The sequence below is a fragment of the Akebia trifoliata genome, chromosome 1 (assembly GCF_017979445.1).
Source record: "Akebia trifoliata isolate Shusen 1 chromosome 1, ASM1797944v1, whole genome shotgun sequence".
NCBI classification, from domain to species: domain Eukaryota; kingdom Viridiplantae; phylum Streptophyta; class Magnoliopsida; order Ranunculales; family Lardizabalaceae; genus Akebia; species Akebia trifoliata.
Window position 1 is genome coordinate 2,886,666 of NC_141375.1, and position 72,089 is coordinate 2,958,754.

Below are 72,089 nucleotides of genomic sequence, written 5' to 3' on the forward strand. Positions count from 1 at the left end.
AATTTTTAAAACTACGGTAAGGAGTGGAAGGATTGCTATTGATGATCAACTGAATCTCCCTTCGACTCGATTTGTATAATCTTGGGGGTAACCCTCATTTTATGATTTATTTTAGAAACAGTCCCCCCCTTATAAAATTGGTGATATTAGGTTTATCTCTTGCAAAATGCAAGATTAGGCTTAATCTTTTTTACTGTAACTCAATGTTGCATTTTGTCGATGATTTAAGAGTGAAATTTTGAATTTTTTCTTCAAACTGCTCTTTCAATACTTAAATTACTAAATCAAAATTTGAAAAAGTTAAAAATTTCATTGTTAAATGAAATCATCAAGAAAAGGCAACTTAACTTACAGTCAAGGGTGGTAAACCTAATCTTGCATTTTACAATGAGATAAACCTAATATCACCAATTTTACTAGGGGTGTTTCTAACTACCCATCTTTTTAATACCGATTGCCTTGCAAAAAAAAGAGTCACACTCATTGCCTCCCACATGTTCTCAAAACGCATCCTAAGGATAGAAAAAGGGATCTATTTTATCTTAGTAACATCTTATAGATTGGGGCATGTTTTCACAAATGCGAGGCCAAGAAGTGTGCACCAAAAAAATAGTACTTAACGGAGTACTTAGTTTTATATTGAGTATTAGAGGGCACAAAGTAACAACACCAACAAAAAAATGCGTTTAAAAACGTGTCTTGTATTTTTGACGATTAAAAAGTGCATCTTTTTCATATGTAACAAAAAAACGTCATTTTATTCTCTTAAAAAAAATTTCAAAACAAAAAAAAAAAATGAGAAAAAGAAACTTTTTTGTAATGTGGGATTTAATACATAATAGAATTTGATGATTCATAAATGTAAAAATATCGGATTTGATGATAATATCTTGATTTTATAAATTTTCATTAGATATATACATTTTTATAATTTTTAATAAATTTTTAATTTTCATCATTTATTTTTTTTTATTTTTTACGTTTTTTTCTGAAGTTTTCTCCTATCATTTTAAACCTGTACTCTGAATTTGTGACTATGGAGGGCATTAGTATCTTCTCCGGTGAAATGATGGTGTTGTGTGGGGGTACAGAACTGGTGTTGTGTCGGGGTACAGAACATCTCAAGAGAATTTGTGAATTCAAATGGCCTTGACGGCAAACGCGGCAAAATGTCCCTTAACGATAAAAAAGGAAGGTGCTGGGACTTGGGAGATGACTTTAAGTAATGGCCTATGTTTAGTGTTATTTAAGAAAGAGAGAGAGAGGTCATTGGAATTTGGGATTAAGTTTTCTTGAATGACAAATAGGTGGCTTTTCACCTCCTTTCATTCTAATTATAACCACCGAGAGACAGAAGAAACAATGTGTCAAAAAAATTAAGAAGAATTCAATCTTCAGGTACAATCTTGACGTCACTTCAACATTATTCTATTTTGTTTTCTACTTATTATATTATTTTAGGTCAGATCAAGGGACATATGTAAAAACAATGTAACATTAATAAATTTTTAAAATATAGGTTAGAAATTTTGAATTGAGTTGATTTTTTATAAGGATGATCTTCATGATGGGAAGATCATCCGGAAAAAAAAATCAGTCCCATCTAAAACTTTTAACCCTATTAAAAGTGATTTAGAATGTGAACCGTCAATTTTTTATCAATTTTTATCAATAATTTGTATATCACTTTTGATGGATTTAAAAGTTTCAGATTGAGATAATTTTTTGTGAGGATGATCTTCTCATCATAGTGACCATCCTCGCAAAAAATCAGTTCTATCCAAAACCTCTAACCCATATTTTGAAAAATCATTGTTTTTACATATGTTTTTACATATGTTTATACATGTCCCTTGAACCGCCCCCATTACTTTTTAGCATCCAGTGTCCAATTTTGGTGGGAGTGAGAAGGGAAGATTTTCCTTTGGGATTTCTTGTAAAACTAATCCCTAGAAAAATTGTATTTCTCATCTCATCTCAACCATTCAATGGTCACTAAAAAAAGCCTTAAGGTTCAGTTTGATTGCCCATGGACAACGGGTGGGAATTGGGATTTCCATTTTGCACGGAAAATCACATTTTCATTTGTTTGTTTTTTTATTCATGAAAAATGATTCTTCACCATCATGAATCTAAAAAACCCAATCAAGGCTGAATTTTCTTTTTTTCATCAATGTAAACCTAAAAATCTCAATCTCCCTCTCTTTTTCTCTTTCTTCTGATTTTTTTTTTTCCCTAAATGCAATTAAACAGTAAAATTCATTGATTCATGATGAATGCACGTGCGATTTTGATATGCAGTTGGGTACGCGGCTGACATGGCAAGGGAACAAACCATAGAGCTTTTTAATCCAAATACATAGGAAAAAGATGTGCGTTCTATGCCCTTGCCATGTCAACCGCGTACACAACCACGTACCAAAACCATGTGCATTCATTATTATTCAAATTCATTTTTATTTTTTCCTCACGCTATTCATTTTCCTATTGATTTTGAAATCCCCAAAAATTAAAATTCCAAACAATCAAATAGACCATAATATATTTATCATCCAAATTGACATGAATAAGGTAATATTTATCTAATTGTTATTGGTTGGGATCTCGAAAGATAAGTATTGCAGTGCATTTCATGTACCATAGTATTGTAGATTACATTATATCTTTATCTTCTACTATCCTTTAAATTCATGCTAATTATCAATCATAGTGAGACAATTGGCAGTTTTTATTGCCATCCAGATCCTTATTTGGCCATATTACCTTTGTTAGTATAATTCTACACTTAGGGACAATTATCTAATTATCCTAGAGATATGCATTCCTAAGAATCATATATAAAATGCAACAAAGAAGATCTTAAAACTTGCGTGATATTTTAAAAGAATGCCCCGAAATAAGCCTATAGAAAAGACCCATATAGTCATCCCCTTCCTTCATAGTAGTGTTTGGGAACCATAAACAAGGATCTGATAAGTTCGAACTTAGGAGAGTGAGGAGAACATTGAGGAATAAGATAATAATTAATTCTTTCTCAATGGAGAGCATGCCATCAAGAGGGTACCCTTCTTTTAACATTATTGGTACAAATGAGTAGATCGTCAAATCCTATGAGGTGACGCTACAAATCAAACAACTTTCGGACAAATCTCACCTTAAGGGAAATCCATGCTCGTCTCTCCAATATCAATCATCTTGATCGGTGGAAGCCTCTTCCCTATAACCCAAATCTTCAACGTTGGAATGGTTATATGAAAGGTTAGGATTGGGTCATACTGGAGTCTAGGACGAAGCCAGGATTTTTTTCAGCAGATGCTAGTAGACCAATATTGATTTCTGAACCATTCATTTTTGTGCATTCTCTTCAGTCACACGATCAATTTCTTAGATTTGCATCGATGGACTTCGGAGCATCTTAACAATCAGGAAGCGGTAGATATCTAAACAAAATAAGATAAGTATCTCATAATAACAAGTTCTAATTAATGTTGGATAGTACTTAAAAATACTGGTCCTAAATTGTTTGAGTCGGTTCTATAAGTCAACTCAAAAATTCGGGCAAGGCAACTAGGAAATTTCCTGAGTTGGCTTGAAAATTTCCTATATGAAAATACCAATTCATGAGCAAAATTACAGGAACAATATACGTTCCATATAACAGTTTTTCATTTTTGTGGTAAATATTTATTATTATTATTTTTAGAACACAAGATACTTTACACGTGAAAACCCTCAATACTTCTATCCTGGTACATCCAAGGGTTTTTTTTTTAGAAAAATCAAGGTATTTTGATTAAAATCTTTGTAGCATATTTTCTAGTAGAAAAGAGTCGAAAAACACTTTCTTTTTTCAATGGATAAGCTGGACTTGAACCCATGATCTTAAAGTTGCTTTGCAATGTGTCAAACCATTGGAGCTATGAGTTGAAAAACAATTTCCTTACTAAGTTTGTCAGGAAAGGTTCTTGACCGCATCAACGTGTGACATCCAAAAACATTATCCAATGCCGTAAGGATGTAAGGGATGGAATTTAAAGAACTTCGAAAGGAAAACATTTTAAATAAAAAATCGTTTTTGAACATTGAATTTTTATTTAAAATTTGGCAATTCGTTTGTCGTTCATGTTCAACACCTTGTATCAAGCTCAAAAATGGTTTCTTTTTGGGTATCTAAGTTTTCCATAAAATCTAGGAGGCTTTGGTGTTTATTGCCGAAGTGATAATCCATGTGGGCCCAATGTCTCTTGGTAAGATTTGAAATGTTACTAAGTAAATCAAGCTAGTATGACTCAAAAGAGTTTTGTTGGCTCTGTAGAGGCTAGCAACAAGAGCATTTGGCTTAATTCATGTTAGGCCTGTGTGGATACACCTCTCTGCACAAGAGTAGGTTTTTTGAACTTCTCAGCAAAAAGTAAAAATCTCTCATTGTGTGCAAGAGCAAAAACGTCAAGGTGCTCAATCCAAACGTTTGCTAATTCCCCACAGGAGTAAAAGTTGTCAAGGTACTCTATCCAAACACATTGTTAGTTTTTAGACAAAACCTATTTTATGGGGGGCTTGTCATCACTTTGAACACATGGTGGTATATATAATATTGACCGCAATGTGGGGGCATGCCTGAATTACCCTTCTTTTGTAAAACTTTAGTGAGGCCATAGACCCCACTTGCCCCTACTTAGCTCCGCCCCTAGTAGGCATGGGAGCGAATCTCCTGTAGTACTTCTTTTCTGAGGTTTCACGTACTGATTTTGGAAGGTTGAGATATTGTCACATCAACTAGATGGTAAATCTATACGGCTTAAATTTGAGAGTTCAATAACTGTCTATTTTCGATAGCATTGATCATTATTAAAAAAATAATTTTTTTCTTTATTTTATTTTTTTTTTTTAAATTTGATCTATCCTTTGATTTCAAAATGATCATATCTCAACAACCAAGATATCATTGCAGGAAACTTTAGAGAAAATGTACTATAGAGGATCCATGCCCGACTGGCATAGTATCCAATATAAGAAACTGAGGCGTTCACAATCATGACCTGACATAAGTGGTAGAAGACAACTCAACATTTATGAAAAAAGATTCCATTAAAGACAAATGTATAAAATTTCATAACTTTCTGACTTGTTCGTTAGAATGAAATCATAGGCTCATTACTAGTACTTTAGAATGAGAACTGGTCTTATTGCTCACTATTGATAATCTCGATGATCTATAGGCAAAATATGGAGAGCCCCCACCCTTTTTGAGGGTTTAAGACCAAAAGACCCCTTTCATTTAAGTGTGAAAAAGAGAGAGAGCCAATCCTGAAGGTGAGAGGAGCACATTCTTCCATAGAGATGGCGAACACGAGAAGATTCCAACTTGTCGGTTCTCACTTCTTTAAGTCAATACTTCCTAGATCCCTTTTACAACTTGTGAGTCTCTCTCTATCTCACCCTCTTTCTTTCTATATTGATTGTTTCCAAAAAACAGTTTTTAGATCTTTTCAACTCGACTATTTGGGCTAGTTTTCTTCTTCTTCATTTTCTCTTTTTTTTTTTTTTTTTTACTTTTTTTAAAGATAGTGATATTTCGATCAATTTTGTACTAGACGGTTTATCTTTTCTTTTGGAGACTTCATCTTCTAATTAACAATACAAATGAAAATTATTTATTATGCCAACAAGATCGGGGGTTAAAAAAGAAATTTCACAAATTAAGGGTTGAAGAGCTTTTACTCTTTTGAAATTAACTCAAAACATCACTTCTCAAAAACCTATATCTCCTTCTAACCAAAAGAGCATTGTAGGAATCTCTCTCATACTTCAAACAGTAACAAAAAGTGGGGAATTTGTTGTCCCCTTTCATACAAAAAAGTTTGGGGTCCTAATTTTAAGAATCGTGATAATATGACGCTCCCCTACACCCCCATCACAGAATGGTAGATCATTTTCCTTGGGATACACAAGAAAAAGATTTATGATTCTACGTATCCCGATGCAAATGATCCACGGTTTGTGATGAGGGCGTTTAGTCAGAAGGGGCCGTCATATTTTCACGACTCAATTTTAATATTTTACCTATTTAGTATAAGGATAATGACAACAAAGACCTATTTTTTGAAAATATGTACCACAAAATCCCTTATAAAAAAATATGGATTCTTTATTAATCTTTTTATCAAATATTAGTCTAAAGAGGATTTTTGAAGTGAAAATGTCGTAATTACCCTTTTAACCATTTTTTAGGTTCAAATATACGTGTTTATATGAGAATATTTATGGTACTCCTATGTTTTAAAATTAATTACTAGCCCCTTGACTATGGTCATATCTTGTATAACAATGGAAAAAAAAAATCCTTGTTTTCTCTTCCTAAAACTTTTAATCTTTAACTCACATAGATGATCATCATCATCAAACTGATTTGATCTATGTATGTTGGATTTATTAAAATATATAAATAATTTTCAATAATTAAAACATAATTTTAAAACTCGACTTGAATGTTTATCGAATTGATTCAACTCAAAAATTAGCAAGTTGATTTAAATGAGTCAAATGAAATTATATTGAATTTACCAATAGTTTTTAATAAATAAAAATATTTATATTTTAGACATATAAATAACCAAATAAATTGATTATGTTTTTTTTAATTTGACTCGGTATATTTTTAAACCAAACCATTTTGTAAAATTGTTAAAAGAGTATTTCAGATATTTTTCTTAAAACAATCTTCAAAAATCATTAATAGGTTAATATTTTATTAAGTGGTATTTAAATGTAGTAGGGGACTATTTGATCCATATTCTCCATAAAGAGCCATTCACAGTCATTGTCCCTATAGTATACTAGCAGGGGATGTGCTAACACACATGTCTAACAAGGTTGTGTTTGTAATTTAAGATATTAAGTAAAGAAATTTTGAAGATAATATTAGTATAAAAATATTATAATGTTAAAAAGAGAGCTTATGTTGTTGCCACACCAATTCTACTAACAGCAACCAAAGTTATGTATCAAATCCTTGTTTGATATTACAAGAATTTGAGTGCTCTTAGTAAAAGTTGGTGAGGCAACAGAATGTCTCTTTTTAAAACCTAACTGAATATGGGGTTGTGGGATCATAATTTCTTGGTTTTTGACCCATTTGATCCTGATTATATGATGTTTGGGGATTTTTAATTCTTGATTCATATTAGGAAAATACGCAATCAAACGCTCAAAAGTTGTATTTGGAAAAATCAATTTTCTATCTATTTTTCATTAGATGAGTGAATTTTTTATTTTATAAAGGTTGATGCAGGTAGAATCTACTTCAAAAGTTGGGTATATCTAACGACTTTTTAGAAGCAAATGAAGGAAATTTTTTTTTTATATACTTTAAAAACGGGTATTTAGGTCATATTATTTGTAAGAGGGACTGAGATTTCATGCAAAAGCCAGATTTTTTAAATAATAACAAAAAAAAATGTTCTCGATCAATGGTAAAGTAAATGATAAATATTAAGAGGAGGGGAGAGGATATGATGGATATTTGATTTGAAAAAGTAAGGTATTATAAGTATTTAATCATGTAAATGACATCACGACCCATAACAGTGTGCCATTTCTATATATAGCAAGATACGGTGTTTACGTGTCACTTTTTCATTGGAGACTAAATTCATTGGTACTACGTGAAAACTGAAAAATTCTATAGTAAAATTTGATGGATCAAGGCCAATGAATTTTAGAAACTGAATTTCAACGGTCAATGGCCATCACATTTTTATGTTCCCCGGATTCGACGGCTTAGAGCCGCCGAATTTCTCCCATCCTCCATTAATTTGACGGTTTTGGCCCATCGAAAAAAATCATTTGACAATGAAAATTTTGACATCTTAGTCTATTTTATTTCATGAAATTCAACGTCCTTGGGGCGTCGAACATGTGCTTTTTCCACATTGTGTGGGTTGCATGCGATGTAGAAAGTAGCTTGATTTAGAGCTCAGTGTGTTCTAAACTCCTATTATAAGATGTCACCTAGACACCCTTCTAGATCCGAATTCTTAAAAAATGCAACACTGAGGTCTACCCCGTAAATCTCTTGATATGAGTCAGTCTAGCCTGACCAACTTACTAAGATTCACATGTTGGCATCTAAAAACATGATCTGATGCCATTGGCTTGTAGAGGATTAAATATAAGAAAACCTTTGAAAACAAACAATAAAAATAAAACATTATTTTTGTTTTATTTTTCATCGTTGAATTTTAATTTTGAGTTTTGAGAGTTCGGTAGCTGTACATTTTCAACGCCTTGATATATATATATTTTAATTTTCTTTTTCTTCTTTTGAATATGAGGTTTTCCATGAAATCTAGAAGTCTGTTGTATTGGATTTCCAATTTGGTAATCCTTGTGGGCTCAACTAGTAAAAAAAAAATTCATTTTTTTTAAAAGTGTCATTTAGAACAAGTTTGGTACCTCTAACAATTAAATAATTAAAAAAAAACTTTATTTTTTCGAAGAAATACGTTTTAATGTTTTAAAAATGACTTTTACGTTTTAAATGCATTTTTTATCTTTTAAATAAAATAAATTAAAAACAAAACTAACCCCTTTTTTGCAGGTTTGTGGTTAATTTATATGGCGTTATGATTGTTTGTACTTCGGTTCATTGTTTAATGTAGGATTTGATGATAATGCTTGAACTTATAAAAATAAAATTTAATATTGGGTTATTTTTATCAAAAGATACATTGACAGTTAGACATTTTTTAATCATCATAAAATGTATACTTATGTGTGGGAACGTGTATCATACATAGATATTTAATAATAGTTGACCACTCCAATTTTGGTGTCAAAAAACTTCTACACTGCATTCTCTCATTGTAATAGTAGAAAATTGGTACCAACAAACACGTATTGGGCCTTCTCTCATCATGGTGAAGATGATGTATGTCAACATGTAGAATCCTTGTGGCCTATTACGATTCACATTGCGACATACAGTTTGTCTTATATGGGCAAAAATATTTAGAATGGGCTGATTTTTTGTGAGGATGATCTCTGTGATGAGGGGATCATCCTGGCAAAAAATCATCACATTCCAAAACTTCTAACCCCATCAAAATTGATTTACAAAAATTGGACAGTCAAAATTTTTCAACTTGTAAACATGGGGTTAGAAGTTTCATAATGAGCTGATTTTTGGCAAGGATGATCTCCTCACCATAGAGATCATCCTCACAAAAAATCATCCCATTCCAAACATTTTTGCCCATATAAGACAAAATGGTGTGTCACAATGTGAGTCGTAATGGGGGTCTACGGAACCTGACCCTATATATATATATATAATGACTATTAATGCACGTTATAATAAGAAAAATATTTGTTCTAAGGGTTGTAATAGGATGACATATGAAAGATGACTTTTGAAAAGCCCGACATCCCAACCATTGATTAAGATTTATCTAAATGATATACAATGCATATTTGGGATCTATATCTTATCCCAACAGTTGGATTTCATGCTTTAACTGTTGGAATTTTGTTCTTTTAGTGCAGACTCGATTAGCCATGGACTAAGTTGAAGTAACTTATGTTTTATTGCAGTCGATCCCCAAGGGATTTCTAAAGTACTTAGATGGAGAGAACTGCGAAGGAGAAGCCATCTTGAAGAGTAGTAAAAGTAATGAGAAAGCATGGCATGTGAAGTTGAATGAGTTTCGATTTGAAGAGGGATGGAATGATTTCGTCAATGATCATGATCTACATGTAGGGGATTTTCTTGTATTTAGACATGAAGGTGGGATGGTGTTCAATGTCCTGGTGTTTGATGCTAGTGCATGTGAAAAAGAATATCCACCGTTGGATTCCAAAACGAACAAGGGGAAAAAAGAGCGAGGAGAAGAACAAGTGGGCAAGAAACAAATCATCAAGAATTTGGATGGTAAGTTCGTTATGTCTTTCCCTAATATTGGAAGTATTTAGGGACCTATATGATTATGCATGGAAAATAAGTGGCAGGTAAGCAATTTTCCGTTGGAAAAATATGATTTTCAGCCGACACATGATTACGCATTTTTCTTAGAATTCATTTTCTTACTCAAAGCAATTTTTCACCTAGGAGAGAAAATTTTCACAATCTATCCTTGGGAAAAAGATTCTCCACCAATCCTCAAATGTTAATTTTTTGCAGCTTTGACCACCCCCAAGACTATAAAAACACTCCTTTTGAAATTTTTTACTTACAATTAGATAACGAATTTAAATTCTCGGATGAAAATTTTTCCATAAGAATTCATATTCTCTTGAAAATGAATCCCTTCGCTTGTAGAGACCTTAACCCTTGAATATAGACATGAATGCAATCATGATAATGTCATTGGTAGTAATTTGTGTAATATGATTTGTAGGAACAACTACTACTCCTGAGGTTATGCGATATAAAGGATCCAGCAGTTCCACATCCTCACATGATTCTCAGTTTTCTACCACTCTCAAGTATTATAACTTGAGAGACGCTATAATTGTGAGTTTTATTTCTGGACACAAGTTTAAGTTCTTTATATGTTAATTTCCAGACGTTTAGACTCTCTTTTTGGTTAGTTTATGACTCAATGAGACTCAAATCAACTGTTAGCAAGTTTGGATTCAAATGTTGATATCCAACAAGGGTTTGATCTGATAAGGATTAACGGATTTAGTCTGAAACGAATAAGAATTGGATCCAATTCTTATGAGGTATGGGGATCAGATTGGGATGCAATACAAAGAAGGTGCCAACTTAGCTAAGTTGGTAAGGCATGGAGGTTGATCAATCTAGGTTCGAAACTCGTTGAACTCACCTTCACACTAACCCTTGCATGCCTATTGCCTAGCAAGCAAGCAAACAAAAAAAGGACCCAATACAATAAGCTAGAGTTTCTGTTTGGATTAAATCCGTTGCAACTCTGGCTAGGTGTTGGATTGGGCTTGGATCTAAAAGTCCAGACCCGATAAGAGGCGATGGAGGGCTAAAATTAGCTAACACTCATATCAATTCAGTTCTAATACGCTATGCTACTACCCCAAAATACTAGAAATCATATTTCATTAATGAGTAGTGATTTTCTGACTCCCCCTCTATTGTCCTGACGTGGCATGTGCTTAGAGCCATAGATTTTTCCTCTCCTCGGAATACACAACTGCACATATTCATGGGAGTGGGATGTTGTGTATTCTGAGGAAAAATATCTATGGTTCTATGCACATGCCACGTCAGGAGAGTAGGGGGAGTATGTTTATCATTATTCTTCATTAATAGTCTCTTATATTAACAAAAGTGGTTTGATCACTATTGAAATTTGTGTAATCATTTGTTGAAAATGTAGCCAAAGTGCTCATTCATTGATCCCACTCGCACGGTGTGAAAAAAGCCCAAATTCGACGGACAAAGGGGTCAAACTGGCGTCAAATTTTATTTCTAATGGGTTGAAACTGTCAAATAAATGAAGGATGGGAAAAATTCGACGACTCTAAGCTGTCAAATCTGGGAACATCAAGAATTTCAACATTCCTAGACCATCAAAATTCAGTTTCTAAAATCCATGGGCCTTGACCCATCAATTTTTTCTATCTAATTTTCCAATTTTCACCTAGTGTCCACTTTTTTCAATAAATTCATGTACTTCCACCGTAGTTTGCTGAGAAGAAATAGGTGGGGAGGGGAAAGGGTAAAGAAATTAAAAAAGAAAAAAAAAAAAAAAAAAAGTTCTCTTTTAGTTTATAGGTAAATTTTATGTTAAGATCTGTCAAATTTAACCCTTTTTCCAGTGGTGTTTGAAAGAGTCTTATCGAATTTACCCCTTTCTTCACGTAGTGTTAGTGGTTAATGGAGGTGAAAGTGGGACCAACGGGGCTTGAACCTAGGTCATGGGATCAGCTTTCCTCAAGCCTTTGCCACTTAGCTAAGTGGCACCTTCTCTCATTTAGTAATAATTTTTTCAAGATATCAACTACTTGCACACCACTTAGAATTGATTGCATCACATCTCTTAAAGATCATTCTTGCACTCCAATGATATGAATGCACTCCCAAAGAAAAAAAGAAGTTGACAGTCTTTCAATCCTCAATACATCCTTTTACTTCTTCCCTTAATGGGTGGGGAGAGAGAAAGAGACTCTTTTCTTCAACAAAAAATAAAAAGAGTGAGAATGGAGTGCAATTGTTAAGAATTTTAAAAATATTTTTTTTTAAGATTGGATTGCAAGGATCAACTTGTCATCTGCACGTAGTTGCTCCCATTATTGACTAACTTCAAACTTACATATAACATACAAGAAGGCTATAATATCCTAGTGCTGAAATGATGGTATTGTGTGGGTGCAGTATGTCCCGAAGATATTTTTGACATCTAGTGGTCTTGGAGGAAAGGATCTCATAATAACCCTTAAAGACCCGAAAGGGAGATCATGGGAGGTGAATTTGACAACCAAGAAATCGGACAATGGAACTTATATTAAAGGTGGCTGGCGTGATTTTGCACATGGAAACAAGTTGAAGATTGGAGATGTTTGCACTTTCAAACTCATATCCACTGGGTTGAAGCCTGTAATCGAGGTAACCATCTCCCGCTCGGCTTCCGCATGAAAATACCATCTATGATAAAAATAATGGTGCTATTGTAAAGATGTTAAACCTTTTTAACTTCCTTGATAAGGGAGTTATTGTGGCTATGGACACTTTCTTTTTTTTTCTTTTTTTTCTTTTTTCTTGATTTGGGATGCAAATCTGTTGAAGTAAAGCTTTTGTAGACTTGATACCCGTCTCAGATTAATGTTAGAATAAAAACTGTTATTAATTATAATTCGCTCTGATTTCAAGGGGTATCTCATCAGTTAGAAAAGATGGGTATCTCAAAATTTATCATTATCCGTACTCTCTTTTTTAAAAAAATTGAACAATATTTTAAATTTTAAAGTTTATATTTAAAAATCGTTTTTAAAATTCCATATACAACTACTTTATTTATACAAAATAATCTCTCTTTTTTCATAATTTCTTAGAAACTTCCTTTTTCTAATTAAATTTGGAATTTTTTGGATATGAGCTTATATAAGTCTCATTTTGGGACATCAGAAATTAGACTATAAGAATTAATAAAGTAAGAAAATATGATTTTAAAACTCATCTAAGTCTTCAACCAAAGCCAAATATAAATTGTGAATCACCTGTCCCTTTGACTTCTTCATGCAAAAGAAATGATTTATTTATAATTCTTGGATGAATATTACATAATCTTAATAAGGTATTTATAGATATTACATCAACCAAGGTATATGGAAACTCGTCTAATATAATATTCTAGAATATCCTAATTGATATATTCAAAATGTATTATCCTCTATCACCACCTTCCAGTTATGATGAGATACTTTGGAATGATACAGTGTATCTCATGCAGGTTAATACAATGCATATGATTCTCTAATACCCTCCGTCAATTGTATGATTCTTTGAAAAAGGAATGTGCAATATATTGTTTTCAATAATTGTTCTTAATCTAAAAAAGTAACATGTCTATTGAGGGTCAAAAATCCAATTGTGTTTGTTGGTGATCACCATTTGTTGGTGAAGTTCATCATTGTCTCATCCGCTCATTTTTTTTATTCTGTCGTAGCCATTAGGTCACTAAATCAGATCTCTCATGATTCTGTCAAGAAGCATATGAAGTAGGATCACGCGGCTTATAAAAAAAAACTTCTCATTGAAAAGGTTTAAGATAAAATAAAAATAGAGATCATAAGACATAAGTGAATGGAATATAGAGGTTATAAATATGGGTCCCGTTCGGCACCCTAAGTTTTATCACACACTTTAACAAACGCGTTTTGTCCTACATGGGTTAGAAGTTTCGGAATAGGCTGATTTTTGGTGAGGATGATCTCTATTGTGAGGAGATCATCCTCACCAAAAATCAGCTCATTTCAAAACTTCTAACCCCATCAAAATGATTTACAAAAAATGGACGGTCCACGATTTTTCAACTTGTAAACATGGGGCTAAACATTTCGGAATGGGCTGATTTTTGGGGAGGATGATCTTCTAATCATAGAGATCATCCTCACCAAAAATCAGCCCATTCCAAAACTTCTAACCCATGTAAGACAAAAAACGTTTGTTAAAGTGTGTGGTAAAACTTAGGGTGCTGAACATTTCCCTATAAATATATAAAGGAGTGTGTGATGTTACTGAAAAAAATAACTATAGTAGTACTAGAAGAGAAAATTTAAAAAATAAAAATAAAAATTAGCAATTAAATCAATTGCATATTTTTTTATCTTGCAATTGAGGGAAGGTGTAAGAGAAAAGGTTGCATCATATTATGATCTGTTTGGTAATTCAATTGATTCTCATTTTCCTAGACTCACCTTGGATCATGGTCTACTAATCCTTTCTGTGGATAAAAAAATTTAGGGACCATGTCAATTCAGATTTTTAAATTTCTGGGTGGAAAGAGGTGATTTTTTGGAGTTAGTGAAGAAGAATTGGGAACCTAGGGCCGAAAATTCTCCTATCTACAGATTTTTCGAAAAGTTGAAGAGAGTTAAAGATGCTTTAAGGGAATGGAACAAAAATGTCGTAGGCAATGTAAATGTTTCTCTAAATATTCTTACGGATAAAGTAGAATCCTAAGAGGTCTCTCTTGCTGTGGGGGGGGATTGGAACCAAGATAATTATGAAGAGTGCCAAAATACCAAGGCTAACGACTTCCAACTTAGTAAAGATCAGGAATCCATTTGGAGGCAAAAATTGAGAGTTATGTGACTTAAAGAGGGAGATCAAAATACCCGTTTTTTTCACACGATTGCTAAATCAGAGCGCTGAGAAATTCTATAAGGAATATTAAATCTACTTCTAGAGAGATTCTCAAAAATCAAGAAAATAATGGTAGATGTGCCGCTAAGGAATTAGAGGAATTATTGACTTCATCAAAGCTAGATTTTTTTAGTTCTCTCTGGGATATGCCACTTCCTAAGGTTTCTAGGGAGGAAAACATTAATTTGTTAAAGATGCCTGATAAGGAGGAAGTTTGGAAAGTGATTGCTGGTATAAATGGTAGGGGAGTGGCGGGTCTAGATGGTTTTTTGGCATTTTCTACAAAAAAGCTTGGCTTATTATAAAGTTTGATCTATTAGAAGTTGTGAGAAATTTCTTTAAGGGATTATTCCTAAAGCGGTAAACTCTACGACGATTGTTCTTATTCGAAAAACTGAGGTATCAAATTTTTTTGCCCAATTTCATCCTATTAGTTTGTATAATGTTTTCTACAAAATTTTATCTAAAATTGTGGCAAACAGAATTGATGAATCCAGACAAATGATTGTTCCTTCTCATCTATTATTTGCAAATGATCTATTTATTTTCATTAAAGCAGCCCATAAATCTCTCTCTAATTTGGAGATTCTTTTGAATGAATATGAAAGAATTTCTGGACAATTTATTAATGGAGAGAAGAGTCAATTTTTCCTATCAAATGGTACTCTGCCATCTCGCAAGTGTGCGGTCAAGGATATTATGAAGTTTGGTGAAGGTAAATTGCCCACAAATTATTTGGGAGTCCCTTTAGCCAATTCTCGGATTACTAGAGAAAGTTGTGGATCCCTTGTTGATAAAATTTTTACAAAAATCGAAGGATGGAAATCAAAGCTCCTATTGGATGGTGGGAGAATGACCCTTTTGAAGCACGTTTTGGGCTCTATTCCCATTTACCTACTCTCAATCTTATCGATTCCAAAATCTATTACCGGTATGATTGAGAATCACTTCGCTAATTTTCTTTGGGCGAACAGCGAAGGTAAAAATAAAATGCATCTTCTATGGTGGGAAAAAGTTGCAAAACCCAAGAACGAGGGGGGTTTGGGTTTTCCACGACTAGAAGACTTTCATAAGTCAGGCATGATTAAAATATGTTAGAAATTATTAACAGAGAGTGAGCTTTGGTCAAAATTCATTAAAAGCAAGTACGTGAAGGAGAAAAGCTTCTACAACCTAAGTGTGGATCATAAATCGTGTCCAATCTGGAAATCATTCGTTAAGGTTATGCCCACATTATTACAGAATTTCAGATTCATAGTGAGGATAGAATCTAAAGTATCTGAAAGAAATCAATATTCTCTTTTCTATATATTGAAGGGAGAGGGATATATACATATATATATATACACAGCACAAAGACCAATTTTGAATCCTAAATTAAAGCCTATACACTGTCATTGCCTAATTTACATTGCAATGTAAATGGAAAATCCAGACAATAAAAGTTGACTGTGCATAATTCAAGAAGATCACAGATTTTATGCACTGACTATCTTTATATTCCTTAACAGTCTTTACAGTCCTTAACACTCCCCCTCAAGTTTGGAATGCATGTTGATAATTCCTAACTTGCCAAGTAAAGTTGAGAATTGTGACAAGCTCAATGGCTTTGTAAAAATGTTGGCTGGCTGAAGTGATGTGGATATGTGAGCTGTTTTGATCATTCCTTCTTGAATCTTTTCTCGTATGAGATGACAATCAATTTCTATGTGTTTTGTTCGCTCATGGAAAATCAGATTTGAAGCAATGTGGAGTGTTGCTTGATTGTCACAATATAGATTTGCAAGATGTGAATGCTTGATGCCCAAATCTTGTAGAATGTATTTCAACCAAGTAATCTCACAACAAGTTGCAGCCATGGATCGATATTCAACTTCTGCACTGGATCGCGACACCGTGGTTTGCTTTTTGGTTTTCCAAGAAATTAATGATTTGCCAAGAAATATGCAGTATCCAGTAACTGATCGTCGAGTGTCACGACACCTAGCCCAATCTACATCGCAAAAAGCAATTAATTTGATGGAACTAGTTGTAGGAAGAAAAATTCCTTGGCCTGGCGTGTGTTTAACATAACGCAACACACGATGAGCTGCTTCTAAATGTGGAACTCGTGACTTGTCCATAAATTGACTTAGAATGTGGACTGCATATACTAAGTCGGGCCATGTGATGGTCAAGTAAATTAGCCGCCCAACAAGTCTTCGATATGAAGAATGATCACTAATATAGTCACCATCAAACTCATTGAGAGACAAGTTTTGTTCCATGGGAAAAGAGGCTGGTTTTGCACCAAGGTATCCAGCATCCTCAAGAATTTCAAGAGCATACTTCCGTTGTGAAAGAGCAATGCCCTTATTGGATCGAGCAACCTCTATGCCTAAGAAGTATTTTAATTATCCAAGATCCTTCAATTTAAACTGATCCTTTAAAAACAACTTGGTATCTTCAATATCTTGTAGGTTATTTCCTGCCAAAATAACATCATCTACATAAATAAGGAGAGCAGTGAATTTACCGCCTTGGGATCGGACGAATAATGAATAATCATCAGCTTTGGATTGTTGATAGCCAGCTTGTTTGAGAGCTGTTGAAAGTTTGATAAACCATTGACGAGAAGCTTGTTTGAGACCGTATAATGATTTGTGAAGTTTGCAAACTTGTGTCTCCCCTTTCGTCCGAAACCAGGAGGTAAAGACATCTAGACATCTTCATCAAGGTCTCCATATAAGAAAGCATTATTGACATCGAGTTGATGAAGGTGCCAATGTTGAGTTGATGCCACAGCAAGAAGGAGACGAACAATCACAAGTTTGGCAACTGGAGCAAAAGTCTCATGGTAATCTAGTCCTTCTATTTGACTGTATCCTTTTGCTACCAATCGAGCTTTATAACGTTCAACAGTACCATCGGGTTTGAATTTGATCTTGTATACCCATCTGCATCCAACCAGCTTCTTCCCAAGAGGTAATGTTTGGAGAGACCATGTTCCATTAGCTTTGAGAGCAGTAAGCTCTTGTTGCATGGCAAGACGCCATTTATGGTCACGGACTGCCTGTTCAAAGGATCGTGATTTTGTTTCTACTGAAATGGAAATGGTGAAGGCATGGTGTTTGGTTGATAATTTATCATAAGAAAGCACATCAGATAATGGGTGAGTGATACCTGTAGGTCCAGTCAACGCCGAGTTAGATAATGAAACATTCCTTGAAGGAAGAGAAATACCAACATGATACTCACGAAGATAACCAGGTGCTTGTGTAGTACGTGTCATCCGCGAGGGAGGAATTTGTGTGGTAGGGGAGAAGGATGATGTGGGTGACAAAAAGGATGGTATTGGGGAATTTGGGGCAGCGGAGGGAGTTGGAGAGTTAGGTTTCGGTGAAAATGGTTCGGTGTTGGAATTGGAAGGAGAAGGTGAATTAGAGATGTCATCATCATATGTTGGTGATTGATTATGAGGAAGCACCATTGGAGAACTTGTAATGGAAGAAGGAAAAGGAAAAATGGTCTCATGAAAGGAAACATCACGTGAAACAAAGATTTTATCGGTTGAGAGATCATAAACCCGATATCCCTTTTGACCATATGGGTACCCAAGGAAGAGACAACATGTGGCTCTAGCATCAAATTTTGTGGGGCGATAATGGTGTGTGGATGCGAAACATAAGCACCCAAAAACTCGTAAATGATCATAGGTGGGCTGTTTGTGAAAAAGCATCTCAAAAAATGTTTTGCCTTTAAGTACTGGTGTAGGAGTTCGGTTGATGAGATAGGTGGCAACTAAGATAGCATCCCCCAAAATTGCTTAGGAGGATTAGCTTGAAATAATAAGGCCCGTGCCACATTAAGAAGGTGACGGTGTTTTCGTTCGGCTACTCCATTTTGTTGTGGGGTGGAGACACAACTAGTTTGATGAATGATTCCCTTTTCTGAATAAAATTTTGTCATTGTGAATTCGGAACCATTATCACTGCGAAAATTTTAACTTTCAAGGAAAATTGTGTCTTAACTAGATTGATGAATGTGGTGATGAATTTTTGGGTGTCTGATTTATGATGCATCAAATAAACCCATGTGCATCGAGTATGATCATCAACAATAGTGAGAAAGTACCGTGCCCCATTGATTGTAGGAATATGGTACCCTCCCCAGATATCAACATGAATTAATTCAAATGGTGCATGAGTATTGATAGAACTTAATGGGAATTGAGAACGAGTCTGTTTAGCTAATGGGAAAATTAAACAATCCTCAATATCACAAAAAATCATGTCTTTGACGGAATGAGAAATCGAACGAAGATTTTTATTTGAAGGATGACCAAGGCATTGATGATCAAAGTCTCGGGGAATGACAAACTGTTGCGGTGACTGAGTTGCATCTGATTTTCTTCGGAGTATCAAGGTAGTAAAGTCCACTTCGTTCAGTTCCCATCCCAATCATTTCTCCGATCGTTAGTCCTGAAGCATACAAACATCATTAGTAAATATAGCAAGACAATGGGAACTTCGAACAAGCTGCTAATAGAAATCAGGTTTAATTTAAAAGTTGGAACACAAAGCACATTATGCAATGCAAAATCGTCAAAATGGATGCTGCCTATATGTGTGACAGTAGCCATTGCTCCATTGGGAAGGTGGACAGTTCGGTTGGTAACTAGAGAATTTGTAGTTAACAGATCAGGGGAGCAAATCATGTGATCTGTGGCTCCTGTGTCAAGTATCCAACACATTCCTTCACCAAAAACAGAGGCACAAAAGGTTGTACCTGAGAGGTCACTCATAGCGGATGCACTACCAATATGATTAGCCATGAAATTAGGCTTATTGCTGTTGAAAAGTGTCATTAGATTTTGGTACTGTTCTGCTGTGAGGGTGAAGGAGGTGGGAGGTATTGCTGTATTGGCATCAGCATAATTGATCTTAGAAGAAGAGTTCTTACGCTCTTGTTGATCAGGTTTACCACCGACAGAGTTCATCTTCTGCAACTTCCGGCACACATCAATAGTGTGACCTATCCAGCCGTAATAATCACACTTAAGATGTGCTCGGCAAGTCTCTGAGGTGTGCCCAAATTTGTCACAAATTTCACACTTCAAATGAGGATTCTTTTGTGTGAAATTTTTTCCAAAATTCTATGGGTTGTTCCTTACAGCAAAAGCTGTAATGTCAGACATAGGTGCACTTCCCTTTGATACTGCTCGTTGTCTTTCATCCTGGAGAATAAGAGAATGAGCTTTGTTAACTGTGGGAAGTAGATCCATTAGTAGAATTTGTCCCCGAACTGCAGCGTAGGCTTCATTAAGGCCCATGAGAAACTTCATAGTCTTTTAACTTTGTTGAAACTGCAGAACCTCTCTCACAGTGCCGCAAGTGCAAGTTGGAATAGAGCACAGTGCGTCTCGTTCATCCCAAAGACCCTTCAGCTTGGTGTAATAAGACCAATGGTCATGTTGTCCTGTTTACAATCATGGATTTCTTCTTCAACATGAAAGAGATGGACACTATTGATGCGTGAAAAACGCTCTTTCAAGTAGTCCAAATTTCATGAGCAACCTCGTTGTATATTACACTTGCTCCAATATCGTGTGAGATTGAATTGAGAAGCCATGATTTCCCGAGATTGTTGCAGCGCGTCCATTGTTGGAGTTCTGTGGTGGATGTGGTTGGTGGTTTTTGAATGGTTCCATTGATGAAGCCTTCTTTGTTTTTATGCTGAGAGCCATGAACATGGCATGGCTCCAGGTGCTGTAGTTTTCTTCATTCAATAATTGAGTGACAAGCACAACTCCAGGTTGATCGGAGTGGTAAAGGTAAAGATGATCGTTTGGATTGTCATATTTGTCATCCGTAGACTTGGTTTGCTTTTCTACCATAGATATTGGCTAGAAGAAGAAAGGGAAAAACTAAAGTTGTCAGAGCGTTACTGCTCTGATACCATGAAAGAAATCAATATTCTCTTTTCTATATATTGAAGGGAGAGGGATATATACATATATATATATATACAGCACAGAGACCAATTTTGAATCCTAAATTAAAGCCTATACACTGTCATTGCCTAATTTACATTGCAATGTAAATGGAAATCCAGACAATAAAAGTTGATTGTGCATAATTCAAGGAGATCACAGATTTTATGCACTGACTGTCTTTATATTCCTTAACAGTCTTTACATTCCTTAATAGTATCGTTTATGTATCATAACTGGAGGGGACAGGGTGTTTTGGAGTGGGTGTTCCCGATCGCACAAAATGTATCTATGCTGAGTGATGTGTGAAATAATGGTATTTGGAATTTCAAAAAAATTGAAACTCTTCAAAGCTTGGAGGTTGCTCAATTTTAATCAAGGTATTTTGATTAAAATCTTTGAAGTATATTTTCTAGTAGAAAAGTGTTGAAAAAAAAATTCCATGGGTAAGCTGGACTTACACCCATGACCTCAAAGTTGCTTTGCAATGTGTCAAACCACTTGAGCTATGAGTTGATAAACATTTTCCTTTTCTACTGCATCAACGTGTGATATACAGAAACGTTATCCAATGCCACAACAATGTAGGGGATGGAATTTTGAAAACTTTGAAAGAAAAATATTTAAAAAAAATCAATTTTTCACCATTTTTATTTTAAATTTGGGAATTTGTTAGCCATCCATGTTCAACACCTTGGCTCCATGTGGACCCAATGACCCTTAGTAAGATTTCAAATCTTACTAAGTTAGTTAGGAAATCTTAGTAAGTTAGTCAGGCTAGTATGACTCAAAAGAATTTTGTTGGCTTTGTAAAGGCTGACAACAAGAACATTTGACTCATTTAATGTTAGCCTCTATGTGGATACACCTCTCCACGCAAGAGCAGATTTTTGGTGCTTCTCATCAAAAAGTAAAAACCTCTTTGTGCACACAAGAGTAAAAACGTTAAGGAGTTCTATCCAAATATTTGCTAGCTCCCCGCAGAAGTAGAAGTTGTCAAAGGGCTCTATCCAAACGCATTGTTAGTTTTTAGTCAAAACCTCCTTATAAGGGGCATGTCATCAATTTGAACATAGGGTGGTATCCATAATATTGACCACAATGTGGGGGCATGCCTGAATTATCCGTCTTTTGTAAAATTTTAGTAGGGCTATAGCCCCCACTTGCCCCTACGTGGCGCCGCCATCCCTACTTGGCATGGGAGCGGATCCCTGTAGTACTTCTTTCCTGAAGTTTTGTGTATTGATTTTGGATGGTTGAGATATTGTCACATCAACAAGATGGTAAATCTATACAGCTTAAATTTGCAGGTTCAATAACCATTTATTTTCGAAACCAGTGATCATTATAAAAAATAACTATTTTTCTTTATTTTATTTTTTTTTCCCAAATTTGATCCATCCTTTGATTTCAAAATGATCATATCTCAACAACCAAGAAATCACTATAGTGAACTTTAAAGAAAATGTACTACAAAGGATCCACGCCCACCTAGCATAGTTTCCAATGCATGAAACCGAGGCGTTCGCAATCATGACCAAACATAAAGTACATGGCAGAAGACAACTAACCATCTATGAAAAAAGATTCAATTACAGACAAATGTATAAATTTCATAACTTTCTGACTTGTTCGTCAAAATGAAATCATAGGCTCATTACTAGGACTTTAGAACGAGAACTTATCTTATTGCTCACTATTAATAATCTCGAGGATCTATAGGAAACATATGGAGAGCCCCCACACCTTTTTGAGGGTTTAAGACCAAAAAACCCCTTTCATTTAAGTGTGAGAGAGAGCCAATCCAGAAGGTGAGATTGTTGGGGGGAATATTACCATTAAATGCTCTCGAGTCTTGAGCGGTAGTTGTATGGGGAATAGAGAAATATAAGTGATTGGTTAGAACGTAGAGGCATTTTACTTGAAAATCTCTTCATTCTAACTATGCGTGCGTAAACAGAGAAATCAAAGATCTGAGAAGCACATTCTTCTCAAAGAGATGGCAAACACAAGAAGAATCCAACCTGTCAACCTGGCAAACATACTTCCTGAATCCCTTTTACAACTTGTGAGTCTCTCTCTATCTCATCATTTTTCTTTCTACATTGATTGTTTTCAAAAACTAGTTTTTAGATCTCTTCAACTTGACTATTTGGGCTTGTTTTCTTCTTCTTTTTATTTTTTTTATTTATTTAATTTTTTTTTTTAAGATAGTGATATTTTGATCAATTTTTTTAAAAGACAGTTCATCTTTTCATTTGGAGACTTCATCTTCTAATTAACTATACAAATGGAAATTATTTATTAAGACAACAAGTTCGGGTGTTAAAGAAGAAATTTCACAAATTAAGGGTAGAAGAGCTTTTGCTCTTATGAAATTAACTCAAACATCTCTTCTCAAAATCATATATCTCTTTTTAACTAGAAAGGGCATTGTGGGAATCTCTCTCATACTTCAGATAGTAACAAAAGTGGGGAATTTGTTGTCCCCTTTCATATACAAAAAGTTTAGTGTTTTAAGTTCAATGTTGGAGTGACCTCCAGCTTATACCTCATATCTCACATCCTAACTTAAAAGTGTATAAGAACCATAGATGTTACTTCACACATATCGGAATTGATCATTGTTAATCACCAATCCTTAATTTACCTTAAACAGGGTTTTAGGTTACCATTGCCTTAAACTCAAGTGTCCACCACCTAGTTGGGGTCAAGAGTCAAGTCGGTTAGGGCGAACATCAACACCAAGTGAATTGTTAGAAATAGCCTCTGATTTTGAACTCGCGAAGATTCATAAGATCTTAGTGGTCTTTGCAATGAACATAAACAACATAAGGATCAAGATAGAAATGTTAGAATAGATCTCTGAATCAACAAAAAACTCCCCTGACGATCAAAAAGGCAAGGGGCCAGAAAGTAGTATGGCCAAGAATCCACAAGAGGTTTATGAACTCGATGGAAATGAAGAACACTTTAATAAAAATCTGATACTAGCCAACAAAATGACTCAATTGAAAATAGCCTTAAAGAACATAAAGGGATCAATGAAATTGTAGCAAGCATCAAGGCTTTGAATCAAATCCTTAGGATCTGTCTGCCTGAGAAGTTCGTAATGTTAGAAATGGAGAAGTTCAACGGAGTAGGTTGCGCAATAACACACCTCAAGGTGCACGTCACTAACATGCGCATCATGGGTCTCAACAATGAATATATGACATTACTATTCCAACGTACTCTATCCGGATCGACGCTACGATGGCTGATGTCTCAAGATCTGTCTAAAATCGGGATATGAGAGAATATGTCAAAATTGTTCTAACATCAATACAAGTATAGTACCAAAATCAAAACTTCTCAAAGGGATTTAGAGTCGACAAAGTAAAAAATAGGGAAACATTTACTGATTTCACCGGTCACTAGAGAGCTAAGGTTACACAAATGTAGGACAGAGCCTCAGAGAAAGAATAAGTAGCAATCATTTTGAAAAATCTTTCGCAAGGATATGTTCAACATCTAGTTTCCCAATACCTTCTTACATTCGAGTCTCTATTATAAGTTGGGAGTCAACTCAAGGACGTTTTTGCTTCTGAGGTCCTTTCCAACCTCTCCGACAACAAGTCCAAGAAATCCTTCATTAACTTCAAAACCAACCACATATATATAACCAACACATCTACCACTCCAATCCAACCTCCAGCTCAAGCTAATAATCAAACTAACTCAAGTCAAACCCGAACCTCTCTTCAGTTTGCTAACCTAAGAATGACTCTTACGATAGCTTTTTAGAAACTACTAAAGAAAAGATTTCTCATCCTTTTTCAACCCCGACCTTTGCCAAACCCTCTACCAGCTTGACATAATCCTAACTTTTTCTACGAATTCTATCAAAACCCTGACTATCATACTAATCAATGTATCACTTTTTACTATGACATTCAAAATCTCATCGACACTAAAAAAAAAGTCACCATCCCTACCCCAACACCACCTTATGTCACCACTAATCTACTACCTGTCTATCAACCTCCACCAACCCTAAATATGATTTTCAATACTCAACTACTGTTTGACCCCGTTTCTTTCATCCATCAAATCCATGTCAAACCACCCAGTTACCCCCTTGTCAAAATAACTTTCACTAACAAGGTCTACACCATAAACTTCAAGTCATTTAATTTGGTTTCAGACGAGGCATATTATTTATCACCATCTCACTATGATAACTTGTCATACATCAGCTTCCTCTTAGCATAAATGATCCCAAAAAAGCTATTCTCTTTAATAGATGAAGACCCTTACTAATTGATCGAAGAGAATGAGCTATTTTTCCTCTCCTACGACGAAGTCATGCACATAACATGAGGGGGAAAAGTATTTAAGCCAACAGAACATAGTGTCAACAATCCTGTAACCTTATTTAGAAAAGAGAAAGTGGATCCCATTAAGGAAATCATTGAAGAAGATGACGCTGTAATCAAGCAATTAAAGAGATCAAATGCCAATATCATTTGAACCATCATGAAAATACATGAAAATTATAAGGAGATTCAACTCTTGCGTAACACGTTTGCTACTTGTGTTTTCGAATTCTTTTGGAGGGAGACTAACAAGGCTGTTGATTTTTTAACTAAATTAAGCACTTTTGTTTATCAATTACATGTAATTGGGGATGAAACCTTATTTCTCAAGAGCTGAAGCGTTTATTAGAGGAAGACCTTCTTTGTAACTACAAGTACTAGTAGTGTACTTCTTAGGGAGGGGTCCCTTCAACCCCAGCTTATCAATAATAAAAATGACCCTTAGTACTAAGGTAGTCATACTAGCCCAATTCATAAAGTAAGGTTTGTTCACTTAACAAACTTGATAAAGTAAGAGAGTTTTTGTAATAAAATTGCAAATATATAGGTCTACCCGGTAAATCTCTCTTCTGAATATATCATCCTCCATCACAACTTTCGATTTATGATGAGATACATTGGCAATGATACAATATATCTCATGCACTTTAATACAATGCATATGATTCTATAATAGCCTTCATCAATTTCATGATCCTTTGAAAAGGGAATATGCAATTAATTGTATTCAATAGTTGTTCTTAATCTCAAAATGTAACATGTTCATTGAGGGTCAAAAATCCAATCATACTTATTGGTAATCATTGTCCATATGCAGGGCAAAGCTAGTAAAGAGCTTGTGGTGGCAATTGCCCCTAATAAAACTTTAAGTTAGTCCTGTATTTTCAACTAAATACATGCCTAATTTGCCCCCACTCTCTCATCTCCCTCCTTATTTGCCCCCACCCCATCACCTCCCTTTCAATTTTTTCCCCAACCCCCTTATAACTTTTGAATATGACATAGTCTCTTGACTAAGCCTTCTCTCATGGACTAATTGGAAAAGACCTAAATAGCCTTTTTTTCAACTTCCAACCAAAAATCTTTGAATTTCTCCCCAAAACTATTCATATTCAAGTTTTTCAACTGTACCATTAATTATAGTTTGCCCCCACTACAATAAAATCCTGGCTCCGCCACTATCTGTATATGAAGTTCATCACTGTCTCATCCTGCTCATTTTTTAAGTTTGTCAAAACTAGTCACTAGATCAGATTTTTCAGGATTTTTTTAAGAAGCATATGAAGTAAAACCATGCAGCTTATAAAAAAACTCTCATTGAAGAGTTTTAAGATTTAAAAAAAAAAAAATAGAGATCATTAGACATAAGTGAGTGAAGTAAGAAGGTTACAAAAATACAAAGGAAAGTTTGATGTTTATTAAGAAAAAAATTATAGGAGTTCTAGAAGAGAAAAAATAAAAAGATTTAACAATTAAATCAATTGCGTACTCTCTCTTCAAAAGACCATGCAAGGGGGGAGGGGGTAAGAGAATAGGATGCATCATATTATAATGCATGCATGAGATACATTGTATCATTGTCAATGTATCTCATGACAAAATGAACATTGTGTTTGAGAATAAAATATGTAGTAATATTTATTAATATATTTTACATTAGGAATTATAGATAATTAGTATTTCTATATTAAGTTACTTTATTAAATATCCTATAAATAAATAGTATTTATTAAATACCCTAGTAGGATTTATGTAATAATCATCCAAGAATTTTTTAATAAAATCGTTTCTTCTACAATCCAAAATTAAAGTCAATTGATTTTATTATTTTTAATATAAAATAAATAATTTTTAAAAATTAAATATTTGTGACTGTATGAAATAAAATGTTGTGATTGAGCATCTTGTAATCTAGTTTAACATAAAAATAATATCCATAAAAAACTTAAAAATAATAATTATTTAAACTGTCTTTTAGGGATAAAAGTATACCCATAAATTAAAAAATAAAAGTAAGAGGAGTTTCTACCCAAATGATGGGAATTGGGAGAGTTGGATTTAAGGATAGGATTGAAAATGAGTTGGATTTTATCCAAAATCCGAATATAGTAGGTTTGGTTCCTTTAAGTATATCCGAATTAAAAAATGGGTCAGATATGGGTTTATGTCCCTTGACTTGAGTTGGATCCAAGTCGAATACGGATCCATCCCTTATCCTCCTAGATCAAAATGATATATTACTTTGTAAAGTATATTTTTATAATTTTTAAAGTATGTTTCTTCAATCAACAAGTGTTGGGCATATACTCTGTTTGGAAAAACTGTATAGAAAGTTGTTGATACTGAATTAAGTTGTCGAAACTAAGAAAAAGTTATTGTTGTTGAAGCAACTTGTTGAATTGAGTATATTGTTTGGTAACATGTTGTTTAATTATATTGTCAAGATGTTGAACTATTTGGTAATCTGTTATCTAGAATTTGCTAGATGAAATTAAAAATAATATTAAAAAAAAGATTATTTATCTTATATAAGTAATAATATGTTAACAATAAGTATAAACATAAAATTTAATATTAAAAAATAAAAAAATAAAATTTCATTTATTTTTTCTGAACTAACATACTTAATGTCTATCAAATAAATAATTAAATAAAATTTTACATTATCATATATATATGGCATTATAAATGTGTTGAGCAATCTTATCCCGTACAATATTCATATTAACAATCAATTCATCATCAACTTCATTTGGTGTCGTATTAGACGTGTCTCCTCTATTAATGTCAATATTTTCATCATTATATTGTGTAAACCAACTATCAGTAACTAATTGTTGTCAGATGAAATTATGTAATGCCATGCACATACATATAATACATGTTTGAGTCACGAAAAAGTATGAAACCATCCGTTTCAAAATCGAAAATCGTTTCTTCAATACACCGAAGCAACGCTTAATAATATTTCTACACGAAAAGTGATAATAGTCGAATCCCTCCTCCTTTGTTCTTGGCCAATTTTCTCTACGAAAATTATGTATGTAATACCATGTATTACAATATGGTGCAAGATATCCTCACATATTTTGGTAACCTACATTAACCATGTATTTAAAATATATATTTCACTTCTAAAATTAGACAAATAAAATAAATATTTTTTAGAGGAAAAAGTGACAACTTGAAATTTTTTTTTTCATGAGTAGATCTAGCATAACTAACTTAGTAAGCCTTCAATTTTACTAAGGGTTGTGAGCTCACAATGTATCATCCAAAAACATAAACGATGCAACAAATATGTAGAGGATAAAATTTTAAGAACTTTGGGAAAAAAATTCAAAAAAATAGTTATCTTCCACTGTTGGATTTTAATTTTAAATTTAGGAGTTCAGTGGCCGTCTATTTTCAACACCTTGGATGAAGTTCAAAACATTTATTTATTTATTTGAATCTGAATTTTTTCATGAATTCTAGAATGTCGTGGTGTTGGATTGGATGTCAATGTGATAATCAATGTGGGCCCAAGGACCTTAGTAATCTTTGAAACTTACTAAGTTCGTAAGAAAAGCAATTTTCTTTTTTAGATAGCCTGTGTGTTGAAGTTGGGAAGGCCACGGAAACCTACCCTGTTGTGGCTCGATTACAAATAGATAGTTGACTGATTTGGCATAAATTTAGTCGAATTTTCTCAACACCCGACAACTAATGCAATGAGCCAAACAAGTTGAACATGTTGAATGTCCGCAATCTACACGATCGGCACCCTCCCACAATAAAACAAACAAAGCAATAATAGTCAAGGCCTCCCTCTAAAAAGGAAGAAGTCTTGAGTTTAAGTCACCTTTTGGCCATACATTTAGTAATTTTCATTGAAATAATTTTAAACGATTTGAATTATCCGACCCAACTAACTGGAATCAATTAATTAAGTCGTATTGGATCTAAATATGGGTTTTAGTGAAAGCAAAATGGTTTGAATATGATTTTAACTAATATGATTTGAATAAAAAAATTGGATATGGATATGAATATACTCATGTCTGATCCGAACCTGACCTGTTTTAAGCCCCATTTAAGGAGGACACAACTATCATTTTCTGAAAAACGAGGGGGGAGGGGGGATATCGAAGTACTTTAATAAAGAGAATGGTTTAGAGATTCCCCTCCACGTTTTGGTAAATATTTGACATACCCTCCTCTATTTATAAACTAATAACATACCCATTGATCACTCTCTACTCTAGAAGACTAACCCAAAATAACATAAATGCTCTCATCTTCAACATTTGGATAAAAACACTCAATACTTGTACCTAAAAATCATTGGTCTACTACTTTCCTAAAAATCATTTCTTGTTTGTGAGATTTGAAGGTTGAAAGAGATAGTTTTTAGGATCTAGTTGTGATCTCAAATCCCCATGAATAGATGATTTTTTGCTTAGGTGGAATAATCATTTTTCATAGGAAAAAAATAAATTCAAAAACACAAAATATGTATTTTTTTTAATAAAAAAAATGAATTCCTCCTTATTTTCATAGTTATAAAGTTGGATTCGAAAAAAATCACTAAAATTTAGAAGAAAAAAAATCGAAAATAAAATAAAATTATATTGTTACTTAATACAATATTTTAAAAAAATTACAAAATTTCTTTTTAAAATTTAATGTAAAATTATATTTTTCAAAGTTTTGTGAAATAATTGGGATTAAATTGCTAGTTGAAAGAAGTAGGAATTAATCACTACTTTTTTTTTTAAAGGAGAATTTTGTCACTATGTTATTTTCTATGCAATTATGTACATCTGTAGAATAATGATTTTCTGAAGCCCCCCTCTCACACACACACCTCGACGTGGCATGTGCTAGAATCTTAGATTCTTCTCCTCAAGATACACAAATGCACATATTTATGGGGATGTACAAGTGTATATCCCGAAGGAGAAAATCTATGGTTCCAGCTCATGCCACATTGGGGGCATGGTCTAAGGGGTGTCAGAAACTTACGACTCTAGAAAATATTATCCCCAAAGCTAAATATGACTAGCTTTTGGAGAGAAAATCAAGGATTCTATATTTAGGCTATTTGATTATGAGTCTCTCTTAAAAGACCAAGTCAAGGATTATGCTATGGGTTTATTTTAGGGGTATCTCAAATATTCACCAACATGTGGAGGGATATTCCTTAAGGTTATGTTTGAATTGAGAGAAGAGGGGAGAAGAGAAACTCATTAAAGAAGAGAAGAAAATGGAAGAGAAGATAACTCAATTTCTCTCCACCATGTTTGGATTGACAAGAGAGAACTTAAGATAATTTTAAAATTTTAAAATATCATAAAAAAGATCTAGGGATGAAATTGGAATTGTAAAATATTTTATGAGGATTTCTCTCCATTTCTCTTCACTTTTGGAGAGAAAGAAAACTGACATTTTTTTCTCTCCTCTTCTCTTAAATTTTTTTCTCTTCTCTCCTCACTTAACAATCCAAACAAGAGAAATGGAGAGAAACATTCTCTTCACTTCTCTCCATTTCTCTCAATCCAAACATGGCATAAGAGAAACCGTTTCTTAGTTTCCCTAGTAAGATAACGAGGAAAAATGACTTATTAAGCCTCATCCACCGTCAAAAATATCTCAAGATGTAAAACATTGACCTCGAGATTTGTTACGCTTCTCGAGGATTTTTGCCACATTGGTGGTCGATGAGGCTTAGTAAGGCTAGTCGGACTCATTTCCTAATCAGCCAAAACAAATAAACATTTCATCTCAAATTTCAGACGCAAGCGCTCCTCTCTCGTTCTATCCAAAGCAGAGCAGCATCAGCCGTCCGTACAGGAATCGTATACTCTAGAAATCTATGTTTACGTATCCCACCGTAGAAGGGTACGTATACTCCATGACTTCAAAGACTTGTTCTAGTTCTTATCAGCTTTGGAAGGAAATGATTTGATACTACTGGATGCACCACCACATAAATATGTTCAAATAGATGATGTTGAAACCCTAGAACACACTACCCATTAGAGGGGAGAAATAAAAAGATTGATGTGTTAGGATTATAAATTTGAGTTACTGGGTTGAATTTTAAGAACCCGGAAAGGAATCGGATTTTTTTTAATTAAATTCAATCGTAATCAAGAAGTGGGATGCATTTTTTATTGATTGAAAAATGGATGAATTTGATGTATATTTTTAGTATTATAAATTTAAGTTTCTAGGTTGAATCTTTTTCTTTGTTTTTTTTAAAGAAAAGAATCAACTTTGGTTGAATCAAATTCAATTGCTGTCCCTTTCAAGAAAAAAAAATTCAATTGTTGTTAAGAAGTGGGATGTGTGTTTCACAGTTTTGATTGACTGAAAAATGGAGTCGACTTCGAACAGCGAAGAACCCGCTTCATGGGATGAGCTTTACAACATAAATTTAGTTCCTTCAGAGTTGTTTTTCAAGTTTAGGAAAGACATCCAAGGGTTTCGTGTTGGACTCAATATGGAGGTATAAATTCTACACTGAAACATTCTTGAATTGTTCCTTTCAATTCTATTGCTCGTAATCAGTTTGTTGTTTATATATATTGTTCATGATTGCAGCATTTTTTTTTTTTTTTAATTTCAAAGATGATGTGTTGGTTGTATAGTTTTTTGGGTGGAGTTTGTTTGGGCATATTAAGAACATGGGAGATGTTGGCGATATGTAAAAGATTTTGGATTTTCATAGATAAGTTGATATAAACAAACGATGAAAGTCAAAAGAGGGACACAAATGGGATAAACCTTCTAATGTATTTGATGAAAGTGGAGATGAAGGGGGGGCGACTATATAAATCTTGCTAGTGTTTAATTTGGAGTTTCTAGTGAGCATGAGAATTCACTGACATTACCCATTTCTTATTATTTGATTTAGAGATTTTTTTTCGTTAGTTGATGAGACTAAAGAGGGGTTCAATTTAAAGATAAAACTTTGGAGCATTGCTTTGAAGCCCAAAGAATTTAAAATAAATGAAGAAAAGTTTTTGGAATCGTAACTTTAGCAAGAATACACATGAAAGGAAAAGCCAATAAAAAATGGTGGCCATGAAATAAAACAAAAAGAGCATTTATCCATAAGGATGGAGAAATTGAGGAGGATGTAGCACATCAAATTAAAACTAGATGGGAATGGACACAAAACAGGGAGAGACCCTTTTCAATGAAATTATTTGATTCTTCGCTAGCTCCTATCTTATCTCTTCAGTTTCCGGTAGTTTTAGCTTGGAGAGTGGAGACCAAATGTTCCATCCAAAGCGGGCTTCTTTTCTTGGTAAGCTGTTTTGGACAGAATTCTCACTTTGAATCACTTGATAAAAAGAGGGTTTTCCATGCGTAATTTTTGTTTTCTGTATAAATCAAATGGGGAGCCAGTTGATCATCTTTTGTTTCATGGTCCTTTCACATGAGGGGTCTAGGCTCATTTTCTATCACCATTCTGTGTCTTTTGGGTCTTTCCTAGTTTTACTATATCATATCATTGTTTCAAAGTTGTCATATTAGGGCCTTTTTCCTACAGATAGTATTTTGTAAACCCTATTTCCTTTTCCTATCTCAGAGGATCTAGAATAAAGGAAATATAGTATCTCTGAAGAGAAGGAACAATCCATCCAGGTAGTCATTATCAGTACTCTTGGGTTTATATTTTTGTGGTGTAGCTGTTTTGATGAGTTCAAAGGGAATTTTTTCCAAGGATTTCCTATTCAGATGAGACCTTATATGCTTGGAAATAGGATAGGGACTGTTTTTCTGTTGTATTTAGGATGGTTCTCGTCCACCTTCTTTATGAACAAGTTTAAACTTATTTCAAAAATAAAAATAAAGCTGGATGGTTGAAGGGGAGGTAGGCTTTCTAGAGTACTATATTATCAATGCATCCTAATTAAATTTAAAAAAAAAAAAAAAAATTTAATATGACCCTAGACCTCTAGCTTTAAGGAGTTGAATGTTGGCAATCGAGAGTGTGGCAGAGATGAGGATGTTGAGATGGGTGAGTGGAAAGACTGAATGATAAAATTAGAAAAGAACATATTTCTGGAAATGTAAGAGTGCACTCAATTGATGAAAAAATTAATGAAAAATCAATTGAGATGCTTTGGAAATGTTCAACAAAGACCAATAGAAGGTACATGTAAGTTAAAGTTTCTAAAAGGGTGACAATAAGGCCAAAATGGATATATAGATCTAGTAAGAGAAGATTTTTTAAGACAGTTGAATGAATAAATGACATGATTTTAGATAGAATTGAATGGAAAATTACTGGGGGGAGGGGAGTGATATGGTAAGATTTATTAGGATGAATTTGTAATATCATTATGATATTGAAAGCATTTTAAACATCCTCGTGAAATTGGGTAAACCGGTAAATATTTTGACCCTCACCATCCTAGAATGGGTTGGGGAGCGGTTAACCAAGAAGAACTATATGGTTGTATGACCACTCAAAGAGAATGGAGACAACTTGGTTATTCCATACTAAGGGTACAGGTTTGAGTTTTTATTGGTTTGCAAGTGGTGCATCAATCTTATTTCTTCAAAATCTGGAGTTCTGGATTGCTGAAACAAAAATCTTCACACTTTCTCCTGTCTAAACAAAAAAGAGCAACAGGTGATCATTTTTACTTATTTGTTCCTTAATGAAATATGTGAATCCATCCGTTTTTTTATAGGTAACGAAAGGTGTCCCAACTGTGACAAGCAAGGATTGATCCCGTTGGATGCACACAATCACCACACTAAATCCATCCCACTAGAAAGCTTGTTTCAAAAACAAAAAAGAAAAAGGAAAAATCTATTGAAAAGCTAAGGTGCTGATTGATTCAGCTTCTTAAAACTGCTGTCAGAATCTGCTGTCTGAATTTGAAAAGCTGAAAAACTTGTTTGATAGAGCTTTTTAAAACTGCTGTGCTGTCAGAATCTATTGCCAGAATCTGATAATTATTGTTTGATACAGCTTCTAGAATCTGCTGTTTTAGGGTAAAATGACCAGAATACCCTTCAGGTTGATAGTGCACCCCGAATGCATCAAAAAAATCAGAATACCCCTATAAATATATAATTACACTATATATATATATATATAATAAAATTATAAAAAATTAAAAAAATAATTATTTTAATCTTAAAATGTTTATAATTCTAAACAAAATTATAGAATTCTATAGAAATTTCGACAGCATCTCCTCTTAAAAATAGACATGAAAATTTTCCTGATAAACAAAATACCTATATAATACGCAATCCAACATATTGCACGCAGAATGCATAAAAGATTATCAGAATACCCCTATAAATATATAATTACACTAAATATATATAATTACACCAAAAATTACCAGAATAGTGTACACCCAATCAGATGCATGACCTCCTATGACCTTTCAGCACAAGGTGTGCCTTAGGCACCCTGCATAATAGTCCTAGTTTAATACTTTTAATTGTGGGTTTCATATCGAAACATAAATAAAGTTTCTCTTTTCTCTTCATATCCACCACTGTCACAAAATTTGGTAAATTTTTCAGAAATTTTGGAAAAATTCTGAGTAAGGAATCAACCAATTAAAATGGTGAATTAACAAATTGATCGGTGATTAGTACCCCCACCCTTTTAGCCTCAAAATTTTATCTTCTTCAACCTTCAAATATCAAGAATAGGATAGGTTTTTTAGAGAGGTTGAAGAAACCCAAAAAACATCATTTGTATAATCCCCAAATTCTTGGCTACTATGCCCAATAGTAATTGCTGAACCCGAACTTGGCTACTATGCCCAATAGCAGATCTACAATAATACTATAGAATTTGGGTTTTTGTTTAAGAGAAATATAAATTTCGGTACTTCAAAATAAAATTTCCCACAAAACCACCAAGAAAGAATGAAATTCTTGTCAATTCACACCTGCTAGCATCTAGTATAAGATATTTATGATAAATTTTGGATCAGCTACAACCATAGCAACAAAGTTCAAATTCGAAAACTATTCAACAGGGAGTCAGTTTGATATCATTAGCATAAATCAAATAAAATTCAAAAGAAAAAAAATTCATAGATTATAAAAATAACCTCCCTAAAAGCCCCATCTTGTCATTGTAAATTGATGGTACAATCTGAGCTGAAGTGGGATGGGTAGCAATTAATCGGCAACTCCCTGATTAATTCGTTGATTCTCCAATTTAATCAATCAGACCCTTATTCAGAGAAATTTTCAAATTTTCAGAAAAACACCAAATTTTGTGACAGTGGCTACAAAGCTAAAAAAACTGGGAACCTAAACACACATCAAAAATAAAAAAGTTGAAGAACTTTTTAATTAGACTTAAAATCTCATAAGATCCATTCTAGATTAACATTCATGAATGTTCTAAGATCAACTGAAGTACTGAAATTTTCAATTAACAGATTCCCAAGAATACAATTATCATAATTTCACAATTTTCATTCTAAATTAACCTAATTTAACACTCAAACACACCCTGGATGAACAAAAACATGAAAATATACTCCTTTTTAAACTCTAGCTATGATTAGGGTTTGGAAGACAAATCTAAAAGTATGATAGAAATCAAGCATACTGATCATACCAACAGCTACAGAGATCAAAAAAACCAAATTTGTTTCTGTAGAATTTCAGATATGATTTCAAAAAACAAAAACAAAATTAAAACCAAACCTTTCTAAAGAATTCTGAGCTTACTCAGAGATTGCAAAGAACCCTCATTCAAGAAAGAATCCTTTCGATAGGTAAATTCGAAACCCTAAGAATTAGAGACTTACCTAGATCGTGTTTCGATCGCGAACGGGGTCGTCAATGGCATCGATCATGGTTGCCGTCGTTAAATGAAAACAGGGTCTTCGATGGGTTTAGGTTGAACGAAAATAGCGTCATCGTCGATGGGTTTGGGTTGAACGGAGAGAGAGAGAGAGAGAGAGCGCTGTGTGAGCTCTGTCGACAGAGAAAAGAAGAGAAGAAAGAGAAGAAAACAAGATGAGGGTGTTTGCGTCTTTTCATTTGAGCTGTTTTTCGGTCTTCGCTTCTCCCGCAAACGCGAAAAAAAAAAAGCTCCTCAAACCCGCTTCACATATTTGCGTTTCAAAACGCAATTTAGGGCCGCAAATTTGAAACGCACTTTGAGGTCGTGTTTGATTGAGCTTCAAAACGCAGCTTCTCACCGCAAACGCTAGAAAATCCGCGTTTTGAAGTGCAATCAATCGCCCCCTAAATAAGTGCACATTTAGCTTTTCTCATTTTTATTTTTATTTTTATTTTCTTGTCTTCCCTTTTTGGGTCTGTTTTTTTTATGTTCATGTGTTTGCGTAGGTGGGGGTCGGGGTGGGGGTGGGGGAGGCGGGGGGGTTGCTAAAGATTACTTGACACAGACTCATACATGAATAGGGAAGCCCTTGCTTGAGTTTTTTTTGTTTATGGGTAAGCTGGACTTGAACCCACGACCTCAAAGTTGCCTTGTGTCAAACCATCTGAGCTATGGCTCTAAGCCCAAGCCCTTACTTGATTTGTTTAAGTAGCTAGAGGGACAAAGCTTTTCTTGAGGTTTATTAGTCAGTTCAGTCAGAAAAATGAATATTTTGTTTTAGATTCTAATTATTTTACTATTTCTGGCACATACAAAAGTTGCCTTTAATATCTGATTTCTTGGGTACCCTATTCTGTTTCAGTTCTATAATGCTCCAACCAATGATTATCATGCAAAATTGGTATTAAAGCCTTTAGCTGCTGATCGAAGGTGGAAGTTTATGTATGAGCCCATACATCATGATGTACGACTTCTTTCGAAGAAGATCCCCATAACAAAATTTCTGAATCTCCAGGTTTGATGCTCTAATACTTATCAGTTTTTGCTATCTCCCCCACATATAGGTGTGACTACAAATTTGAATGCACTTATCTTTTCTGAAATAAATAGATGGAAACCCTGTAAACTGTTCATCTTTATATAAATGGATCATTTAATGTGCTCCGTTGATATAGTTATACCTGATCTGGTGATATAGTTGTAATTGCAGAACTCGAGTCACACAGAAATTTGAGGAAAAATTGTAAAGATGTTACTGGTTTACTGAAGTAAAACAACTCAAAATTTCAACAGAGAAAAGGATCATAATTTTCATGGAATGAGTCATTATAGGTCACATATATTTATATGAGAGATTTAATGGGCAGACCTATCTGTTGCATTTTTATTACAAAAACTCCCTAACTTTATCTAGTTTGTTACTCAACAAACCTTGTAGTGGGGCCCTCATCTTTACACAAATTAGATACCTATAATACTCTTAGTTCTTTACATTAATACCTATTATCCTTTTTTATCTTTCAACATCATTCTTTTTTTCTTTTTCTTTTTTTTTTAATATAAGAAAATCCATTCATTTATATAACGAAAAGTTTAGTCGGTCGAGATGGCCAACCAAGTGTGCATATGTTGAATAACTCTTTTTATTTAGTATTTGATGTCTTTTGTCATTTTCTGTCTTTTCACTTATTAGATTTTGTAATCCCTTTAAAGTCTAATTAGGGCTTTGTAATTAATCAAGTTAGATTTCCCTCAATTCAATTTGGTATCAAAGCCTACCCACATCGACCCTTTCTACCTCCATCGACCTCTTCTTTCTTGCTACAAACTCCATCGTCCCTCTCTTCCCTTACATCCATCTTCAACACCTCTAGTCTTTACATTCAAACATCCAACCTATGGGAGTTTTTTTATCGCACCATGCAATAGGAGTGTTAGAATACATTGTAGCCTAGGGCGACCGTGGAGTTGCTATTTTTTATGTGGTTGTTTAGCCAATCAATGGCCATTGGACCATCCACAGAGACTTACGGCAACAGATTCTTGGCTATTTGACATCTACGTGACCTGTGACCACCGCAGAGGGGCTGTTTGGGGCCTGCGACCATAACAGTGGTGTTGTCTGGAGGTTGCGATCACTGCAAATCTGTTTTTGGAGGCTGCTATCACTGCAAATCTGATTTTTGGAGGCTGCGATCACTACAGATCTGATTTTTGGAGGCTACGATCACAACAGCTTGTTGTTTGAAAGTTGCAACAATAGCAAATCTGCTATTTAGAAGCTACAATCACAGCAGCTTTGTTATTTGAGGATTACAACAACCGCAGGATTGCTTCTTGGGGCCTTACGATTGAGTTAATGGGTGTTCAGGTCACCTTCAACAATGTTTGATCACCTTCCACACCTCTTACGATCGTGTATTGCCACTTTTAGGGTGATGTGATCAGTTTCTTATTAGAACTCCCTTCAAACCAAAGCTCATAGACTTTTTTGATGGCTTCCAAGACATCTTCTTCCTCGATCATCGATAATAGTAATGGATCATGAGGTATTCCCTCTCATTCAACCGACCTTCAAGCATCCAAATTACCACCGTGAAATTAGATGGTCCTAATTACCTTCTTTGGGCCGATTGGTGGAAATGTTTATTGGTGGAAAAGGAAAGATTAGTTATCTCACAGGGGTGGACAAACAATCTGTACCGGAAACTATTTATCCCCAATGGTTTGCTAATAACTCTATGGTCCATTCTTGGCTAGTTACATTTATGCAATCACACATTACGGCTGGTTTCATGTTCTCCAAGACCGCAAAATAGATATGGGATTCCGCAAAGAGTATCTACTCGCAGCGTCAAAAACAATATTCAGATATTTAATTTAGAGCGTGAGATTTTCCACCTTTCGCAAGGTGACTCTTTAGTCACCACCTATATATCACAACAACGTGCTCAATGGAAAGAGTTGGCCTTGTATTCCTCGTCTTATGCTTGGAATGACTCTGTTGATGAGGCATTATATGTGTCGATTCTAGATAAGAATCAAGTTTTTCATTTTTTAGTTGGACTCCGGGATGACTTTGAGTGTGCGAGAGTTCATTTATTGGGTATGGATCATTTTCCGTCCCTACAGACTGCGTATTCTTATGCCTTAACTAATGAGAGTAGTCGTACAACTATCCTACCCCTCTTTAGGAGACCATTCTGCTATGTTTGCTCGCATACCTTCTCCACAGCTTTCCAGCAAATCTCTGCCTCGACGTCAACGACACAAGTGTGATCATTGTGGAAAGTTGGGTCACGTGAAAACCCAATGCTATGCACTTCATGGTCGTTCTAATCAGCAACGTCAACTGTCTGACTGATCCTCAGCTCATGTTGTTTCTCAGTAGACTATTGATCAGACATTCCCTTCAACTACTACCTCCCCATCGGAGTTGGTATCTATGTCCCAGGCTAAGCTTGACAAGTTCAGGAAATTCTTCAATCAAATGGAGACTTCATCTCAGCTAGTTTCTACTTTTGCTCACTCAAGTACTTTTGCATCTGCATACAGTGTTTCCATCACTTTCTCACCATGGATCATTGATTCTGGTGCCTCAGATAACATGACCGGTACGTCCTCCCTATTCAAAACCTATAATATTTGCTCTGGTAATCGCAAGGTTCGTCTTGCTGATAGTTCTTTATCTTCTATTATTGGTCAATGTCATTTTTCTGTTACACCTTCTTTATCTTTAACTAATACACTGCATGTTCCTCAACTTACTACTAATCTTATTTCTGTTAGTAACATTATCAAACATTTGAATTGCAGTGTAATCTTTTATCTCTCTCATTGCGTCTTTCAAGATATGGAATCAAAGAAGATGATTGGCACTGGACGTGAAGTGAATGGCTTGTATCTCTTGGACAAGCCTGTTTACCTACCAATCATTCTGTTTCTCAGCTTAATAGTAATAGTCAGTTTAATAAGACACTTGTAATGTGTTGACACTTATACTTAGCTCATATTTCCTTTAGATATTTGAACCACATGTTTCCGGCTTTATTTAATAATACAAATTTGCTTGATTTTTCTTGTGAAACTTTTCAATTAGCTAAATATGTTTGTTCTAATTATCCTGTTTGCTCTGTTTGACCTAATTTACTATAATGTGTGGGGTCTTTCTCCTGTCACATCCACTCTTGGTTTTCGTTATTTTTTCCTATTCATCAATGACCACTTGGATCTATCTTATGAAACATAAGAGTGAAGTATATGGGATATTCAAGTAATTTCTTGTTCATACCTAGTTTGGTCGCACCATCAAGATTTTTCGTTCTAATCATGGTACCGAATACACCTATAATAAGGTATTGAATTTTTTTTTAGAGTCTGGCATTGAGCATCAAATGTCTAATGTTAAGACCCCTCAGTAGAATGGTCGATCAGAATAGAAAAATCGTCATATTCTGGAATTAGCTTGTACCCTCTGTATCGACATGAGCGTACCACAATCCTATTGGGTCAATGCAGTTCTTACTGCGGTTTACCTTATTAATCAGATCCCCTCCCGAGTTCTTCAGTTTGTCACTCATTTCTTTAAGCTCCATCCAGATCGTCCCGTGTTTTCCCTTTCTCCGCGTGTGTTTGTTTTATTCAAATCCTTGTTCATACTCACACTAAACTTGACCCTAAGGTTGTAAAATGTATATTTTAGGTTATTCTTCTACCCAAAAAAGATATCGTTGCTATCATCCTCTCTCTCGACTGCGTTTTATTTCTCGGGATATCTCTTTCTTTGAGCATATCCCATACTACACTGGGTCAGTTGGCATTCAATCTGAGTAGTTTCCTCTAGATTCCCTTGATGATGACCCATCTTCCTTGTTATTTCCTCTTCCCATGCATGTTCCTCCTTCTATTTCTCTTGTCAGTTTGTCACCTTCTCACTTGCAGGTTTACTCTCGACGGCCACAAGATACTACCATCATTTCTATGCTAGACCAAGTCTACTTCTTACTGTCCCTTGTGACGATCGTCCCATCGCCACTTGTAAGGGTAAGCACACTTGTACTTATCCCATTTCTATTATGTATCTGATTCCGTTCTCTCACCTTCCTATCGGAGTTTTCTTGCTTTTGTTTCTATTGTTTCACTTCCTACTACGGTTGCAGATGATATTGCTGATCCTAAGTGACAAGCAGCTATGCTTGATGAATTGAATGCTTTGAAAAAACTCAGACTTAGAAACTAGTTCCTTTTCCGCCTAAGAGGAAAGCTGTGGAATGTCGATTGGTGTTTACCATTAAGCATAACCCTGATGGTTCTAATGCTTGTTATAAGTCCCGTCTGGTGGCCGAAGGGTATGCTCAAACTTATGGGATTGACTACCAGGAGACATTTGCTCCTGTTGTCAAGATGACCACCATTCGAGTTCTTTTTTCTATTGCTACTATCAGAGTGTGGCATCTTTTTCAGTTAGATGTCAAGAATGCATTTCTTAATGGTGATCTTCAAGAAGAAATCTATATGGTCTAATCTCCTAGTTTTCTTGCAGCTGCCTCTTCTGGACATGTCTGTCGTCTTCGCCATTTTCTTTATGGACTGAAGCAGTCTCCTCGCACATGATCTAAGCACTTTACTAAGGTCATGCATCAATTTGATTTCATTAGAGTTCTGATGATCATATTATTTTCCTGCATCATTCTCAGGGAAAAATAGTCGTTCTAATTGTTTATATGGATGATATGTCCTTACTGGAGATGATTGTGATTGTATTGCAGAGGTAAAATCTTACTTAGGACATCAATTTGAAATTAAAGACCTTAGGCATTTTCGTTATTTTTTAGGAATTGAGGTTACGCGATCCCATTCTAGTATTTTTATCTTTCAGCGTAAATATATCCTTGATTTACTCAGTGCCTCTGGTCAGCTTGGTTCTCGTCCCGTCAATACTCTTATTGAGCAGAATCATAGGTTGGTTGATTCTGAGGGAAAGTGTTTACTATATATTGGCCAGTATCAGTGTCTCGTGGGAAAATTGATCTACTTGTATATGATTCGTCTCGACATTGCCTATGTTGTTAGTGTTGTAAGTCAGTTTATACACTCTCATTGTACATTTCATCATACTATTGTCAATCGTATTCTTAGATATCTTAAGAGATCCTGGTCAAGGTATTTTGTATAGTAATCATGGCCATCTTTATGTTGAGGCATGGACTGATGTAGTTTATGCTGATTCAGTAACTGATAGACGGTCCACTTCTGGGTACTGTACCAAAGTTGGTGGCAACTTGGTAACTTGGCGTAGTAAGAAGCAAGATGTGATTTCTCGATCAAGTGCTTCGTCAGAATACAGAGCTATGGCCATTGGAGTGTTTGCATTGTTGTGGCTCAAGACCTTACTAGTTGATTTGTGTCTTCCAATGACAACCCCATTTTCATTATATTGTAATCAGCGATTAATATAGCAGCAAATCCAATTCAGCATGACAGAACGAAACATATCAAAGTTGATCGACATTTCATTAAAGAGAAGATTATTTTTGGGCAAATTTGTACTCCTTTTGTTCCTACATCCCAGCAACTTGCAAATATTCTTATCAAAGGTGTTAGCAAAACCGCCTTTGAAGGTATCTTGTCCAAGTTGGGCGTTGTCGATATCCACGCACCAGCTTGAGGGGGGAGTGTTGAATAACTCTTTTTATTTAGTATTTTATGTCTTTTGTCATTTTCTATCACTTATTAGATTTTGTAATCCCTTTAAAGCCTAATTAGGCCAACCAAGTGTGCATTAGATACAGGTGATTAATTTTTAACAATACAGCATACGCCTTCCCAACTAAATACACTTTCAACCACAAAAACAGCAGCCCTAAAAATGAAAGCACCAGCAGCCGGATATCCAGAGATTTATCCTCGAAGATTCTCCTAGTACGCTGCAACCAAATGCCCCAACAGGCTGCAATATGAGTAATACTCCAAACAATTCTTTTTGGTCCGGAGAAAGACCTCCCCATATACATCCATGCCTCAAATAGAGACTTCACTGACCTTGGAAGGCTGCTGGAAACACCAAACAAATTGAGAAAATGATACCACACCTCAGATGCAACTTTGCAGTGCAAAAGCACACAGTCCACTGATTCTGCGTCGTTAAAGCACGAGGGACAGCAACTTGCTCCACAGAAGCCTCTATGCATGAGAAGGTCCATAGTCTGAATTCTATCATGAACAGCCGTCCAACTAAAAAATGCTGCTTTCAATGGCATTCTCGGTCCCCATACCACTACCTCTGAGAAGTTTGTTTGATCAACATTGACAAGAGAATAACAGCAATAACTAACCGTGAAAGCCAAATCACCTCACTCCTTTCAACATCATTCTGTCTGAATGAGGGCATTATAGGTATTGAATCATTTTAAAAGATGCATGTCCCACTCCAAGGTTTGTTTGTTAAAGGAAGAAAAACACTATCCGCACTAAGTTGGTAAGGAAACTTTCCGTGCTAGGTTTCCTTACCACATCAATTTTTGGCATCCAAAAACATGATCTGATGCCACAGGGTTTTGAAGGAAATCTAGAAGGCTGTGAAGTTGGATTGCCAATGTGATAATCTAGATGGCCCAACGACCCTTAGCAAGATTTGAAATCTTACTAACCTGGGCAAGCTGGCCTCTGTTCATAAGGTAAGGTTTGTTGAGTAACAAACTTGTTAAAGCAAAGGGAGTTTTTGTAATAAAAATGCAATAGATAGGTATGCCCGGTAAATCTCTCTAGTTGTTTATCATAAATTGACATGCACATAGAATGACGGTTGAAGTGCTAGATTGGTTTCATTCCCTCTATTCTACCTGACATGCTCTATGGGAAATGATTCCTAATTGTAATAGCAGTTTAGAGGTGTAGAAGTCGAACAAAATAAAGAAGATTTTTTTGTGAGGTTTCTATTCAAGTTTTACTAGTGTTTTTTTTTTCGCTTTTTTCATCCACATTATCTACTCAGAAAATTGTATAAACACAATAAGGCATAATACAAGCTGACATCATGCCAAACTAAAGAAACAGAAGGGGTTAAAGATTGAAAAAGTAATAAATCAACATCCAACTAAGGAAAAAAAAAAAACTAGCCAAGGTTCAAGGCACGCACAAATGATACTTGCCTGAGACAATCCAAGTGGATTTTGATCTTAATCCAAGGTCATGGGATTCTCAACTTATTTCTTGACAATGTATCCACTTACAGAAAAGTCATATAGGCTTAGCTAATATAACATCAGTTACAAGGACTTGACATGCTTGGTTTCTACCTCTTGATAGAGTTTAACAAAGAAATACGATTCATTTTTATTGGGCCATGTTTTTTATATCTTAATATGCTGAATAAAAGGAGGAGGGAGACTCTTCCAAAGGCCAAAAATCTGTCACTCTCCCTTTATGGCTCTTCTTGTGATTCTTGCAGTGTCACCCAGTGAAGTGGTAAAGTCTGTGTATGTGGTAATACCATAATTGGGCTCAAAGGCCCACCTTCACACTTAAACTTATATATATACATGATTTTACAATATGGCAAGAAATTTTTGTACAATTATGCCTTTCGAAATTGCTAAATTGTAGCATAAAGATGGTGTATATCAGCAGCTTTGGGCATCAGAATCTCTTGTAGGAAAGAGACATTCTACAGTCATGTTAGTGAAAATGTAATTTTCTAGTATATGGGCAAATAAAACACTTTTGACGAGGTTAAAGTGGTCAAATTTTAAAATATTTCACTGATAAGTTACATATTATAGAATCATAATTGTTAAATACCAATCCTTGTAAAATAATTTATCCTGATGAATTTTGTAAATTAATTTTCCTGTACCTAACAAATAATTCACTTTGGATTCTGTTGGATGTTGAATTTAAAAATATTGTACATTAATAATTTCAATGATTGTAAAATCATAACTGTGAAAATTTCTCCATTTAAAAACTTTATCTGAGTAGTGTCTTTTTTTTTTTCTAATACAAAGACTAATTTTCTCGAACATAGACAATTAAATCTCTTTGGATAATATAAAAAATCACTAAACTAAAAAACTTTACTGACAATTTGAAAACTTTACACCGATAAAAATATAATTTCAAATTTACACTGTGAATGAAAAGTTTTAATCACTTTTGTTTTTCTAGAATTTAGATAAATAAATCACTTTTATTATGTTAAACTTATTGAAGTAAAAAAGTATGTCATATACTTATGGGCCAAAGATGTGGTATGTTGGTATTATTTGTACTTCAGAAGTAGCCCTCAGCTTCATTTGTTTTAATTCAATAGAACTCCCTTTTAGTGCAGAACAAGTATCTGTGATAGTGAAGGTCATATTCTTGAGATATGCAGGTAGGTGTAGGCCACAGTTTTCAGTTGCATGCAACTGGGTGGAAATGGAAGCTATCAACATGTTTGGGTGGTGATGGTATTTCACGGATTCAAAACAAGACATCACTTGGTTTGTTTCCTGGAATGGATTTGCGGTTCGGGTGGAGGGCAGAATATGTCCTTCCCGAGGTTCATGGGTGAGTTCCTTGACCTTCTTCTACATTCACCTTAGAGGAAACTATTGGAACATATTTTGAAGTTAATGGCGGCTTCATACACTAACCCTTAGAATTTCAGCGTACAGAAATCTTAAAGATTTCAATAAATAATCACTCGATGTCTGCTTCTATAAGAATGCATTAACTTATTTTTCGTCATTCAGGGCTTTGGGCACAGAAGAACCGATGTTTAAGTTGGACTCTGGACGATTGCAAGCATCACTAGACAGAGTGGAGGCAATTTTTACCCATACAACTTGACTTTTTACCTGTTGAATGCATCAGGTTTGCCTCTTTTTCTATCGATTATCTTTGAATCTACAGTTTGGTTGGATAATTCTAACGTACAGCTCCAAGTTTTCAAATTGATGACATCCCCCCTCCCCCGACCTTGATTTTCTGTGAGAGAATAACAAAAAGCAACCAAATTGCCATCATCATCATCAATCTCTTGCCAAAATCCCTTCATTTCTCCCCCCAGTGCCCATTGTCTTCAACTTCCAGGATAACTTTTTTATTTTTGAACTTATTGAACATCTTCAACAACTTCAATCTCTTGCTAAAAACACTTCATTTTCTTCCCAAACTCCAACATATTCAACCTTCCCAAAATCTCTATCCTTGCTGAAGCATGAAGGTGGTGGAATCTAGAGTTGAAGAATAAGGTAAAAATCATTAACCACCCCCCCCCCCCCCCCCCCCCCCCTCCTCCTCCTCCTCCTCCTTTCCTTTCTTCCTTCTTTCTTCTGGCAAGAGGCCGAAGACAAGGGAATTTCAGTCATTTTCATTGCTTTCTCAAAGTAGACCACCATCAGTGTAGTATGTCAATCAGTTTGAAAATCTAGGGGTTCTCAAAATTACCCCTTTTTTAGAGCAGCTGTTGGCACCCCAACTTTTACTTATTACACCCCAACTAAAAATAAAGAAAATAAGTATATGGTTGAGAGTAAGTAAAACTTGGGTTGCCAATAGAAACTATGTTTCATTTTTTTTTTTTTAACTAGATTTTTATTTTTTGGTTTTAAGATTTTATGAGCCTAAACATAATTGTAAACAACTACTGAAATTGTTGAACAAGTGTTATAATGTTTTCTAATGGTCAGATAATAATTCAAGCCTTTGTAATGATTGAATGGGGTGTTTTAATTTATAATTGGGGTGAAATAATTTAAGAAATTGGGGTGTAATAAGTAAAAGTTGGGGTGCCAATAGCATCGTGATTTTTTTCTTTTTTCCAGCTAACCATTGTTAACAGCCCAAATGCTTTAGATCAGCTGATGAGATGAACTTAATTGAAACCTGTTCATTCTTTTTTCATTACTTTCAGCATAATGACAGAGAACTGAAAAGGATTGCAACGACCATCAGAAGGGGTAGGTGATTCTTGCGGTCTCTTTATCATTCTCATGCGACGAAGATGTGATCAATAGTAGGAGTTGAAGGGACAAAGAGCATGACAGATCCTTGTAAATGTTTCTTTAGTTAATTTTCACTTTGAAATTTTAACAAAGATGATGCTTCTATTATCCAAGAACAACAGCTACACCGAGAGATGAACAATTAAAACTTATAAATGACAACAATAAAGCCTTGTCGTAGAGATTTGGAGTCGTAAATCTTCTTTTCTTACATTCAGTTTTGTCCTAAAACGTAGTCCTTTAGAGTTTGGTTTGATTCTTTCTAGAGCCGTGTTTTATTGTTCTTGAGAGAGTTCAAATTCTTTTGGATATTTTCTTCACTCTCTTAGGACTTCAACTAGAACATTTCTTGTAATCGGGACTGTAATCTCGCCTATTATTAGAACTACACTTTTATTTTCTCGAATGCATTCATTTCTTGTTCTATATTTATTAATTTTTTTCATTCATTTATCTCAATATATTCATCTTTACTATGCTCAATTTAGTAACATAATGCTTCTTGACAAAAGAAAAAGAAAAAATCTAACCTTATTAGGTATAACAGCATCTTTTTATGTATATATTAGATACCCCCCCCCCCCCCCCCAAAAAAAAAAAAAAAATCATCAATTTCAATCCTTGATTTATTTGGCTGTCTGGGTAGAAATTTTAGCAATTGAAGAAATTATAGTAATTAATCAAATCCTTAAAAGTGTTGTTGGGGTTTTTGACTAAAGGTTGAATACTTTGATCAATTCTTGTTAGTCTCTAACATAAGCTCGTAGTCAAGTAGTATTGTCATCCGTTTGTAAATGCAGGGGTTTCTCTCCCCCCACCCAAAATAAAGAACACAGCCCAAATCTGGCCAAAAGCTGAAGAGTAGGGTATTTTGGTCAATTTTTGTTTAGTCTCTCACAGAAGACTGCAGTCAAATGGTAATGTCAACAGTTTGTAAATGCAGGGGTATTTCTCAAATATTCACCAAAATCATTCCTCCCCTCTCCCCTCAAAAAATAATAATAATAATTAAAAAACAAATGTGGAACATTGAAGGGTGCTAGTGGTTCGTGCTAGCTCGATTAAAACTGGGCCAATGAAGCAAGTATGGATCAAATAACATATTCTATAGGGTATATTTGATTGCTTGTGGAAATTCATTTTCTATGGAAAATCATTTTTTCCGTGGAAAATCACATTTGTCATGTGTTCTATTTTTTCCATGAAAAATATACCACCATCTTCGTCAAAAAATCTAACAAAGGTTAGATTTCATTTTTCCATCTATACAATCACAAAATGTAATACACCCATAGAGTCCATCCTCAAATTAAAATTTTAATCTCTCTCCCCTTCTTCCAAATACCATCATCACTTTCACCGCCTTCGACGGTCATGCTCTGCTCTTTTGATTTTTTTTTTTCCTTGGATTTTGTAGATGCAATTAAATAATGGACTTCGATTTTTCCACCCTACCCATTTTTTCATGGATTTCAAAATCCGTGGAAATGAATTTTCCTACTATCAAACAAACCCTTAAGAGATTCATATTTTAGATTGATATTGTGTGGTCAAATCTGATGGTCCAGGATCAAATTGCATTGGTTTTCATAATCACTAATTTTTTCAAACCAGTTCTGAATCTATCTATAAATGCAATCAAACATATGGATGGCAAATACCATTTTCCATGAAAAATGGTTTTCCACCGTATTTTCCATTTGCAATCAAACATACCCTAAGAGAGAGAAATAACAAAAAGGGGCAGTTATTGCAACATAGATTTACTATCTCCACCCTAGTTAATATTTGGTATACCCTATATTTTCAAATTAATGACATGCCCCTTGACTTTAGTCTTCTTAAAAAGACCAACACAAATTGACATAAACTCCCTCATCCTTGACCCCTTTATCCTTCTCCCAAAAAATTAAAAATAAAAAGTCTTCAAACTCCTTAAGCTCTGGAGTGAATATTTCTAATTTATTCAACCACATTTTCAATCCGTAGTGACAATGTATTGCTTCAACTTCCCCAAAAGGTCTATCTTGTTCTTTAGGTTTTAAGGTTGAAGGTTAAAGAATTTACTGATACAGGTTGAAAATTACTAATTCATGAGAGAAACGGAGGTTGTTTGGTAAAAAGGTGTTGAAGGTAAGGGCACTATGTCATTTTCAGTCTCTCAGTGAAGACTGCAGTCAAGGGATCATCTCATCAGTTAGAAAACACAGGTGGTCATCTCAAATATAAAGCAAAACCCAAAGTGGGGCATGTTTAAATTTACTCTCTTAATGTGGAGACCAATGTAAGCTCACCTTGCTCTTCCTGTACCTTCTGGTGGTTACTGAAATAAAAATTATAGTGAAGAAACCCTTTAATGGTACCCTGTGATGAACCCCGGAAAAGTATTATTGTCTACGAACTGAGTGGGCCCAGACCTGCCACACCCCATTGTCCATATTGATGTTCACACTGCTTTGGAAAAAATTTGATTCCAAGCAAAGGACACTGTCTGCACAGCCCACTTAATAAGATCACAAGTGGCAGCACCCCCTTAAGGACTGTCAGTGTCAGCATCTTTGTAAGGCGTACTACTATGGTCCAGCTGAGCTCTGGCATGCAGTCCCTCAACATTATTGTTCAACAAGCAAGACAGGTCCTTTAATCAAAGTAGGGGCACATGATGGCTCTCAAACCCAGATTCGGACACTAATGCATGTGGGTTCCTACTCCACAAAGGATTTTAAGAGCTGTTGCTTTGGATCGTTTGGGTACCCACTTGACCGAATTGACTCTGTTAGGACAAGTCAATTCTTTCAAAATGGATTTGATTTTTCATATTAAAAAAAAAATATATATATATATATATTCTTAATGATATAAAATCGATTAATAATAGACAATAAACATGTAGATATTTGAAAAAGAATCGTTCTATGCCATCACACTATAACACTGCCCTCGACGCTCAGCTGTACACACTGCCACGTCAGTTGTGTCACATGGAGTCAGATCAGTATTTTTCTTTTAAAAATCAATCACGATTATTCGTTGACACTACTAATACTAACAACTATAACAATGTACACCAAGTCAACTCTAACACTAGCAATTTAAAACCATGGGCCTCATGCGAAAACATTCGAAAAAATAGATATCGAGATAATAAAAGGCGGTAAAGGAGTGAAATGCACCTTTAAATCTATTAGTGTAACGGTTATAACCAATGATCTTTTCACCAATACTAATGGATCAACGCACTAGATCTTTATACATATTCTACATAAGAAAATTTTCATTCTGTTGTTACTGGGTATTTTGGGATATCACCTCTCCAAATTTCAGGAAGAGTTGAGCATCTGAGGTGCTGAGGGATGTACAGTTGATCAAGTCAGGTTTCCTGAGATTTGTGTACTCATCTATGTAGCCTGGCACCTTGGCTGGTAAAGGAGGTGGTGGGAGCGATGGTGCGATCTGCTTAGGGGTCACGGACGGTACAAGGCACCCAAGGACACGTGTCACCTCGTGCATTGTAGGTCGATCAGAGGGTTGTTTTTTGGTGCAGAGGAGAGCAAGCTGGAATACCTTCTTTACTGTTCCGAGATCGTTACAGGTTGCAGAAATTTCAGGATCAACGGTCTCCATTACAGCATTATTGGCAGTCTTGGACATAATCTGTAGATGATCACAACCTTGCATCAGAGAATAAATGTTTGAATGTATAAAATAGCAGACACCTCATTGTACATAATACATACAACCCCAAACTCATCAACCAGGACAACAATGATGGAAGCTTTTTTAAAGGAAAAAATAACAAGTTTTGATGGCTAAGCTGAACTTAAATCCACAACTGAGCACTATGGGTCCAAGCCCATAATGCATGTTATCTGGTCTGCCGGTTCACTCGGTTCACATTCGGGTATGAACCTGATTCATAGGGATAGGTAGAGATAATTTGTTTCTTGGTTCGCTTTAGTTTCCTAGATCGGTTCGTTAATTTGGTTCGCTTGTGCATATATATAATTCAAGTATACAAGTTATAAGTGCAATTATAATGTTAAAAAAACCTCTAAGCTAAATAGGATTAAATTAATAAAATAATCCAAATATGAACAATGAAGAAAAATATAATAAATTGGTTTGGTTCACCAAACCAATTAAAACATTATTTGGTTCGCCAAACTTAATCGTTTGGTTCACCGAACCCAACCAAAACTTGGTGGGTTCGTGGTTCAGACTAGTTAGTAACAAATTGGGTAACATAGGGAGGGATCATTCTATCTGAACATCGGAGGAGCCCAACTTAAATTGAATCAGTTTTGGCTCCTGCCAGACCCATATAGACATCTCAATTCATGCACAAAACAAACCAATAAATTTCCAAAAATGTGGAAGAAGACTTACCAGTTGATGCAGATTGGAATCATTATCCACTGCTTTCCTTCCAGTTAGAAGCTCAAGTAGGACAACCCCATAGCTGTAGACATCAGACTTCTCGGTGAGACGGGACGTGCGAGCATACTCGGGGTCTATATAACCAATGGTGCCCATAATGTAAGTTGAGGTATAGGACTTGGAAACACACAAGCTCTTGGCAATGCCAAAGTCAGTGAGATGAGCTTCAAACTCTTTGTCCAAAAGTATGTTAGATGATTTGACATCTCTATGAATGATACGGGGGCTACAGTCATGGTGAAGATATGTGAGTCCCTGAGCCGCTCCAAGTGCTATTCTAAGGCGGGTGTCCCAGTCAAGTTTCTTCTTCTTTGAAGGGCCTGTAATGAAAATTTTAGTCTAGCAAAGGAAAGTAAAATAGAACCTGACACACCATACATTTACATTCCCTATCGTTTATCAACATTTCAGGGCAAGTTAGAGAACTTAGATCTGCTAAATACAAAACAAGAACAATTTAATACATCCTCAATTCTAAACTACTGCGATTAGGTAGAGGAAAATTGGGATGATTAAAACTAATCTTACTAAGGGTCGTTGACCTCACCTTTTTGGCATACAAAAACATGATCCAAGGCCACATGGGGTGTAGAGGACAAAATTCTATGTACTACGGGAAAAAAAATTAATTTTTCAGCATTGAATATTAATTTTAAATTTGGGAATTAGGTGGAATTCGGTAGCCATCCATTTTCAAAACCTAGGATCAAGCCCAAAAAAAGTTGGAATTTATTTTTTAAACCGAGTTTTTTCATGAAATATCGAGGGCTGTGGTGTTGGATTGCCAATGTGGTAACCCATTTGAACTCAACTACCCTTTGTAAGATTTAAGATCTTACTAAATTAGTAAGGAAAGTGTTTTCCAATTGTGATAAATCCAAGATCCCAACATAGTCATGGGAAGTTGGTGGCAGCGATCGTAGTCAATCTGCCAATACTTTGTCAGATAATTGTAGAAAACTAATAAATAAACTGGGTGATATACTAATAGATGTGCTAAATATAATATCAAGAATCCCTATTGACCAAAAGATATGATAAATTGAATTTAGATCCAATAACTATCGTAAGGTATTTATCGTATGTTCTTGATTCCAGCTTTGTAGGAAACCTTACCATGTAGGAGGTCCCAAAGGCTGCCATTCTCCATGTAATCATAGAATAGAAGGTTTCCAGCAGGAGACAAGGAGTAACCTTGGAGACAGACAAGATTCCGATGCTTGATACTCCCAACAGTTTCAAGCTCCGTCTCAAATTCCTTAAGGCATTGTGGGTAGTGAGAGTATAATCTCTTGATGGCCACCGGATTGCAGTTCTTCAGCACACACTTATATACTGTGCTCGACGCACCATGCCCAATTATGTACTTCTCACTAAGATTCTCAGTCATTCTCATGATGTCCTCGTACACATGAAGGGCCATGTTCATGTGGAGAATAACTAGCTTTGGTGAGGTATAGTTGACTGCAGTTTAACAAGTACACTCAAATGAATAAGGACTAGGCAGATAAATGAAAACTACTAGAAATAAATAACTAGAAAAAATGAACTTAAGTTGAAAACCTCTGAATTTCTAATATTTTATTTAATGTTGAAAATTTGCTTGGGATTTTATAGCATGATCGAAATAACAGGAAAACTCGGTTTTATTTTAATAATTGTGTACGAGATGGAGAAGCCACCTGGTTTGTTTGGGGAACCTTCTGGAAAAGGTGTTGGATTGTTTGGCCGACACGCTGCCACTAAGATCATGAGAAGGATCACAAGAGAACCCAGAGCAATTCCTAAGATGGCTGCCTTAGAGATCGTAGCTGCACAATGATTGTTGAAGGGAAGGTTAAAAACGGTAAACAAAAGGCAACAATTAGTCCATTCCCTGCACAATCCATCTTTTCAAACCAAAGGATATAATCATTTTTCCTTCAATTAATGAAGTGCGGCCGATAAGTGGTTAACCAAAATTGCTTGATTTTACCTCGCTCTGTTGTATGTGATGCATGGCATGGAGAACCAAGCCAATAGCCACACAGACCGGGATTTCCTATGAAGCTGAAAACAAGATGATTTTATCCATCAAATAAGATAATAGAAAAGGAATAGATAGAAGAAAATGTTAAAAGCATGATCCAAATTTACATAAATTCACTGTCATGTTAAAAGCATGATGGATGTAATCTCCATACCTTTCCCATGGAAACCTCGAGAAGTTCTTGCTTGTAGGAATATCACCAATGAGATTGTTGTAAGATACATTACTGCTTGGACAAAATAAGATTGGCAACATAAGCAAAAAATTCTACTGTTTAACCCTTTTATGGGTTAACCTAAATTGAATATAAATCAATTGGTATTCTGACAAAGTAAACTTACAGTACAGTAAGACTGAAGCAGTTGATTAGTGATAGTAAGTCCCCTGATAAATTGTTGTTCTCTACTCTCCTGCCATATTATGCAATCTAAAGGTTATATACTTAAAGGATGCACACCAAAACGTAGTCTAATTAGTATTAGATGAGTAAACAGTGTATAAATGTTATGTCAAGATCTACAATCATACACGACTGACACATGGTAAAAAAAACCATCACTCATAATCAACATAGGGAATCTCCTACCAAAATCAACCTGATGAGTTTAAAACCAGCCGATCCTTTTTTTTTTTTTCTGGATCATAGACTGAAAGTCATGCAAAATAATGTGATAAATCAAATGTTTATTTGACTTTTGAACTAGGTAATCTCGTATGTGCAGTCTATTTGTTGTGGGTTCCATGATCCTATAATTGATTTTGAACCGTAGATAACCTGAACAGTTATGTTCAACAATAATAAATGGAATATTTTTAATCCTTTTACCAATAAAATAATGATGCCATTGAATGGCAGAAGCCAACAGGAACTCACAGTAAGTACAAGTTCTGTAGTTGACCAAATTCTTCAGGAATAGGGCCCGAGATGTGATTATTTGAAAGATCTCTACAAAAGCAAAGCATGGTTAATATAGCTGCATAAAGGAAAAAAATAAAACTTAATGACACCAAGGGAGGAAAAAGCTCCACATAAATTACATATCCATGACACTCCTCAGATTTCCAAACTCCTCTGGAATATATCCAGATAAACGGTTCTTGCTTAAATTCCTATTGTGAAAAGGAAAAAAATGAGTCAGAAAGAAGACAAACATTGGAGGAAAATAACTCATTGAATGCCCAAACTCACAGTTTCAGAAGATGTTCCAAGTCACCAAGGGGAAAAGGAATGGAACCAGATATCTTGTTGTTTGAGAGGTCACTGAGAGAAAGAAAAGAAAAAGAATTTAAAAAAAAAAGAAAATAAATTCAAAATTCTGAGAAAACATCAGGGAGCAACATAATTTTGAAAAGTGGTTCGTGCTTACAGGGTATCCAAATTACCGATCCTGGACAGCTCAATAGGGATCGGGCCTTTAAGGTTGTTTGAAGAAAGATTTCTGTAAAAATTGACCAAAATTATAACCGCTTACAATAATCCACGATTTTAAAAGTGAACGAACTGAATTAACGAAGGCAAAGAAAATTAATAAAAATGAAAAAAAGAAAGCAGGCATGTTTACATAGCTAGGGCATCACTGACAACAACAAAAGTGGATTCGGCAGTGGGTGCCGATAAACCAACATAAGAAACCATGTTTTTTTTCCTCATTTGCTATTCGCATAATATGTCTACATGGCTCATGAGGATGGTTTGGACTATCAAATCTAATAGGTAGAAATGTTTTCAAATATGATCAAATAAATAAAGATGAGACTCACAAGTATGTCATACTCTCAAGCCTTTCGAAGGTAGGTGGGATGGTCCCATTCAATCTGTTGCCATGCACATTGCTACAACACAAATCAACGAGTAAATAACATATCAATATTGTAAAAATAATCAAATAGCTAAGCAACCAAATAAAGGCTAAACACTTACAGACTATTGAGATTTGTGCATGAGCTAAGATTATCCGGAATCGGACCTTCAAGATTGTTATTAGCAACATTCCTGCAAGACTATTGGATCACTAACTGGACTTCGTAACATAAGGAAAATTGCCCGGAATGGCAGCAAAAGTTTAGGATTGTGAAACTCCAAAGTAGAACAATAGAGAAAATCCCTAAGAACCTAGTTAAGACTTACAGATCGAATAAGTCTGTGAGCTTCCCAAGCTCAGGGGGGATAAGCCCACTGAGCTGATTATCATTCAGTTCCCTGTCCATGAAAAATTGGAGAGATAAACCAAAGGGGAAAAAAGCCAATTAAAACTGAAACACACATTCACCCAAACAAACAATGTATAGGTCTTTCTCATGATGTGCAATCATCAACGTGTTGGGGGAGGGGTTCGATTCCAACAGTGACAGACCCTGGACTCCCACCCCTAATATTACCTCAACTGGAAGATTCTAAATGTCCAATTATAGATGGCTTCTTTTGACCAATAAGAATTTTCCAATTGGAATGAATTTTGAGTTTGGAGACAGCTGGGGGCAACCAATTGAATGTAGTTCCCCTCGAACATATTCCCACAATGGAGGAAGATAATAGAGGATGTGCATTGCTGCATTATATTATAAAATAATGATTCAGAAATGTCCATATAGATAGTCATTGAGAAAATTGTCCTTACAAATAGTGAAGGTTAGTCATGTTTCCCAACTCGGGAGGAATGGTTCCTGTAAGTTTGTTACCTTGCAAGTACCTAAAAGGGAGATAATCCAATCAGAATATTATATACCATTCATAGATGCTTTTGAAGGAAGAAACATATTGATTTAAATCTTAAAAATAAATTGACAGAGAAATGCAACATACAATTTTTCAGTGTAAGTCAAATTTCCTAATATGTCTGGAATGGGTCCACTCAGGAGATTGCAACTAAGATCTCTGGATTAGAGGAAGAAAAGTAAGAAGGTGAAAAAAAACTTACATCTGCAAGAGATAACTAAGTACGTAATTGAAGAATGGGAACATGAGATAAATGGAAGAAAGTGGACTTCAGTTAGTAGAACATAGTAAGCAAAGATTTAATTCTTTAAGATTGAAGCATAGTAAATTTACAGTGCTTACAGCACAGCGAGTGCCTGCATCAGTCCAATCACAGATGGAATTTTTCCAGTAAGTCTATTCCCCTGCAAAGATCTTCCATCCACCAAAAAAACAGACAAAGAATAATCACGAAAATGGGTCGAAATGACTCCAAATCCCAAACTTAATGTCAAAAACAAATAAAGCTATTGGCTACATACAGTGTAGCTACTTGTAAAAACCCAATGTTGAACGGTATCTCTCCAGTGAGCATATTGTAGGATAAGTCCCTACCAATAACAGGAACAAATGCAACTTAGAATTATCCTAATCTGTGTACTTGGAGAAGTTTAGTGTCAATCACATTAGAGGTATACATACAAGACCTGGAAGCCAGTACAATTGCCAATATTCAATGGAATGCTCCCAGTTAGGCTGTTGTTTTTCACATCGCTGAGATAGGTGGAGCACAGCAAATCAGGCAAAGCCCATATAATGGCATAAACAGAGTTTCTTGGAATAGTGGAGAAAGGAGTCAAGAACTTACAAATACCACAACCCAGTTAATTGGCATATGTCAGGAGAGAGAGTCCCTATCAAATTGTTCCCTCGCAGTCCCCTGAAGAAAGAAAATGGTTTGCATAGTGAACAACAAAGTGAAGAATAAGAAGAGAAAATCAAATTTTCTTTTAAAAAAATATATTTATTGTATACTCACAAATACTGTAGAACTTCGTTCCAATAAATAAGTCTTGGAATTTCTCCACTCAGTTTATTTTGGGCCAAGTCCCTGGAACCCGGAATTAATAAATAACCATGCTACCATAGGAAGAACAAAAAGATAAATTGAGTAGTGAAACTTACAAGGTTTTCAAGTTCGGAATCTGAGACAAGGTGGAGGGAATGGGTCCAATTAACTGATTACTTTTTAGAATTCTGAGAAATTCATAAAATGAGATGATAACATGAACATAACCAAGGAACTTAAAACCAAATCCAATATGTTACTTGAGAACCTTACAGGGATTCTAATTGTTTCAACTTTGAAATTGAAAACGGTATGTCCCCATAAATTTCATTGAAGGACAAATCCCTGAGACACGAATGGGTTAATGATCAGTTTAGTGAACCACTTTGTAACTTTTGAAAGGTAAAATATCTCTAATATACTAAATGCGATTGAACGCTACATCTAGTAACACAGACCCACCAAGCAAGACTTACAGGCTTTTCAGTGAAGAACAGTCACCAATCTCATCTGGGATTTGTCCTGAGAGACGGTTTCCACGTAGATCGCTGCACAGAAAAGAAATCAAATAAATCAAGTCCATGTATTAATAAATTTCAAAAGAAATCTTTTTAGAGTGGGACCATACATAGAGCATAGGCCTTTCAGTTCTCCAATGGAAGGTGAAATTTCCCCATCAAGATTTAATCCTGACAAGTTACTACATTCATGGAAAAACATTATTATTACCGCATCTTCAATGTCAATAAAAATTACAAGTAATAGGCATTTGGATTGTGTTGAAAATTCAGAGAGAAGGAAAAACTCTCACAGTGCAACGACATCGAAGGTCACATTGTCGCAAGTAACCCCTCTCCAAGAACAATAATCCGAAGATAAATCAGTCCAGTCATACAACACATTATCTACATCTCGAAAGGATTTCTTGATCTCCAACAGCGTCTCTCCTTCGAAAGAAAATAACAAAATTAAGAGTTTCAGTGATTGGTGCCACAACAAGAAACAACATTTTTATATCAATTTTTGCACATAAAGCAGCGTCAATCTGTGGTAAACCCTAAATTTCAATGCTCTAAAGAACTGAGAGTCAATATTTTAATGGAAAGTTCTGCTTCAAATAGATATTAAACTAAGGTTGTTAAACATGCAAAAAGGGAAAGACTGTCGGATTAAGCATTAAACTAGGTCTAGGCGTTTTTTAAAAAATGGCGGTAAAACTGAATCTTGAAATCGAGAGAAACTCCAGTACAGCTTATTATCTAATCAAAATCTAGCCACTTAACATGAAAGATTCAAGATTAATTGAAGCTAAACATAGGAGATCGACACATAAACATCAATCAAACAGTTCTATCTAACAAAAATCGAAACTTTAGAAGTAAAATCAACCTATAAACATCAATCAAACAGTTCTAGCGAACAAAAATCCAAACTTTAAAAGTAAAATCGACTTATAAACATCAATCAAACAGTTCTAGCAAACAAAAATCAAAACTTAAAGAAGTAAAATCGACCTATAAACATCAATCAAACAGTTCTAACAAACAAAAATCAAAACTTTAGAAGTAATAATCTCGCATTTTACAATATATACTGAGATCATCATCATCGCTCATTCACACAAACAAATCTAAAACGAAAAAATGCCAAAACACACCATCGTTTGAACCCGCAGAACCGAAGCTGAAACAACCGATAAAAACCAGAAAAACAAGTAGTCGCATTAATCTTTCCACTCGATCGAACATGCAACAACATGCCATTACCGACTCTGAAGAAATGTTCATTACAGAGCAACAAAACTGTACTCAACCGCCATTAAAGCAACCTTCCTCTTCTACTGCAACAAGAACAACTCTATACACTTCGATCTCTCTCCATCATCTCTTTTAACCCAAAAAAAAAAAAAAAAATCTCTTTCAAATAAGAGATTTTGAGAGGTTTTAAATTATAATTTTGTGTCACGAAGTCAAGATGTGCTTTTGCTCGTTCAATCACATCGTTCTGGCTGTGCTCTCTAAATGTGAGTTTGGAGAGAGAGAATTATTTGGGGGAGATAAAGTTAAAAACTTCTGCTCTGCAACCACCACCACCCTCTGCTGTGCTATAAAACCTGCAACAACACAGCTATATCTCTCTCTCTCTCTTCTCTCTCTCTCGTATCGTCCTTACATTTTCTCTCTCTTTCTTTCGCTTTCTACAACGTAACAGAGATGAGGCCAGTCATCCATTTCGGGTTGACAACGACAAGCTCTCTCTCTCACTCTTGTCTCTCTCTCGCTCTCTCTCTTATTTATTCATATAATTAAGGGGCCCACCGAGATAAATATTTCTCGTTCTATTTCACTTTCACCCCCTACTGCGTAAGTTTTCCATTCAACTGCTTTTAACGGCGTTATACGTTAAGTAGGGGCTCATAATACGACTCGCCAGGTGGCATACTCAATCGATTCAACGTATACAAGTTCGTAAATTGTAGGTCTGTATGTATCGGGATACACGATTCGCTCGGAATACACTTTATGGGGAAGTGCAATCGTGTACTCCAAGACGTACAGATCTATGATCCGAACTTATCTACGTCATGAAGTTGATTGAGTATGCCACCTAGCAAGCCATATTATCACGAGGGTGTATGTTGGGAGGTGGTAGTTAATTAGATATGGCGTGAATGAGTAACATTGGCATTGACATCAACTCCCACATTGTTGATGTGGAGGTGCACACATTAGCATAGATACTTTTCACTTGTATCTTGGTGAATAATGTCTATGGTTCCGTATATACATCCATGTCAACAGTGTGAGAATTGATGTTCATTTTAATATTACTTCAACATTTTGAATTGGAGTTGGAGTTGTTGGAGTTTATTTTAATTCCTTAAGAGTCTGTTTGGATACACATCAAAATGTAATTTTTTTACTTTTCGAAATAAAAATAATAACTTTCTACTTTTAAAAGTAACAAAAAAAATTAGCCCGATAGCTCTCCCTCTCCCTATTCAACCTCACCCTCAACCTTAAACTCTTTCTAGCATTCTTTCTCTCTTCATCGAAATTAAATCCAAAGATTCCTCTAGTTTTCTCTAAACAAGGCATCACAAACGATCACCAAGTAACCCTAGATTTTCTAATCAACGAAGAATGATCCAGGACATATTCAATTAAGTTCGTCAATCTTTGATTTTGAAGTTCTATTTCTTAACATCCATGACTTCCACAAGAGCTCTATCTTCTATTTCAATGCTCCTTTTGTCGCCTATTTTATTCCACAAATGCTAAAGATTTCTTGGTTGGAGGCAAGACAGGCGCATGGAAAATCTCAACTTATGATTTCGATTCTCTAAATAATGAATGGGCATCAACATCTCAATTCAAAATCAACGACTCACTTGGTAACTTTAAACACCTTCAATCCTCATTTGGTGAAGTTAAAGAACACTGTGAGAAGGAGCAGAAATTGATAGTGGTGTTAACAAAGAGAGGTAGTGGCTTAATCAATGTGAGTTTCATGAGAATTTATATGTTTCAAATGTGTTTTTTTTCTTTAGTTCTTGAGAAAATATGTGAAAGTTTATGATGCAAAATGATTTTTAACTAGCTTTAAAAGAGATTTCATTCAAAGATATTTTATTTGTGACTTTTTAACTTTTTAAACCAAACACTTTTCATTTTCAAAAGCTACTTTCTTCACACTTACTTTCTACTTTATATCCAAACGGGCCCTAAATGAATTCTAGTGCTTGGTTTTCTATAAGAACTCAATCAATGACTTGTTCACATTTTACTGAGATCCGATATGACTCTTTATTACTTGAAAACCATTATCAAAGTCAATAAAAATCAAATCAACTAAGTTTTATATATCTTGATAAAAATAATTAATTTTTGGTAAATTAAATATTTATTATCTTAAATAAATATGATTTTATGATGAAACATATTCTAGTCTACAGCTTAAAATGGGTAATGTTCGGGCCGGACCTAGGTGTATCCATATCTAATCCGAATCAGAATTTGACTATGATCTTATTAGCTAAAACCATATCTGAACTAGTACTTATTACACTAAATCTGAATGCAGATCCAACTCGACAAAATTACTTGTTTTGGCTCAGATAATTTTGGATTGTTCAATATTTTTTTGTTATATCTTTTTTATTTGATATATTATTTTATTTTACTATTATAATTTATTTATTTTCTAAGAATTCATGTTATATTAAAGGGTAAATTCTCAGATAATTACAAAAGTTTTATGTATTTTCAAAATATTGCTAATGTTGACACAGCTACTACATAATGTTGACAAAATGTTATCAAATTGTCGATATTACGTGATGATTTTTTCAACATTAACGACATTTTGAAATTACCGAAAACTTTTGTAATTATTTGAGAATTTACCTTCTATTAAAGTAGTAGATTAAATATATTTTGAAAAGTAAAAAAAAAAGAATAATTATTTTTTGATAAAAAAATTTTAAAAAAATAATAATTCAAAGCAATATATCATTCAGATCTAGGTCAGTCTAGGGATAGATCCTTATTTGATTTAGATCCAACTCAAGTAAAGAGACATCAACTCATATGTGACCCATACTTTTTATTCAGGTCCATAGCTACTAAATTTATATTTGGATTACTCGAATTTTGGATAAAATCCAACTCATTTCATGTTATATTCTAATCACCTTATTTTATTAAAAAAAAATATAATTATTTAAATAAGAATCTAGATTATAAATAATTTAAAGTGAGTTGAATGATTTATATACTAGATGACTCAGGTCAGTCAACTCGATTACTAAGGTTAAAGATTTTTTGCTTGGAATTGTAAATCTCACTCACATAGGTGGGAGTTGTAACTCTTTTAAACATAGGAGTTGAGGACCTTCTTGGAGTTGCAACTCCATGGAATTGATGAACCAAACAACTAATTAGAATTTTAAGGTGGGAGTTGTAATTCAAACTCCCACAAACTACTATTTCAAAACACACCATTAGAAAAATACAAGGTGATCTACGATTGTCAATGGATCAGGTCGATTTGGTACCAATCCCATAAGATTTGATAGGATCCGAAACTGATCCAAAAAGTATCAGATCAAATTCCAATCGAATCTCAATATTAAGATCCAATAACAATTAAATCGGACCAAACCCGATTTTAGGTACAAAATCTAAATAAATTTCATGTGTTTAAACAAATATATAATATAATTTATATAATTACTAACATTTTATTGAATCAGGTCCTTATTAGATCAAGAGATGGTCTATCCAGTTTGATCCAATAAGATATCAAATCGAAAATTTATGAGAATGGATCTTCATCAAAATCTAAATCATTGATTCAAACCTAAAGCTATCGTATTGAAACTAATGGATTTCAAGTCTATATGATCCATTGATAGTCCTAGGGTGATTTAGACATGCAAATCCACATTTTTATTCAATGTTAGATATACCCTCGTGTTCTCAAACTAATGATATACACCTTTGACCTAGAAGTTCTTTGAGAGACTAATGTAAATGACTTCCAAATTATAGTTAACTTTCTCTTCAAAACTAGTCACCTTCAATTAGGGTAAAGCTTTTGCCTCTTCTTCAAACTTAAGGTTTTATCTTCGTTAAACCTTCAAATCGTAAAAATAAGATAAAACTTTTAGAGAAGTAGAAGACTTGTGTAATTTTCGGTAACTCTTTTAACTTTCAACCCTCAAGAACAAAAGAGCATCTCATTTCTTAAACACAAATAAAAGATGGGTTTTTGAGTATAAAATAAAAAATAAAAAAATTCTGCAATACATTGAAAACGATGGAATGAAGATGAATTTGAAGAAAATACAATAGCTTATTGTAAAGATTTGCAACTTGAAAATGACAAATTTTCAAGGAGAAAAATCGATGGATTTTACCTTGAGATTGAAGACAAGGAATTTAGATCATTTGTTATTAGCATCTCAAATAAAGCATAGGTCAAGGGAGGCATGTGATGTTAAAAAATAGATGGAGTGTCTCTAATACTGACCAAAACTTTGGGAAGCACATCTAAATCACCCCAAACTATACAACTAGAATCTCGAGAATGAGTTTATGTAGACTACCAAAAACCAGTAAAACAACAAGCACAAATGACTATGAAATTATATATCATATTCAATTAAATATCAAATTCCTCGTTTTCAATGTTTTGTAGAAACATATTTTTTTCCTATCCAAAAATCCATCCTTACATTTATAAAAAATCTCATCTTGATCTTGAGGTTTGAAGAAGAAAACATCTTAAGGTTGAAAATGAGAGAAAAAAAATGTTGCACTAAGATTAAAAGCGACTGATTTGAAAATATATATATATAAAAATCAAGGGGTGTTTAATAGAGATTGAAGATGAAAACATTTGGGTCATTTGTATTAGTATAACACCTACGTCAAAGGGTATATAATCAACTTGAAAATACAAGGGAGATCTCTAATATTGACCTAAACATGGAGGGGCATATATCTAAATAACCCTAACATAAAACCTCATGAATTCCTTTGACACGGTGAGCAGAAGTAGGGGTGCAACTTCGTCCGATTCAAACCAAGGTGGTTTGGTTTGGAACAAGTTGTGGTTCAATTCCGGGTTACGAAAATAGAGAATCAATCAATTTGATTCGATTCTCGGATCAAGCTTGTATAGAACCAAACCCCTATGCAATAAATAAATATATATGTATATAATAATTATTATGAATTATTTTAGGAGTTAGGACATAAATTAATATTTTTTTTTTGTAGATAAACTAATGATTTTTTATCGATAGATGAGTGATTATTATATGAAATTTTATATTTATTATATGTCAGTTTTTTCACTAAAAAATATTACTTATAATTTATAGAATATTGGCAATCTGTAGAACCGAATTGAACCAAACCAACTTTAGTTCGGTATGGATTGATTTGGTTCCAATGGAATTTGGTTCGGTTCTGGTTCTTATTTAGTGGAACTGATTTATGTCATTTTGATTCCAATTTGACCTCAAACCAAACCAAGTTGCACCCTAAATAGGAGTGTTAATGGGCTAGGTTGGATCATGTTGAGGTAAAGTAATTATGAAAATTTATCCAACCCAAACCCGCCCCATTTAATAATCATATAAAAAACATAAATCCAAATTGCCACATTGATTAAATAGGTTACTTGGCCTGGCTCGTCTCACCGATTGAATAAAATTCTAATTTTAAGTGGAAAAAATATGTTCCATTTCCACCACCAAAAATAAAATATCATTACTTAAAACAAAGTTACACAACCACAAACCAATGCCTACCAACATAAATAAAGTTTTTTTCAAGTTTGATTCAAGGTGTTGAAAATAAATGTACAGCTTCCAAACTCCCAAATTTAAAATTAAACTTCAATAATGAAAAATAACTATTTAAAAAAAAAAATCTAAAATTCTTATAATTATGTCATCTACATCCCCGTGGCATAAGATCATATTTTTAAATGCAACATGGTTAAAAGTGACAATAAGTCGGATTGTGTCATGTTGAGGAAAGGGTATTATGAAAATTTATCAAACCCCAAACCGACCTATTTAATAATCGCGTCAAAAATTTAAACCCAAGTCCAACACATTTATTAAATAGGTAACCTAACTTGATAAATTTATAATCTTAATTATAAAAAATAAGTTCCATTTCTATCACAAAAAATAGCATACCGGTAAAAGTAAACTCACACAACTATAAATCAATATTTACTAATATAAATTAAGTTTCATTGCCCACATGGGTCACAATATTTGGAATTAAATACTATATGCCTCTACATTTCAATGAAAACCTCAGATTAAAAAAATATAAATAAATAATTTAGTATGAAAAGTGTTTTTTTTTTTCCAAATTAAAAATTTAACCATTAATCATTTGAAAATATCTCAAAACACTCTCTATATTTTATAAAATTTTACAAAATATATTATGAAAAAGTTATTCGAAATTTTAACAAAAAAATGGATAATCTAGAAAGCCCTTAAATAATTGTTGATATTTGAGATTCCTCATATGTTTTATGATTTAAAGCAACATATTAATGATAGAATAACAAAATGTGTCAAAACGGGTTGACGTCTTTAACCCAAACTTGACCCATTTAATAATCATGTTATATGGGTTGACACTATAATGACCCAAATCTAATTTGGCTCGATTCAAGTCCACTAATTTCATGTCAATTTTTTTTTTAAGGTTAAATTTTATGATAATTACAATAGTCCATCGCGGATTTAAGTGGTCAATTTCATGTCATTTTCAAGTCATGTTTGTGAGTCATGTTAAGATTGTCACCCCAATAAAAGGTGATGTAATCAGGAAACATTTCTTACTTCATAAGGAAAATATTTTTCACTTTCTGTTTCCAAAGTTAAAAGCTTAACCTTTATTCATTTGTAAAATATCTTAAATCATTTTCTATATTTTATAAAATTTGAAAACATGTAGCACAAGAAAGTTCTACAAATACTACAAAAAATGATAATTTTAAATAGAATGATTATACTGTCACACCAATTTTTGCTAATGCCACACTGAGATGTATGCCAATCCTTTGGTGATTTACTTTACACATGAATTGGAGTGACATTAACAAAAATAAATTTTATAATAATTTTTTTTTAAATAATTATTGATATTTAAGATACCTCATGAGTTAAAACAACATGTTAATAACACAATAATTAAATATATAAAAAATGGGTTAATCGGATTAACATCCTTAGGAGAATGACCCTTTGATAATCATATTACATTGGTACCCACAAAAAAAAATAATGTTAGATGAATAGACATTATCATGACCCAAATCCATTTAGACATGATCCAAACTCACTAATTTTGTATTATCTTCGAGTCGCGTTAAGATTGCCACCCCTATCCGTGAGTATAGTTTAGAGTCGGGGAGTCAGACGAGTTCATTAGAGGGGCAGTATAAATGATCTCTCTGAAAGTTAAACGAACTGTCATGTGTGGGTCCCACTATTCCATCGTACTCTAATTGCTTCTTTAACCATTGGTTCATGCAGACAGAAAGTTACCGTCTTCACTCCCCCAAACACTGCTATTTTCCTCGGGAAGGTAAGCCTACTTGTCCCGTCACATTCGGATAGAGCATCCTATATGTGGGTCTCACGTCATCAAACAGATGGTAATTAACGGCGTCATATAACGCCGTTAGTCCCTTTCATTTACTTTTTAATTGTATTGTTTCGTTATTGTAAAAGTACCCCTCTCTTTATTCTTTTTTACCAACTTGAGCGGGCAATCATTTGTGCCGTTTACATTAGAAAATGCTCTTGCATGCAACGTGAAACGAGAATTTGGTGTAAAAACTCAATTTCGTTTCGTGGTAGCATTCTCAGGATATGATTGGGTTTTTTCGAGATATTAAATTTGGTTTGTTATCAAATAATATCAACTTATGTGCATAGTGGTATCATTCTCAAGATTTTTAAAAACTTTCGTAATGATCTTGGAATAAGGAATTTATTAATTAAATTGGAGAATCGTATGATAATATTTTTATCCTTCACCCTTAAAATTCTATTGTTTTGAGTTAATATTTTAAAAATTGAACCGATTATCCAACCAAAATTTTGATTAATTGGTTCGATCCGGCTTTGATCAAGATTTAAATCGATTGGAATGATTTGTATTTGTTATATATAATTATAATTTAAGAACTCAAAAAACTAAAAAGTGCCTTGAGCTCAAATGGATTGACAGATTAACAATCCAACAACAAATCTCTCTAGATTTCATAGAAAAATTCAGATAAAAAAAATTACTCAAAAAAATTGTTTATTTTGGATTTGGTCCAAGATTTTAAAAATGGACAATAGCTACTAAACTCCCAGGGAACTCCTAAAGAGAAAAATAATTGTTTAAAATTAAAATTTAATAGTGAAAATAATCATTTTAAGATTTTTATTTTGTTTTTTTTGTATCTTCACATAATTTTATTATCTTCATCCCTTACATCTGATCATTTTTAGATGTTACAAGGTGGGTTCAACGACCTAGAAATCTTAATAAATTAGTAAGGTTAGACTTACAAAAATCTTATCAAAATGGAAATATCATAAATCTACACATTAGCCACATTAAAAAAACACAGATTGCTTAATTTTGTGAACCAACTTCCTTAAAAGTCGTCGATTTCATCGGTTGAACCTGCACTTTACAAAAAATCGACGGTTCTTAATAATATTTTGGTTTTCATTGAATCGAACCAATAATTTTTAAAAATCCAATCTAACCTGGTTGAACCGTCAATCAAATCCGATTTTCAAAACACTGTTTTGAGCATTCAAATTTGCAAAAGAAGGTGGGGTTTATAGAAAGACATGGGTTTTGGTTAAAAAAGAAAAAAATTCCCAAACACACATTTTTATATTCTCCAAATTTTTATTGAATTATTACGCAACATTCCCAAATTCACCTATAATCAAATTGAACCACATTGAATAATCACCGAATCCAAATTTGGTTCCTATAATTTTGTGGCTTAGTGCATCAGGTGAGGTTCACTTGATAAATATTTCTTACGTGGTGGTTCGACTGGATGGATCTATTCAAACATGTGAATTTGATACTTTGTTATACTAAATTTCATGGGGTTAAGATCCAATACACGAGTGAGCAAAGTTGCAAGCCAACTCCATCTTCTCTTATGCACTTAAATGATACATCCATGCTCTACGCACCTATTGCTAACTTAAATGAAATACTATAGCTATTAAACCAATTATTTTCATTGTGGCCCTTAGGAGTATTATTGTGCATATATAGTTCCTAACCATTGTTTTGAAAATTGAATTTAACCAGTGGTCAAATCTAATTTTTTATGGATAAGCTGGACTTGAACCCATAACTTCAAAGTTGCTTTGTTGTCAAGCCAACCGAGTTATGGGCCCAAGGTAAAACAATAAAGCCAAATCAGATTTTGTGATGAAATCTGGTGGATACTATTTTTATGTGATTGTTATTCAATTTTCGAAACCAAATCATTTGTTGTATTGAAAATTTGTGAAATTAGTTAATCACGATAGAACTTTGATTTGGTTGAACCCATTTACATTTATCAAAAAATTATTATTATTATTTAAAATTTTCTTTATTTATTTTCATTGAAAAATAATACTTATTAAAAAGATGTTTCACTAACTAAAACAAATTTATTATAATATCCAATTAGATTGTCAATCCGATCCAATTTTTAAAACACTAGTATCATAAAAATATATAGGGAATTTATGAGAAATAAATAAATATAAATATATATATAGGGAGCGGTTCAGCAGCCCCTTATGGTGCCACACATGGTGCCACGCATTTTTTGTAAATTACTTTTGATGGGGTTACAAGTTTTGGAATAGGCTGATTTTTTGTAAGGATGATCTCTACGGTGAAGAGATCATCCTCACAAAAAATCAGCTCATTTTGAAACTTCTAACCTAAGTTTACAAGTTGAAGAATCGTGAACCATCCAATTTTTGTAAATCACTTTTGACGGGGTTAGAAGTTTTGGAATAGGCTGATTTTTGGTGAGGGTGATCTCCTCATCATAGAGATCATCCTCACAAAAAATCAACTCATTTCAAAGCTTGTAACCCATGTTTTGAAAAATGTGTGGCACCATGTGGGGCACCATAATGGGGCTGTTGAACCACTCCTATATATATATACTATTACGACTCACATTGCGACACACCGTTTGTCTTATATGGGCAAAAATGTTTGGAATGGACTGATTTTTTGTGAGGATGATCTCTGTGATGAGGGGATCATCCTGGCAAAAAATCATCACATTCCAAAACTTCTAACCCCATCAAAATTGACTTACAAAAATTGGACGGTCTAAATTTTTTCAACTTGTAAACATGGGGTTAGAAGTTTCATAATGAGCTGATTTTTAGCAAGGATGATCTCCTCACCATAGAGATCATCCTCACAAAAAATCAGTCCATTCCAAACATTTTTGCCTATATAAGATAAAACGGTGTGTCACAATGTGAGTCGTAATAGGGATATACAGAACCCGATCATATATATATATATATAGGGGGGCGTTCAAGGGCCAACTTTTTAGCAAACTTTTTGGCAAAACATTTTTCAAAACATGGGTTAGAGGTATTGGAATTGGCTGATTTTTGGTGAGGATGATCTCTACGGTGAGGAGATCATCATCACCAAAAATCAGCCCATTCAAAAACTTCTAACCCCATCAAAAACAGTTTATAAAAAATGGACGGTCCACGATTTTTCAACTTGTAAACATGGGTTAGAAGTTTTGGAATGGGCTGATTTTTGGCGAGGATGATCTCCTCACCGTAGAGATCATCCTCACCAAAAATCAGCCCATTCCAAAACCTCTAACCCATGTTTTGAAAAATGTTTTACCAAAAAGTTTGCTAAAAAGTTGGCCCTTGAACGCCACCCTATATATATATATATATATGGAAATGTTCAGCACCCTAAGTTTTACCACACACTTTAACAAACGTTTTTTGTCCTACATGGGTTAGAAGTTTTGGAATGAGCTGATTTTTGGTGAGGATGATCTCTATGATTAGAAGATCATCTTCCCCAAAAATCAGCCCATTCCGAAATGTTTAGCCCCATGTTTACATGTTGAAAAATCGTGGACCGTCCATTTTTTGTAAATCAATTTTGACGGGGTTAGAAGTTTTGGAATGAGCTGATTTTTGGTGAGGATGATCTCCTCACCATAGAGATCATCCTCACCAAAAATCAGCTCATTCCGAAACTTCTAACTCATATAAGACAAAACGCGTTTGTTAAAGTGTGTGGTAAAACTTAGGGTGCCGAACGGGACCCATATATATATATATATATATATATATATATATATATGGGTGGCGTTCAAGGGCCAACTTTTTAGCAAACTTTTTGGCAAAACATTTTTCAAAGTCTAAAACCACCATTCAAATTAATAAGGAATAATACCTTAAAAATGAGATTTCAAAATTATTGTAAACGTACAGCCGTACCAATCTTTAATCACCTGAGCTGGATCAAAGATTAATCAATTATTCGATAGCTCATGATAACATCTCGAGTTAGACTTGCAAATATCGTTTCCTATTTTTGTCCAAATAAACGTTTCGGATTAGAAGTTTCGGATTAGAATCCTAACTTGGATGCCACGTCATCATATAAGGTCCACCACGTTTCGTAACCTGAGGTTACCATATTGGGAGCAAAATGCCTACGTGGCAGGTGATGGAGAGTGTTATAAATGGGGGACGGACCCACTATTCACGTGTAAAGCGTTTATGCATGATAATGTTTGGGACAACAGTGATTCCAATCACGTGCCTCTTTAATGAGGGATATTTTAGACATTTTGACTTTTTCATTAAATGAGTAGATCTAAATAGAAATTCTATTGGCACCCCACCTATTACTTATTACTCAGTACTTGCCTCATCCCAGCTAAAATAAACACACCATTAAGAGTGTCAATGGAGCGATTCCACGTATACTCATAAGTAAAATCTAAATAAAATCTCGATTTCGATTCTTATTGATTTCAATTCCATATATAAGATCATTAAAGCTAGAATCAACTCTATAAATACTCATTACCCTTCGAACTTAAATGAACTTCAACGGATTCCAACTTCTAAATCACTATTCATGTCTCTAATTCACTATTTACATAATAAAAAATAATAAACTTACTATTGGCAATCCAACTTTACTTATTACACCCCAAGTTAAATATTTAAAGTTTGCTATTGGCAACTCAATTTTACTTGTTACACCCCAAGTTAAATATTAAAAAAAGGAAAAAGAAAATTACTATTGACAACCTAAGCAACAAACATTTTGGCAAAACATTTTTCAAAACATGGGTTAGCGGTTTTGGAATGGACTGATTTTGGGTGAGGATGATCTCCTCATCTCTGTGGTGAGGAGATCATCCTCACCAAAAATCAACCCATTCCAAAACTTCTAACCCCATCAAAAATGGTTTACAAAAAATGGACGGTCCACGATTTTTCAACTTGTAAACTGGGGCTAGAAGTTTTGGAATGGGCTGATTTTTGGTGATGACGATCTCCTCACCAAAAATTAGCCCATTCCAAAACCTCTAACCCATGTTTTGAAAAATATTTTGCCAAAATGTTGGCCAAAATGTTTGTTGCTGAACGGGGACCTTATAAATATATATATATATATATATATATATATATATATATATATATTTATAAGGAAATGTTCAACACCAAACATTTTGCCCAAATTTTTTTCAAAACATGAGTTAGAAGTTTTGGAATGGCCTGATTTTTGATGAGGATGATCTCTACGGTGAGGAGATCATCATCACCAAAAATCAGCCCATTCCAAAACTTTTAACCCCATAAAAAATGGTTTACAAAAAATGGACGGTCCATGATTTTTCAACTTGTAAACATGGGGCTAGAAGTTTTGGAATGGGCTGATTTTTTATGAGGATGATCTCCTCATCGTAGAGATCATCCTCACTAAAAATCAGCCCATTCCAAAACTTCTAACCCATGTAGGACAAAAATGGTTGGCTAAAATGTTGGCCAAAATGTTTGGTGTTGAACGGGACCCATATATATATTAATGATCAAACTTATTTTTTTTATTGTCGAATTTGGCTAAATAATTGATTAAATATGTTTTTCAAAATATTTAATATAAAAATTAAAAACATTGAATAATAATATTTGAAAATAAACAAGAGACAAAAATTATTTAAAACATATTTTTATTGAAAAAAGAAATTTATGTAAAATGATGGGGACACGATTGATATTTGTATA

General features: G+C 34.3%; 3 protein-coding genes across 3 annotated transcripts in view; 2 read left to right on the forward strand and 1 right to left on the reverse strand.

The window, feature by feature from the left end:
• LOC147410380 (B3 domain-containing protein REM9-like) overlaps window positions 1–12,610 on the forward strand; it is a 16,037-nt gene extending 3,427 nt beyond the window's left edge. The window contains exons 2-4 of the mRNA XM_086431835.1: window positions 9,592–9,928; window positions 10,395–10,510; window positions 12,350–12,610. Coding sequence (XP_086287961.1) covers window positions 9,592–9,928; window positions 10,395–10,510; window positions 12,350–12,610 — 714 coding nt within the window. The remainder of the gene's footprint in view (window positions 1–9,591; window positions 9,929–10,394; window positions 10,511–12,349) is intronic.
• Window positions 12,611–30,887: 18,277 nt separating this feature from the next.
• ORG4 (OBP3-responsive protein 4 (ORG4)) lies at window positions 30,888–47,435 on the forward strand. The gene is made up of 6 exons (XM_086434776.1): window positions 30,888–31,051; window positions 31,513–31,661; window positions 36,865–37,017; window positions 45,376–45,551; window positions 45,737–45,857; window positions 46,900–47,435. The coding sequence occupies exons 2-5, from the start codon at window positions 31,530–31,532 to the stop codon at window positions 45,831–45,833; spliced, it is 558 nt and encodes a 185-aa protein (XP_086290902.1). The 5' UTR covers window positions 30,888–31,051; window positions 31,513–31,529; the 3' UTR covers window positions 45,834–45,857; window positions 46,900–47,435.
• A 2,705-nt stretch (window positions 47,436–50,140) lies between these two features.
• Window positions 50,141–59,387, reverse strand: LOC147410382 (LRR receptor-like serine/threonine-protein kinase ER1). The gene is made up of 27 exons (XM_086434787.1): window positions 58,878–59,387; window positions 58,032–58,167; window positions 57,849–57,920; window positions 57,697–57,768; window positions 57,494–57,565; window positions 57,337–57,408; window positions 57,191–57,262; window positions 57,020–57,091; window positions 56,854–56,925; window positions 56,694–56,762; window positions 56,515–56,586; window positions 56,260–56,331; window positions 56,075–56,146; window positions 55,585–55,656; window positions 55,378–55,449; window positions 55,218–55,289; window positions 54,824–54,895; window positions 54,646–54,717; window positions 54,495–54,566; window positions 54,331–54,402; window positions 53,798–53,866; window positions 53,611–53,682; window positions 53,403–53,476; window positions 53,110–53,238; window positions 52,544–52,891; window positions 51,377–51,747; window positions 50,141–50,644 (listed from the first exon to the last, which is right to left on the reverse strand). Exons 1-27 carry the CDS (start codon window positions 59,005–59,007, stop codon window positions 50,276–50,278), a joined length of 2,991 nt encoding a protein of 996 aa, XP_086290913.1. The 5' UTR covers window positions 59,008–59,387; the 3' UTR covers window positions 50,141–50,275.
• Window positions 59,388–72,089: the final 12,702 nt, after the last annotated feature.

Bases quoted from the DNA above. Each gene is read 5' to 3' on its own strand.
- ORG4 (XM_086434776.1), top strand. From the start codon at position 31,530: ATGGAGTCGACTTCGAACAGCGAAGAACCCGCTTCATGGGATGAGCTT. The intron at 37,018-45,375 runs GTTTGATGCTCT...TGAGATATGCAG, and splicing joins CAAAATTTCTGAATCTCCAG to GTAGGTGTAGGCCACAGTTT. The intron at 45,552-45,736 runs GTGAGTTCCTTG...TTCGTCATTCAG, and splicing joins GTCCTTCCCGAGGTTCATGG to GGCTTTGGGCACAGAAGAAC.
- LOC147410382 (XM_086434787.1), bottom strand. From the start codon at position 59,007: ATGAACATTTCTTCAGAGTCGGTAATGGCATGTTGTTGCATGTTCGAT. The intron at 56,587-56,693 runs GTATGTAGCCAA...GGTGGATGGAAG, and splicing joins TTTTTACAAGTAGCTACACT to ATCTTTGCAGGGGAATAGAC. The intron at 50,645-51,376 runs GTAAGTCTTCTT...GATCATCTACAG, and splicing joins ATTCCAATCTGCATCAACTG to ATTATGTCCAAGACTGCCAA.